This window comes from Carya illinoinensis, chromosome 1, assembly GCF_018687715.1.
Source record: "Carya illinoinensis cultivar Pawnee chromosome 1, C.illinoinensisPawnee_v1, whole genome shotgun sequence".
Lineage (NCBI taxonomy): Eukaryota > Viridiplantae > Streptophyta > Magnoliopsida > Fagales > Juglandaceae > Carya > Carya illinoinensis.
This window is the reverse complement of record NC_056752.1, coordinates 1,251,694-1,321,964: the sequence shown is the minus strand read 5'-3', so window position 1 is coordinate 1,321,964 and position 70,271 is coordinate 1,251,694. Positions and strand designations below refer to the sequence as shown.

Below are 70,271 nucleotides of genomic sequence, written 5' to 3'. Positions count from 1 at the left end.
ACGCTTAGGGTGATCAAGCACTCATGCTGGTTTCCACGCGGCCGATACGTGGTTAATAAGCGATGGACGACTGCACCAACCTAAATTAGGTTAAAATGTTGCGACTTCAAGCATTTTGTAGTTGTCTTTTTTTAATTATTTGGGGCACCTATTTTCAAGATAATAATAGTATTCGGCCGCGGTATATGCATCTAAGTTTTGACATATTTGGGGTTGGACGCCAATTTCAAGACTGTTTTTTCCTTGTTAGTGTATATTTCCATAAATAAGGTTTAATTACTTTCTAAAAATAGTGATCGATCGATGTAATTTGTTGCTTTTCTTTTAGGCATGTTGATTAGATCGAATATCGATCTCCATCATGACTTCCATGTTAATTAATTATTAAATTAGGAATAATTGAAAGTTGGTATCAAGGTTATAAATTTTACTTTGAATTCTCAAATTACTACTATTCTTTTAGAATTATATTTCATAGTACGTTCTACCCCAATCCTAATTAATTTATATTATTATTATTCTGATTTTGTCATTTCTATCATTTTTTATTTATTATTATTATTATTTGATTAGTTATTAATCATTACATGTTTTTACTATTTTTATTGATTACATACTTTTAACCTTTTGAGTTTTTATAAGGTATTTTAGATAGTTCATTTGAAAAGCCTAGCTAGCTAGCTAGGATTCTGTCGTTAACGTCTATATATATATACAAGAAATGGAGGATCATGTTGCCATGTTTGGTGCAAATTGAGAGCTATAGTAGTTTGGTGATCAAGTATTCTAATTTTTAAAAAGGTTGATAATTAAATGCATGAGATTCTTCCTTTATATTAAGCGCCTGTGCTACATATATATTCTTACAAAAAATGGCGATGAAATGTCAAGACATCACGATACGTCTTCAATTACGTGCGTCCTTATTTTTTATTTTTATTAATTAGACCGGTACCTTAGGTTAAACATGTACTTTGAAAACTCCCAAAAGATTTGATCGATCTTCACATTCTAATTATTTTGATGCCTGGGTTTGAGTTTTATGATTATATCTTACTCCTAGGTCTATAGTTATAATTACGGTATTCTTCCATCATAAGTAAAGGTTATTAATAAAATTGAGATATCCGCGTCCTCTTCCTAAAAAAAAGAACAATGCTACATACAGTGATTATTTTTATATACTCTTTATGCATTCTACTAATATGATTGGTTGGATCAATTTTTTGTAATACACAATCAATCAGATTAGTAAAAATAAAAAAGAATATATAAAAGTGATTACACATAAATTTTTTTTTAAAAAAAAAATCAGATGAAACATGCGTGCATATATATGCATGCATCGAGTTAGTCAATGCATGCATAATTCAAAGCTGTACTGCTTCAATAACTTGACGCCAGAAAACTTCTAAAGTCACAAAATAGATCTTATATATGTAACTTAACGTTACAGTCAATCATGGAGTCCTCGGCCATGTTCCTATGGTGAGAACAAAAAGGGTTCAAAGTCAATTTTCTGGAAAATTCAAACGGGCATAGTCAGTTTTGTGTTGTAGAATTTCAGGACAAGGGGCTAGCTAGCCAAATTGATGTTTGCTGGAATTTTTACAGAGCAGGGGAAACCTAACTTCTTGACAATTATTTCGATCTATTTAAATGGAGCTTCCGTAACTGCCTGGGAAACTACAAATTATATAGATTGCATGCTTCCGAAATGGGTCGCATTCATTTGTCAGAGACACTATTATTAGTTTTATATATGCTTGAGCACGGGTCTATGTATACAGGAGGTATTGCATTGCCTTAATTATTAGTTATTTACCATGGGTGCATGGTTGTTGGGCTGTCAACTTCCATAAATTTTGGGTTAAAAAAAATGAGTAATGATGATGCATAATCGATCCATTATGTGATCATATTATATATATAATTAATGAGAAATATTATATCCACAAAAAATTTAATTATAAACATAAATTTATAAACTAGTTTGATTTAATATAGTATATTAGATTGTAAAGTTACTTTTATCGTAAAACAACGCGTATCATAAAAAATGATGTTAATTTATAAATTTATTTTTATAAAACCTTTTGTGATTATAGCGCATCGCATAATTAATTTGATTATAAAAAACATATATACGAATTCTCTATTAGACAGCTGGGGTTTTAATAATATTTATATATAGCAAAGAAAAAAGGGGAAATCAATTCTCTATAGATGGTTGACATTTCTTGCACAATTTGATGTGTTAATTATTAATAAAAATGAGTACCTACATATGTAAATACTGTACAATCGGATAAGTGGCTTAATTAATTGGCTTCGAAAAACAGAAAACAAAAATAACAAAAATCAAAATTAAGGACATATATAATATACATATACATATATATATATATATAAACAAGATAATAATTAATTAATTATCTCAGTATACCATGTTGTAACTGTATTGGAAATCTACTCCTTTTTAATTTTCAGAGTAATGGTTAATTAGTTCCATTTTAGACAAATAAAATTGACAGTATATATTGTTCAAGATCGAGAGAATTAGACGTCCGTTGTAGATGGAGGATGTCCGGAATAACAAGGTAGAAAAACATTAATGGGAACTTATGTATATGTTGAATTATATCATTCGGATCTCGGCCGGCCCCTTTCATTTATTTTCTTTCTTTTTTTAATTAAATGGCTATTAGAATAATAGATCATCAGGAGCTAGAATATGTGGATAGATTTTGGAAAGGTCATCAGCTAATTAAAATAGTGAAAAATCATGATTTCTTATAAAGACTAAACTTTATAGGAGTGTCATGATGTGATTGCCCGCCCTGTTTGGATGACGTGAGCTGATGAATTGAAATGAGTTGAATTCTTTATGAATAATAGTGAGTTGAGATGATAGAATTTTGTGGTGTCCACCTAAGACGAGTTTAAATATTTTTATGAGAGTTGAAAATTAAAGGTTATAGGTCCCACATGTAAATAGATTTTGAATTTAGATGAGTTTAGTTATTTCAGAATTAGATGTTTAAATGTTAGAATCAACTTAAAATTAGACTAAATTTAGCTGATCTCATCTCAATCTAACTTCTATACAGGGCCTTAGACTAGCATTTCTGAAAACTCAAGATTTCTCAACATGAAGTCACAAGTAGTACTACAACTCTCCTAATTAATTACTAGCACGCAACTATGAACTTCCGACATATAATATATATAAATATATATATATATATATATATATATATATATATATATATATATATATATATATAATGTGTAGTCATATAATGTTTCGTAAAAAGAGAGAGGAGAATGTGACCTAGCTTGATGGAATTCGAAGAGATATTCCTTTGGTGGATAAGTTAGCACGTAATTCGAAAAAGAAGAATAATAGATGAGTACATTCTCTTAAAAGTTTGATTCTAGATATTTTAGAATAATGCTAGATACAGTTATAAATTGTGTAAATGATGTATATTTTTTTAAAAAAATAATAGAATCTAGTTACCATATATATATTAAAAATTAATTTTCTCATATGAGTTTTATATTTACTCATTTTTCTAAAAAAAAATATGCGGCATTTGCAAATTTTATGACTATAAATATTATTTTTATTTTATATAACGTGACTGTATATACTTGAGTAATTGGTTGTATATTTATTTTATATACAAAGAGTATATATCCTGAAATGCATGTATATATCCTACGCCACATATCGTCATACGATTAGAGGACTCAGGGACAGTAATAATCAACTACTTTGTTCAAGCCTTGCTTTTGAGAGTTTTCTTTCATTTTCAACAAGTTATTCTAAGTAAATGTCTAAACTCTTTTGCCTACTAAAACCAAATATCCCTTTCACTGGTTCCTTCCTTACGTGTACGTTTAACTACAATAAATATAGGTACGTAAAAGGCCAAGTATATTTTACAACTCTCTCTCTCTCTCTCTCTCTCTCTCTCGTCATTTTTTATGTACCAGCTGTTTAGTTTATAAGACAACATTAATAAGTTAGCTAATTGAAAATTGCTAATTATTCCCATTAACCGGCCTTGCAGTTGGAACAACTTTTGCATCATCGAGGAAGAAGTCACTGACCATATGATCGATCCCTTTACTGATCACCTGACTCCTTTTTATAAGACTAATTTCACCTTTCCAATTTTACTTTGAAAAAAAAAAAAACAGATCGATGGTTTTCATGACCTCTGATTAAAGCTGCATCAAGTATGAACTACCACACTTATAACCAGTTGTAGTAGTACTGGATGATCTCATCGGAACCCACGATCTCATCTGGTTCAATTCTTATAATATTTCAATATTGTACATGTCATGAATTAGTTGGCCGTTGTTTAGACCTAGTTATTATCTTCACTAGTTTAACCGCAAGAATTAAACTATTTTAATATCTCAACGTTTCCGAGTTCTATTATATATAATTATTTTTACGTATCCTTTTACGCACTTTACTGATATAATTAATTAAAATAATTATTTTATATTAAGAAAAAATGACACAACTAATCACATTAATAAAATACGTAAAAAATATATAAAAATAACTATACATTACAAATTTTGAAAGATATTGCAAGATTTCATTTCAACACTAATGAGAAACAGTACTGATTTACCCATTTTTATTTTCTTGAATATGTTGTAAAATCAGAATGATCAATGGCTAAAGTTCCTTGGGATACCTTTACCATACCAATTAATAAATAAAACGCCATGTACTATTAATTGTTAATTATCTTGCATAATATTTTTTTTAAATAATAAGTTTATCCTAATCATTCCCAAAAGATGGTGTGAAGAAAACAATGATAATGTAATGCAACTGTCATGACGCAAAAGTAATACAAAAGTTTACCTACCCTTCGGATATAAAAATGTTTGCACAAGCCTAGACATCGAGAACAAGTACAAAAAAAATATTCTAACTAAATCAACGTTTAACAATAAAGAAAATGCACATCAAAGTCACGTCCACGTGAATGCTGCACCCCAATATCTTTTTTAATCACATAGTTATCTTAATTGTATCCTTAATCATGATGATAGATAATAATTACATAACTATCAAAATTTAATAATTACTAATAAATAAATAAATTATTAAACTCACCTTTTGATCTTATTACTTTATCGTTTTTGGATCAATCGATAATTTAATATTCTAGATGTTAATGTGATAAAATTCTTATTAATAAAATCAAATAATGATATTTGAGATATTGGAAAGAAATTATCATTATAAAGGATTTATATTCTTTAAAATTTGAGTACTATTGCTTTAAAATATAAATGAGATAAACGCATGAAATGAGACGTTTAGATTCCATTCAAATGAATTTCTCGTGTATTTCTATGAAATGTTGATGTTAAATTCATCATTTCATATATTTGTTTTTTCATGTTCTAAATTTTAAAACTTTTAACGGTTTAAGTACGTAATAATCGATAATCACTACAACATAATTTATCACAAGGAAATCGTCAGACGTTAGTTTGTGTCCCAAAATTTGGTTATGGCTTGGTGGTATTATATATGGTCTCTCTCGATTGGCCGTCTTACATCCTCGTCTCCAAAACAGGCTGCTTAGCCGGCAGCTGTCGTGATCGAAGACCAACAAACTCTGCTGACCTGGCAAAGAGATCGGCCCCACATGTCGCGCTTGAAATAGACATCCTACGTGTCCTGGACCCCACTTGTCACCTTTTACAGGTACATTTTCTGAGAAAAAGATTTTTTTTTTTCCTATTGGCCCTGTCGGTTTGATCAGGTAAAGCTCATTGGCGTCCTTCCAAGATAGTATTGGTCCGGCCATAACCGTGGCTAACACTGTTATGTGGAAGATGGCGTGGCATGAGAGAGATACAAAATGTTTTTCTGAATTTCCATCTTATTATTTCACCTATAAAAAGCACCCCACGAGCTATGAATTAACCGCACTGCACCACTGCTCTCTCTCTCTCTCTCTCTCTCTCTCTCTCATATACTTAATTTAATTGCTTTTTAATTCCCTGAGCTCCTCTTCATCTAAAGCTTCGACAATGTCCATTGATTCACTGCTCTCGTCTCCGCTAGGCCCTCCGGCATGCGAGAAGGATGCGAAGGCTCTTCAGTTCATCGAGGATATGACAAAGAACGTAGACGAGGTCCAGAGGAGAGTTTTGGAGGAGATACTGAGTCAGAACGCCGACACCGAGTACCTCAGGAAGTTCCAGCTCAATGGGGCGACGGACCGCGACACTTTCAAGTCGAAAGTCCCTGTGGTTACGTACGAGGATCTTCACCCTGAGATCCAACGTATTGCTAATGGCGACCGCTCCCCAATCCTATCAGCTCACCCTATTTCTGAGTTCCTCACCAGGTGAGGATATTATCAAGACTAATCTCACTTTCATGATATCGATTTACGTTCGCTATATATTTTTTGTCATCTTCCTTAGTTTGCTAAAAGTAAAGTAACAATGAAGTAAGAAAATATGGGAGCAGAAGAGTACTTTAAAGATCAGAAATGTTTAGCAAGGGACAACAAAAAGAAAAGAGAAGTGCAGACACAAAAGACTACAAAAAGTAAAATTACAACTGACGTGATTCGTTCCATCCGTTAGGTCCACTTGATAAATCATAAAAGTAATTTTAACGTTATATATTTTGTAGGTTAAGTTTTATATAATCCATTTGTGATCAAAGTATTACACGTACAAAACCCAAAAACGTTACAATTTGATTGTATTCGGAGGAGTTGATAAGTATAGGAAGCTAGACAAATATGGCAATTCACAGAACCTTTTTTGCACCCAGTTCTCACAAATTAACACGCAGTGAATTATTGTTTTGGGTGAACCATGATGCTCTAGAGAATATTGCAATAACATTCTAGTGGTATTGTGCTGAGTTTTTACTATTTTTTTTTTTTTTTTTCCTTTTTGTGAAACTTGCAGCTCTGGAACTTCGGCTGGTGAGAGAAAATTAATGCCAACGATTCGTGAAGAGATGGACCGTCGCCAGAAATTGTACAGCCTTCTCATGCCGGTGATGAACCTGTAAGCATATTGATCTTAGACTTAAATTGCGTTTGGACAATAAGGTAATTTTAAATATTCTGTGTATAAAAGTAAAAAAATAATAATAAAATAATGATATAATAGTGAATAGTAATAAGAAATAGTAAAAAAATAAAAAAATAAAAAAATAATAAATAGTAATAGAATAAATGAGTCTTAGATTAAATTTTAATAATAAAATAATCTTAAATATTAAGTAAATAATAATAAAAAATAATAAAAAAATAACGATAAAATATTAAATAATAATAAAAGGTTATAAAAAAGATAAATAAAAATAATAATAAATAATAATAAAGTATTTAAAAAATAATAAAAAGTTATTTTTCACAAGGGCACGTGTCTAGCTTGTGTTGTACATCTTGATGAAATCAAGGTAAATATTATGCTTTGTTCTTTACAGATACGTCCCGGGTCTAGACAAAGGGAAGGGACTCTACTTTTTGTTCGTGAAGGCCGAGACCAAGACTCCAGGTGGCCTCGTGGCACGTCCTGTGCTCACCAGCTACTACAATAGTGAGCAGTTCAAGACCAGGCCATATGACCCTTACAATGTTTACACCAGCCCGAACGAGGCCATTCTCTGTGTCGACTCTTTTCAGAGCATGTACACCCAGATGCTCTGTGGCCTCCTCATGCGCGAAGAGGTCCTCCGAGTCGGTGCTGTGTTTGCCTCGGGCCTACTGAGAGCCATCCGCTTCCTACAACTTCACTGGAAACAACTGGCCGACGACATCTCAACTGGAACCTTAAACCCTAAAATCACAGATCCATCTCTCCGGGAATGCATCTCCAAAATTGTCGAACCCAACCCAGAACTCTCCGAGTTCATAACCGGAGAGTGTTCAGCAGAGAATTGGGAAGGTATAATCACAAGAATTTGGCCAAACACGAAATATCTAGAGGTGATTGTAACGGGTGCTATGGCTCAGTACATACCCACACTTGAGTATTACGGTGGAGGGCTGCCTCTTTCCTGCACCATGTACGCATCCTCCGAGTGCTACTTTGGGCTTAATCTAAAGCCAATGTCCAAGCCTTCCGAGGTCTCCTATACTTGCATGCCAAACATGTGTTACTATGAGTTCTTGCCACACGACCCGAACGCTCCAGCTCTATCTCGCGACTCACCTCCACGGCTTGTCGACCTTGCTGATGTAGAAGCCGGGAAACAATACGAGCTCATAATCACAACCTATGCCGGGCTCTGCCGCTACCGAGTGGGTGACATCCTCCAAGTCACCGGTTTCTACAATTCGACTCCACAATTTCGCTTCATAAGAAGAAAGAACGTGCTGTTGAGTATCGAATCCGACAAGACAGACGAGGCTGAGTTGCAGAAGGCTATCGAAAATGCATCAGCGCTCCTACGGGAATTCAACACAAGCGTGGTCGAGTACACGAGCTATGCTGACGCAAAATCGATCCCCGGACACTATGTTATTTACTGGGAGTTGCTAGTGAAGGATCAGGAGAATTCACCGAGTCATGAGGTACTGAACCAATGCTGCTTAGCCATGGAGGAATCTATGAACTCGGTGTACAGACAAAGCCGAGTTGCCGACAACTCAATCGGACCACTCGAGATCAGAGTGGTTAAGAACGGCACATTTGAGGAGCTCATGGATTATGCAATCTCTCGTGGTGCATCGATCAACCAGTACAAGGTACCAAGGTGCGTGAATTTCACCCCCATCATGGAACTCCTCGACTCCAGAGTGGTCTCGGTGCATTTTAGCCCAGCGGCACCGCACTGGAACCCTGAACAGCGTCGTTGTTGACCGCGGGGCGGCATGGGAATAAAAGAAAGATATAAAGATTCTGTTGGGCTACCAACCAAAAACGCCATGCCTTGTTGAATTTTTATCTAGCTTTTAAAAGTATCTTTTGTTTCAGTTTCCTTTTTGAAAGTTTACAGGGTGTGTGTCTGTGAATAAGTTCGAATAATCCTCTGTGCGCATGATGTAATTGTCACGGATGTGTTTGTTAGTGTCCAACGTATCGTATCCTTTTCCATCAGTTCAGCTTTCTCAAAGCTAATCAGGAAATGACGTTGAAAGTGTCGTAGGTCATGGAACATGAACAGCTTTTGTTTCATAGTGGATATCGCGGATGTAATAAGATGGCATATCCGTCAAATTATTTATGTATTCAATTTTTTGCTTTTTTTTTTTTCGGTTCCTCGGCGTGTTTTGAAGGTCGTAATAATATTGTGTGCTGTCTGTCTGTCTCTGTGTGTGGGCTCTATTTGCATGGAATTTAGCCCACATGCAAGATATTCCCCTGAAGGGTTTGATCGTGTGGAGGTCATCACGATCGGTGAGTTCCTTTCCCCGGTAAAAGAAAAGGAAAACTCTTTAAAGAATGATAGATACTAGTGATTAACTCGCGCGCGCGTTTTGTTTTCATCAGCATCTTTCAGATTGAAAGCATGTATCCTGAGGCTTTGAATCGATGGATGGATATCTGCCTACGTTTGGGTGGGTTGGATGTGGACCTCTGACATTATCTATGAACTGATCTGCTTTTATTTTTAACAACATACAATTACGTCATATACGTGATGAAGTGTCAATATTTAGCGATGCCCACATCAACTTATCATAGCTCATACATATATATATATATATATTATATATATGTATGTCAAACCAAATATATTGGATATATCTTTTAATATTGTACAACTTTTGCACATATCTCTCATTTTCTGTCTTTTGATTTTGATTTATAATATTAATCAAATTAACAACTAAAAATAGAAAATATTCAAATATATAGGACTATCTTTTCTTTGCCTAGAAGTCCCAAATATGCAAGGCATTAATAAATGGTAGTTCTTTATTAAACAGTAATTTACAAAGTAGGTATTTTTTGTGCTATGATTCCTAGCCAATTGCTGCGCTCTGTTTGGATGGGAGGAAACCATATATATTATGGGAGGGAAAGATTAATTATGAAGGATCGATGTAGATAATATGAACTTCCCCTTTTTTCCCGTCTCAATGAGCAGATCTTACGCGTCAACCTTACGCGCGGCAGTGGTATATAGAAGAAATGAGTTTGCCATCAAAGGCTCATCCGAAAAGAGCCAGAAGGCAAACAGATCATAATTAGGTAATCGATCGAGATAATATATATGTACAGAAAGTCAGAACCTTACCCTCTGCAGTCTGCATAGGTTTCAAAAGGTTACAACTGCATAAATAATTTCCCTTTAATTTCTGTTACAAATAAAAGATTGATGCAAGAAAAAGAAACTGAAATGAATAGAAAAACTCTTATTGAATTCGTGCCCTGCCTTTTACATGTATCTCTGTTTTTATACAAGTAAGTAACTAAGGGTATATTGGTAAGCTAACAACAATTACAGTGTAACAGAAATAACAGAATTACATCTAATTGAAAATTAACTATCTAATAGTCCCCCTCAAGATGATGTGTATATATTGTGCACATTCATCTTGGACAAAAGGGAGAAGAAAGAATTAGAACCCAATGGTTTAGTTAGCATGTCTGCAACTTGATGAGATGAAGAGATGTGCAAAGTTTTGATTATTCCAGCCTGCACTTTCTCTCTTACAAGATGACAATCCAACTCTATATGCTTGGTCCTTTCATGAAAGACTGGATTAGAAGCTATATGCAATGCAGCTTGATTATCACAAAATAATAATGATGTTTTGGAAAATGTTTGATGAAAATATGCAAGTAAAGAATGAATCCATGTAATTTCACAGACTGCACATGCCATAGACCGGTACTCAGCTTCAGCAGATGACCTTGAGATTGTCTTCTGTTTCTTTGATTTCCAAGATACAAGAGAATCTCCAATGAACACACAAAAACTAGAAACTGATCTTCTTGTGTCAGGGCAGCTAACCCAATCTGAATCAGCAAATGCTTTGATGTGTATGGAAGAGGATGCTGAGAAGAAAAGTCCTTGTCCTAGAGCCTTTTTGATATATCTTAATACCCTCAAAGCAGCTTGCATGTGTGGCATTCGTGGTTGATCTAGAAACTGACTTAGGTGATGAACAGAAAATGTGATATCTGGTCGTGTGTTTGTAAGATATATCAGTCTGCCAATAAGTCTTCTATAGGTTGTAGGATCTTCTAATAACTCTCCATCTTCCTTGCTGAGTTTAGAATGAGTATCCATAGGAAAGTTTACTGGTTTAGAACCAAGTAAGCCAGTGTCATCCAACAATTCTAAGGCATACTTTCTTTGACAGATTGAAATGCCTTGTTTTGTTCTAGCAACCTCCATCCCCAAAAAATATTTAACAGGTCCAAGATCCTTCAGTTTAAACTGATTATTGAGATCAGTTTTAATAGGTTCCATTGTCAACATATTATTGCTAGCTAAGAGTATATCATCAACATATACTAACAAGGCTACAAAAACATTTCCTTGTTTCCTTGTGAATAAGGAATAGTCTGACTTGGACTGCTGAAAACCAAGTTGAACTAAAGCTGTTGTAAATTTTGAATTCCACTGTCTAGATGCCTGTCTTAAGCCATAGAGTGATTTCTGCAATTTACACACTCTAGTGTCCCCCTTTCGAAGATAGCCAGGTGGTAACTTCATGTAAACCTCTTCATCTAACTCTCCATATAAAAATGCATTGTTGACATCAAGATGAATAAGATGCCAACCATGTATTGCAGCTAGGGATAAAATACATCTTACTGTTACCATCTTAGCAACAGGAGAAAAAGTTTCAAAAAAATCAAGACCCTCCTTTTGAGTATACCCTTTTGTTACTAATCTTGTCTTATATCTCTCAATGAAACCATCAGCATTATATTTGATTTTATAGATCCACTTGCAACCTATAGGAACTTTATTTGGTGGAAGGTCAGTGAGTTTCCAAGTATTGTTTGATTCTAGAGTAGCTAGTTCAAGAGACATAGCTTCTCTCCAATGGCTGTGATGTACAGCCTGATGATAGAATTCAGGCTCTACTTGAGATGAAATAGAAACACTAAATGCACGATGAGAGGTTGACAGTTTGGAATATGAAACAAAATTAGAAATGTTGTAAGGAGTTTTAGAATGCTTACAGGACATACCTTCAGAAGAGTTGTTAGAGGTAGAAGTTGCTATATTACAATAATAATTCTGCAAGTATCCAGGGGCTTTATGCTGTCTAGTAGATTTTTTCAAACAAGGGAATTGAATCTCATCTTGAATATCAAGTTGAGGGGAAGAAGTGTTTGGGGAATTGTTAGCTCAGATTGGGAAGGAATACTTGTTGAAGAATTATCTAAAAAATTATTAGAAGCAGCAATATTTTCAGATTGAGATGGATATGGAGGTTGAGTATTTGTAGTGGAAACTGTGTCATGAATGTATTGAGGTATGACAACTTGAGATGAGGTGGAACTGGATTAAAGGTTAGAATAGAAAGGAAATATGCCCTCTTGAAAAACAACATCTCTGGAAATGAAAAAAGATTTATTCTCAAGATCAAACAACTTGTATCCTTTTGTGCCAAAAGGATATCCAATGAATATACATTTTCTAGCTCTAGGTGCAAACTTAGACCTATTTTGAGTGAGAGTTGAAGCGTAACACAGGGAGCCAAAGACCTTTAAGGTTTTATATGATGGAGTGATTCCATGTAAAATTTCATGGGGAGACTTATTATTTAAAATAGGAGAAGGAATCCTATTGATTATATATGTAGCTGTAAGTATGCATTCACCCCAAAAATTTAAAGGTACATTTGATTGAAATCTTTGACTCACTCAAAAATGAGCAGCACTAAAACTATCCCAAGTGCAGGAGGATGTCGTGTAATAATTAGGAATAAATTCCTAGATCGTCTCCTCAGGGAAAGTTGCTTAAAAATCAAACTCGTTGAAAAAGGTAAAAAACTTCACAAAGAGAAAATAAAATGATGGTATGTGCAATCGATGGGAGAGGACACTAGTCTTGGACTAGATTCATATTTTTGGATTTTGAATATCGGATCGGAATGTAAAGGACTAATAGATTAAACTCAGAAATTGATAAAACTAAATTAAAAATTAAACTAAATTAGGAAGTAATTGACAAAATATGCACTGAAATTGAAAAGCCCCAAAATCAATGTTTAGGGTTCATCATTGTATTCAAATCACAAATTCTCAAATTAAACCACCGTAATTGTAATCACTATTAAAATGAAAGCTTAACGAAACGATAAAAAATAAATAACATGAATTAAATGAATAACAAATAAATTACTTAAACGTCTAAATCAAAATTCTCCAAAATAATTCAGAAACTCAAAACTGAAATAAAATAGCAAGTAGGGAATTGAAAAGATCAAGCCAATTGAATGGAGATGAAGATTCGAAGTGGTGGAGGAGGCTGAGCTGCAGTGGCAATTGGACCCCTCAAGGAGTTCTTCAATCTGCTGTAGTGTGAGTGAATGATCTAGTGGAAATTGTGTAGCTGCGTAAATGATTGATTGTATGAATGCTCCTCTCCGAATCTAAATGAAAATCAATGAAAAAAAATGAATTCTAAGTGTTTCTCTACTCAAAATTGAATTTTTCCAGCCAAGAGTCGGCCATAAGATGTAAAAAATCATTTATATACTTTGACGGTGGAATAAACTCTGATCTGTAAAATACGATATTCGCTCGAGCGGAGTGTTGAGCGAACATCGAGCGTTCGACTCTACCTAAGTTCGCTCGAGCGGACTGTCTAGCGAACATCGAGCGTTCGACTCTCCTTGAGTTCGCTCAAGCGGCCTGTCGAGCGAACATCGAGCGTTTGACTCTGCCTGAATTCGCTCAAGGAGCCAAATGCCTCCACTCGAGCGATCTCTTTTCCCGCAACTCGCTCGAGCCCACTGTCGAGTAGAAGTCGAGCGTTTGAATCTGTCTGATTTCGCTCGAGCGGCCACAAGCCGCCGCTCGAGCGATATGTACCATAAACCATATTAATTAACAGTTGATAAAATTAGAGCAGAAATGCATGCTTTTAATCAATTAAAATCACAACTTTGATTTATTCATTTTTCCATATAAAACCAATGATAAAGTAATGAAAGAATTAATATATATTGATTCCAAAAGCATTAAAAATGCAATAATTCAGCTCAATCACACCCCCAACTAGCATTTTGCTAATCCTTGATCAAGATAGTGAAAATTAATTGAGATGAATATTGCATAAAGATCGAAATTCAAACAAAAACAATCAAACACAATTCTGAATTCTCACAAAAGTGATACGTTACTACTCAACCCCCAAGGGTTATACCCACCAAGACTATCTCAACAATCTTTCACATAGAATTAAGGCAAATGTCTCAAAACTCAAATGTGTGTGAGGTGCTAGACCGGTTGTGTGTTCCTTATTACTAACCATGATTTGCCATAGGTTTTTTCAACCTTAAGATTAATCATTGCTGATTCTAACTACCTCAAAGTCCAAGAGACTAGCAGTTTTCATGCCAGCTCTGTTTTTAAAGGTTAGACACTCAACCTCCAAAGTCTTGGGTAACTGTTTCTAGCCCTTTTTATTTAGGAAAGTTCACTAAGTTGCCTTTATTCCTTTTCTCTCTTTTTTTTTCTTTTCTTTTTGTTTTTTTTTTCTTTTCTTCTTTTCTTTTCATTCTAATCTTTTCAAATCCTTTTCCCTTTTTTTTTTTGGCATGACTCGGTAGTCCTGCAGTTTACTTCTCCAGTATTAGATCAATGAATGGTAAATAAGGAACACTACAAGCCTAAGTATGTGCAAAATGTCCTTCAAAATTTGCATTTCATTCTACAAAAATTTTATCAAGTTTCATCTTAATAAGCATAACATCCCGGTGTTTCAAGCCACATATCAACAAAATATGATGCATCAAAAATCATGCTCTATATTTAAGTTTGAAAATAAATCTTCACAAATGATCCCGCTCAACTATTCTGCCAAGATACTCAAATTTTACAAATCTTATTTATTTTTTTATTTTTTTATTTTTTTAAAACTGTGCACACATGCTACCCCCCAACTAGTGAGAAACATAGTCCTCAATGAGTCGAATGAAATAAAAGAAAGTGCACAGAAATAAGCAAGCAAAACAAACAATCAACATGAAATATAAAATCAAAACAAAAGAACAAATAAAAACAAAGCAAGTAAAGAAAATTGTAAAGAAGAAGAAGCAAATCAAAACACTTCCCTGGGGTCTTGCACAAGCAAGATCTCTTCATGTGGATCAAAGACCTTCAGAAATGACTTTAGACGTTGTCCGTTGACAGTGAACCTATTACCATTCTTCGGATTGACAATGTCTACCGCACCATGAGGATGAACGGTCTTTACAATGTACGGCCCACTCCATCGGGATTTCAACTTTTCAGGAAAAATGTGCAAGCGAGAGTTGTAAAGAAGAACTTCCTGGCCAAGTGTGAAATGTTTTGGATGAATTTTTTGATCATGCAGAATTTTCATGCGTTCCTTTGCAATCTAAGCGTTGTCATAAGCATTCCGACGAACTTCATCCAATTCATTGATCTGCAATTTTCTCAACCCTGAAGCTTCATCAAGTGACATGTTAACATGTTTTATGGCCCAAAGAGCTCGATGCTGAATATCAATAGGTAAATGACAAGTTTTACCATAAACTAATCGATAAGGAGACATCCCTAGATTTGTTTTAAAAGCTGTCCTATAAGCCCACAAAGCATCAAGAAGTTTAACCGACCAATCTTTCCTATTAGGCTTGATGGTTTTCTCTAAAATAATTTTTATCTCTCTGTTTGCCAATTCAGCTTGCCCATTTGTTTGATGATGATAAGGGGTAGAAACTCTGTGTGTGATGCCATATTTCTTCATAAGTGTAGAAAATGTTTTATTGCAAAAATGAGAACCCCCATCACTTATAATAACTTTTGGCATGCCAAAACGAGCAAATAAATATTGTAAAAATTTCAGGACAACATGATGGTCATTTGTTTTGCAAGTAATGGCCTCCACCCATTTTAAAACATAATCCACAGCCAATAGAATATATGTGTTTTCAAAAGAAACTGGGAAAGGTCCCATGAAGTCTATTCCCTAATAATCAAAAATTTCTAAAGTAAGAATAGGGGAAAGAGGCATCATGTCTCTTTTGCTAATGGATCCCAATTTTTGACAAGGCTCATAAGTCCTGCAAAAATTATAAGCATCTTTAAACATGGAAGGTCAGTAAAAAACGCTTTGCAAAATTTTTTAAACTGTTTTCTTTGCTGAAAAATGACCACCACATGCACCCATATGACAAAATCTCAAAACCGAAGAAAACTCATCATCAGGAATGCATCTTCGAATCAATTGGTCCGAACAATATTTAAAAAAATATGGATCATTAAAATAAAAGTGTCGTATCTCAGAGAGAAACCGACGCTTATCTTGAGTGGACCATTCAGAAGGCATTCGCTCAGTTACCAGATAATTTACTATGTCAGCATACCAGGGAGCTCTATCAACCACAAACAGCTGCTCATCCGGGAAACTATCATCAAGAGGAAGGCTGACATTTGAAGAAGGAGATGATGACAATCTAGAGAGGTGGTCAGCTACCACGTTCTCAACTCCTTTATTGTCCTTAATGTTGATGTTGAACTCTTGAAGTAATAGAATCCAGCTAATCAAGCGTGGTTTTGCATCTTTCTTAACCAACAAATACTTAAGAGCAGAGTGGTCAGTGAAAATAGTAACAGGAGAACCAAGAATATAAGTCTGAAATTTATCAAATGCAAAAACCACTGCAAGCAATTCTTTTTCAGTAGTGGTATAATTTTTTTGGGCATCATTCAAGGTTGTACTAGCATAATAAATCACAAATGACCTATTATCCACCCGCTGCCCCAAAACAGCTCCTAAGGCATAGTCACTAGCATCTGTCATAATCTCAAAGGGAATGTCCAACTGCGGAGGTTGTACAATAGGTGCAGTGATAAGCTATTTCTTAAGGGTATCAAAGATTTTTGGCACTCATCAATCCAAACAAATTCAATATCATTTTGTAAAAGAGTGCACAAAGGTTTTGTAATAGAATTAAACCCTTGAATAAACCGCCTATAAAAGCCAACATGACCAAGAAAAGAACGAATATCCCTAACTATCCTAGGAATAGAAAGTTTAAATATTAATTCAATTTTTGTCTTGTCAACCTTTATACCCTCAGAAGAAACAATATGCCCCCATACAATGCCCTGAGTGACCATAAATTGGCATTTCTCCCAATTAAGTAAAAGATTTTTTTCCCCACATCTCTGGAGAATACGTGCCAAATTATGCAAACAACTCTCAAAGGACTTTCCAAAAACAGAGAAATCATTCATGAATATTTCACAAATATCATCAATCATGTCAGAAAAAATACTCATCATGCATCTCTGAAAAGTAGCTGAAGCATTACACAAACCAAAAGGCATTCTAGTAAAAGCAAAAGTGCCAAAAGGACAGGTGAAAGTGGTTTTCTCCTGATCCTCAGGCGCTACAGCAATTTGATAATAACCAGAATAGCCATCCAAGAAACAATAATATGCATTACCAGCTACTCTTTCCAAAATTTGATCCAAAAATAGTAAAGGAAAATGATCATTCCTACTGGCTGAATTAAGTTTTCTATAGTCAATGCACATTTTCCAGCCAGTAACCATTCTAGTTGGAATCAACTCATTTTTATCATTTTTTATGACAGTCAAACCAGATTTTTTTAGTACCACTTGAGTTGGACTTACCCACTTACTGTCTGAGATAGGATAAATGATACCCACTGCGAGTAACTTAAGCACTTCCTCTTTCACAACTTCCTTCATGGTAGGATTGAGCCTACGTTGAGCATCACAAACCGGTCTAGCATCATCTTCAAGATGGATTCTGTGGGTACATATAGCGGCATCAATGCCTTTGATGTCGCCTATTGTCCAACCAATTGCGCCTCAATGCTTCCTCAATACTTCAATCAACTGGACTTCATCCCTCTGATTTAGCTTTGAAGAAATCACCACCGGAAAAGTGCCTTCTTCAGAACCAAGGAACACATACTTTAAATCTTGAGGAAGTGGTTTCAGTTCCAACTGGGGAACTTCTTCCTCTGAAGATTTAAGCATGTCTGGTGGTGGTAGAGCTTCAAACTGAGGTTTCCATCTTACTCCCGCAAATTGTACTTCAAGTGGTAACGAAGAATCTGCAAAACAATCAAAAAAATCAAAGTCATCTTCATTGATATGATCAATTTTCTCATCAAGTAAAAATTCAGGTATCTGAAAAATATAATCATCATCAGAGAAGGGAGAAGTTGAGCAAATAAAATCTATTAGTGTCAAACTCTCCACAGCATTCAAATCACTTGTGTCATCAAAATGTGCTGGCATCTTACAAGCGTTGAAAACGTTCAACTCAAGTGCAATGTTCCCAAAAGTAAGCTTCAAAATTTCACTTCTACAATTGATCAATGCATTTGATGTAGCTAGAAATGGTCTCCTAGGATGACAAGAGCTTGGTAAATAGTGGAGACCGACTACTGCATGTCAAGAACCACAAAATCCACTGGGTAGTAGAATTTGTCTACCTGGACCAACACGTCCTCTACAATACCTATCGGTACCTTAATTGATCTGTCAGCCAGCTGTAGCATGATGGAGGTCTTTTTCAGCTCATCCAATTCCAACTGCTCATATACTAAGAACGGTAGCAAGTTCACACTACTCCCCAAATCAAGTAAAGCTCTCCCAATGCGTGATTCACCAATCATAATAGAAATATTAGGAGAACCGGGATCTCCAAACTTCTGAGGAGTCTCACTTAATATCAATGCACTAACTTGATCCGTTAGGAAAGCTTTCTTCTTCACATTCAGCTTCCTCTTCACTGTGCATAAGTCCTTCAAAAATTTTGCATATGAAGACACTTGTTGTATGGCATCCAAGAGTGGAATATTGATCTTCACTTGCTTGAAAATCTCTTGAATCTCCGTGTGATACTTGTTCTTTTGGCTAGCTGCCAATTTCTGAGGATAGGGAACCACAGGTTGGTATCCCTTACTAGTCTCAACATCTACACTCACAGGCTTCTTCAGCTCTGGTCTCACTACCTCTGATTCTTTCTCAACTTCATCAGTCTCTGTTACATCTTCAAGTGTAGAACCAACTACCTGTGTGTCTATAGGCATCTCTGGTTGGGGAACTTCTTTCCCACTTCTCAAAGTAAAAATTGCCTTCGTTGTCTCAATAACATCCCCTGAGACATTATGCACTTGCTGTTGTTACTGCCTGTATACTTGAGGATTAGGCTGAGGATGTGCTGGAAATTTCCCTTTCTCTAGGGTGCTCAAGGTTGTGCTCATCTTATTAATAGTGCCTCGCAACTCATTTATGGCCTGAGTGTTCTGATTATTTGTGGTGGCCTGAATCTGCATGAATTGCTGAAATATATTGGCCATCTGAGTCATACTGTCATCTAGAGTCTTCTTTGCAGATGATGAAGGCTGAGAACTCTGTGCAGCTACATGAGGCTGAAATCCAGGAGGAGCTACATAAGGATAGCTCTGAGGATTCTGATATGGCAGATACTGATGCTGAAGAGCACCCTGATTAAATGACTGCTGCTGAGGTGGTGGGGACCGACCAAGCTGATCATTTCTCCATGAGAAATTTGGGTGATTCCTCCACCTAGGATTATATGTGTTGGAGAAAAGCTGATTTTGTGCTCTATTAACCCAGTTAGCTGATTGCATATGCTCAGACCCACCTTCTTGAAATACTGGCATAATCGGGTAGTCTTGGATCTTATGGTTTGAATTAGCACATATAGAACATGCCTCTACTACTTTCACAGCTTTCACTTTTTCTATTTCTATGACCTCTAGTCGTCTAGTCAATGCAGCTATTCGGACTTGAACATCAGTGTCTTCTTTAAGCTCATATCTACCCCCTCCAGAAATAGCCCTTAGTGGTTGTGCTGCTAATGGAACTCGATCAGTACGAGTGTTCCACTGTTGTGCGCTCTCAGCAAGGTAGTCAAAAAATGATAGTGCTTCATCAGGTTCCTTGCTGAAGAACTCCCCATTGCACATTGTCTGAACAAACTATTTGCATTCTAGAGTGAGACCAGTATAAAAATAGCTCACCAACCTCCAAGATTCAAAACTATGATGTGGACAAATGTTCATCAAATCCTTAAATTTTTTTCAACTGGCCTGAAAGGTCTCATCAGGTCTCTGATTGAACTGACTAATTTGCTCTTGCAAAAACTGAGTTCTCTGAAAAGGAAAAAATTTTTGTAAGAATTCACGCTGCATATCAGACCAACTAGAAATAGAATTAGGTCTCAAAGAATTAAACCAAATATTCGCTTTATCCTTTAAAGAGAAAGAAAATAAACGAAGTCTAATGAATTCATCAGTAACAGCCCTAGTGATAAAAGTAGTGCAAGCCAACTCAAAATCTGTCAAGTGTTGGTAAGGACTCTCAGAATCCATCCCATGGAACTAAGGTATCACTGATATCATGCCATGCTTAATAGAGAAATTAGATGCATTTTCAGGTAAAACAATGCATGAAGGTGTAGTGGTGCGAGTGAGTTGCAAATAATCCTTAAGAGTGCGTGGTGCATGTACAGCCATGTTTTCCGGTTCAATTTCAATTTCCTCACCTGACTCACTAATAGAAAAGACAGAAGAGCTATCTATCTCCAAACTGTGTATACTACTCTCAACACTCGATGTGACTCTAAGCAACCTATTTGAACTGTCTCTCACCCATGACATGAAACATCAGTTAAAGAGTATAATAAAAATAACGAGTTTAAATTTAAGCTAAAATACTTTCCCCGGAAACGGTGCCAAAAACTTGACTCACTCAAAAATGAGTAGCACTAAAGCTATCCCAAGTGCAGGAGGATGTCGTGTAATAATTAGAAATAAATTCCTAAATCGTCTCCTCAGATAAAGTTGCTTAAAAATCAAACTCGTTGAAAAATGTGAAAAACTTCACAAAGAGAAAATAAAATGATGGTATGTGCAATGGATGGGAGAGGACACTAGTTTTGGACTAAATTCATATTTTTGGATTTTGATTGTCGGATCGGAATGTAGAGGACTAATAGATTAAACTCAGAAATTGATAAAACTAAATTAAAAATTAAACTAAATTAGGAAGTAATTGACAAAACATGCACTGAAATTGAAAAGCCCCAAAATCAATGTTCTAGGGTTCATCATTGTATTCAAATAACAAATTTTCAAATTAAACCACCGTAATTGTAATCACTATTAAAATGAAAACTTAACGAAACGATAAAAAATAAATAACATGAATTAAATGAATAACAAATAAATTACTCAAACGTCTAAATCAAAATTCTCCAAAATAATTCAGAAACTCAAAACTGAAATGAAATAGCAAGTAGGGAATTGAAAAGATCAAGCCAATTGAATGTAGATGAAGATTCGAAACGGTGGAGGAGACTGAGCTGCAGTGGCAATTGGACCCCTCAAGGAGTTCTTCAATCTGCTGCAGTGTGAGTGAATAATCCAGTGGAAATTGTGTAGCTGCGTGAATGATTGATTGTATGAATCCTCCTCTCCAAATCTGAATGAAAATCAATGAAAAAAAATGAATTCTAAGTGTTTCTCTACTCAAAACCGAGTTTTTCCAGCCAAGAGTCGGCCATAAGACGTAAAAAATCATTTATATACTCTGACGGCGGAATAAACCCTGATCTGTAAAATACGATATTCGCTCGAGCGGAGTGTCGAGCGAACATCGAGCATTCGACTCTGCCTAAGTTCGCTTGAGCGGACTGTCAAGCGAACATCGAGCGTTCGACTCTGCCTGAGTTCGCTCAAGCGGCCTGTCGAGCGAACATCGAGCATTCGACTCTGCCTGAATTCGCTCGAGCGGCCAAATGTGTGACGCCCCCAAATTCCGTTTGGGATCGGACGGACATTTGAAGCGTCGAGACATGCAACACAAGGTTACGTGCCCCCGTTCATAACATATAAGATGCAATGTTCCTAACATGCATCTAACATTATACAATATTCGCAGCGGATAATTTTTTTCTTTAGCAATACTATGCACCAAATTGAAAATATCCCAAATGCTTAAAACATACTTCATATATAAAGACCCATTGAATAGATCACAACACTAGTCCAAAATGGTTATGATCCAAAAAGTACTAAAGATGCAACTCCATTGTACAAGTAGTAATTTACGTTAACTACTATATTAACATTGACGTCGCACCGTCGCTTAGTCAACTGTGTCTAGTTGATCAGCTCTTGATTCTCCTTCAGGTCCTGTAACAAGATCTACCATTTGGGGGGGATGGTAGTTGGGACTACTAAAATGAGATTTGATTACAAATCTCAGTAAGTTAACAAAAAACTTCCACACAAGCTAATGATGCATGGATGACAGTAAAAGCATAAATGCATAATCAAATTCATAAGTAATTAAAGCATAACTTGGCGTACAACATAGCATAATTGACATAACTTAAATTGAAACATGAACTGAACTTGACTTGACATGAACTTGATCTGAAACTTGACTTAACATGAAAAAGACATACTCCACAGTTGTTGTGGCTCCATGTATTCTACGTGTAAATACATATTCCACAGTTGTTGTGGCCCCATGTATTCTACACAAACTTGACTTAACATGAAAAATACATACTCCACAGTTGTTGTGGCCCTATGTATTATACGTGTAAATACATACTCCACAGTTGTTGTGACCCCATGTATTCTACGGAAACTTATTCTTTAACTGCTTAAATACATACTCCACAGTTGTTGTGGCCCCATGTATTCTACGTGTCACAATTGTTGTGTCTCACGTAGTGTATGCGTCACAATTGCTGTGATCCCATACATAAGTAATCAAGATGAAACGTGACTGGAATACGAAATGACTGAAGCCCTGACATAACATAACGTGACTTGAATATAACTTGAAATACATGACCAACTTGAGATAGAAATATTTCGTAACATTGCATAACATATAATAGACAACATATTTAACATGACATACTTGCAACAGTGAATATTACATGACTTGACATACATGTAATAGATGACATACTTAGCATGACGTACTTGTAAGGTACAGTAATACATGACAGAATATATTATGTAACAGATAAAAATTGACGACAGAATAAATTCTGTATAATACACAATTACGTGATAACTTGGCATGGCATGACATATATGATAACACACATACATACACTGTAGTTCCTTTACTTAGCACACATACACAGTAGACTGCTAGTAAGTTAAAAACTAACTTACCTCGATCTCCGCGTTTCTTATAAAACTTCAAGTGCGACCACGAAGAACTGTAATTAGTGATTCTAAAAGTTAGAACTAAATCACTAATAATTTGAAATATGGAAAATGCTAACTTAAAGAGTAAAATTTTCATTTTACTCTCTACATGTGGGAAAATGACCGTTTTACCCATAACTTAAGGATTTTGCATACTAACTCCAAAAGTTTCCAAAATTTACATTCCTAATGTAAATTTTGTCCTAAACTTAAATATCAACTCAGAAAAATTTAAAATAAAACACAACTATGAAGAACACACTATGGCCGAAACATCCATAAGCCATTTCCCTTGATTTTTGTTGCAATTCCTTCCAACTTCAAAACTCATGCTTAAACCAAAATTTTGTAACAAACATCTTCCAATCCTAAGTTCAAAACTATACTTAAAACATCCATTTAGAAAAAGTTAATAATTAACACCAAACTTTTTTGTAAAAAGATCCAAGCACTTGAATCATAAGTTTTGACCTTAAATCAAAACATTTCCAAGAATTTCAAAAATCAAATCTTACTTCTAACATATTCATAATATCATCCTAACATTAACCATGCTTTAAATCATCAAACTAAAGTCACCGAAATCACAAAATAACATTTGGAGTTTTTGGTTTTACACTTAGTCCAAAAACAGAAACTTTTTCCTCAACTAGTTTTGATAAATCTCTTGATCTATGAATTATAAATATATGATCCTCAAACAAAACCATCACATGGTTTAAAGAGATGTCCTAAAACATATATAAGCTTCTAATTCAAGATCACATGGTTAGAAATTAACCAAAACATAAATTTAGCCAAGAATATCCACACTTTGGCTTATTTGAATATCTCTTTGCATAAAATTTCATATCTTTGAAACTAACATCAAATATCTTCAAAATAATAATATAACATGTATATAAGATACTTAAGATCCTCCAATAAAATTATTAAAGTTATTAGAATAGGTTTAGACCACCAAAGAGTTAAACTTTCTCAAAACAGAAACTGTTTTTCTTCTTCCAGTTTCTAAGTTTCTAAATCTAAGAAAATCTTTCATCAAAACCTTTAATCATGCAAAAATCCTCAACCAATAGTTACATATACATGTTAACAATACTCCATAAAAATTTCGGACCAATATCTATCCATTAGTTTGGTCAAAAACTCCAAACTATAACATATTCTCCAGTTTATCTCTCAGAATGAGCTTTCTCTAGTTTACACAATATTTTACTGACCAAATGATCTTAAAATGGGGCAAATAAGATATCCATGTAAACTAGACTCAAAAAGGAACAACTTATATGAAGGAGACTTTATGATAAAATACTTACAAAAGCTTCGAAATGGGTGTGCAAAAGACCTCCTAAAAACTGTTTGAGAGAGAGTGTTTGATATTCTTTCAATGGAAAGTGTAAATGAAGATAATTTCGTGGGGAGAGGTGGCTGGAGATACTTATGGATGAGATATGGAAGAGATGAGGCTGGAGTTGAGAGTTGAGTGTAGTTTTCTCCTACCCAAAATATCTATAAATGATTATCTTATAATATTCTATCCAATAATATCTAAAAAAAATCAACTTAAGATATTTTTATCTAATAATATCTATCAACTCAAAATATTTTTACCCAATAATATTCACGAAAATTACCTCAAAATATTTCTTTTTATCCAATAATATCTACAGTTTTGAACAGACGTTTTGTCCGAAAATATGAAAAAATATTATTGCGCCATAAGACTTTAAATAACCTTCCAAGTCTAATGGCACAAACTATAATACATTTTGACACTTCTAACTATCTCCAATAATCAAAAACACACTTCTGATACCATAGTAAATAATAACACTAACTATATAGTTAGACAAAAACATATACGATTAATGGATTCGTGAAAATTTATGAGGTTTTCACAAGGTTCCTAAAGTTAATAGAAATTTCACAATTGAATTTCTAGCGGGTTGTTACAAAATGCCTCCGCTCGAGCAATCTCTTTTCCCGCAATTCGCTCGAGCCCACTGTCGAGCGGAAGTCGAGCGTTTGAATCTGCCTGACTTCGCTCGAGCGGCCAGAAGCCGCCCTGGAGCGATATGTACCATAAACCATATTAATCAACAGTTGATAAAATTAGAACAGAAATTCATGCTTTTAATCAATTAAAATCACAACTTTGATTTATTCATTTTTCCATATAAAACCAATGATAAAGTAATGAAAGAATTAATATATATTGGTTCCAAAAGTATTAAAAATGCAATAATTCAGCTCAATCAACCTTAAAGCCCTAGCTACATTGAGAAGATGTTGGTGTTTGCGTTCAACTATTGAATTTTGTTGTGGTGTTTCTACACAAGATTTTTGGTGAACTATTCCTTTTAAAGAGAAAAACTCTATCATGTTAAATTCTGGACCATTATCAGTTCTTACAGTTTTAATTCTTGTTTTGAACTGTGTAAGAACTAGATTATAAAATGATATGAATATAGGTCTTACATCTGATTTAGATTTCATAAGATATACCTATGTTGATCGAGAATGATCATCAACTATTGTAAGGAAATATTAAAAATTATCATGAGTAGAAACTGAGAAGAGGCCCCATATATCACAATATAAGAGATGGAAAGGAAAAGTGTCAGTGTATTTATGATTGGGAAATAACAGCCTTTTTTGTTTTGCTATATGACATACAGAACAATGTTTCATTTGTACATCTTTATTTGAACAAACAACCTCTGGAATTGATTTAGAAAGTACTAGCAATCTAGATAGAGATGGATGGCCAAGTCTACAATGCCAAAGATGAAGTTTGGAGTCTATTACTGAATTAATATTTGGCAAATTAGAAAAGCTACAAACAACATTAGCCTGTGGTTGTTGCAGCAGATATAGACCAGCAATTCTTCTACCCTTCCCAATCATCCTCCATGGGGCAAGGCCCTGAATATAGCACTCATTAGTCATAGAAATAAAACAACATTTCTGATGATTTGTTAATTTGGTAACAGAAATCAGATTATAAGAAAAGGATGGTACACAAAGTACATCCTTTAGAATTAAGTTTTCAGATACTTGAACACTACCGATATGTGTAACTGGAGCACTATCACCATTTGGAAGTTTCACAGATGAATTGACTTTCTGAGTGATGTTTGTAAAGAAATCAACAGAATGTATGATGTGGTATGTGGCACCTGTATCTATGATCCAGGTGGTTTGATTGAATTTGTTTGGAATACTGAAAATTGATAGGCATGTATGTGATGGATTTATACCTGCTGAAGAAGATAGTAGATTTGGATTTGAAGAAACAATTGCTGCTTGATGATTGGATATTTGACTGTTGTGAATTAAAGCAAGTAGTTGCTGACATTCTTCTTGAGAGAAAGACAGTGAATTTGTTGAATCAATGGGAGTACTCTCAGGTTGAATCATGACATGATTTACTGTAGAAAACTTTCCTCTCTGTTGCTTATAATTTGGAGGATAGCCATGGATCTTGTGGCATTTGTCTACTGTGTGATTGGTCATTCCACAGTGAGTGCATAACAATTTCTCTTTTCTACCTTGTTGCCTCACGAAATTCTGTCTTGGATTCTCTGGTTTCTTGCTCAAGAAAGCTGCTGTTTGCATGTTAGTGAGCCTTAAAGATCCAAGTTCTTACTGTTTTTCTTCTTGAATGATTAAAGAAAAAACTTTTGTGATTGTTGGCATTGGATCAAGAATCAGAATCTGCCCTCTAATGTGTGAAAAATTGTCATTCAATCCCATAAGAAATTGAATAACATGCTGCCTATGTTGATATTCTATAAAGAATTTGACAGCTCCACAACTACAAGACTTCAAAGCCCCACATGTGCAATTTGAAATCTGATTATAGTTGAGAAGTTCATCCCATAGACATTTAAATTTTCTGTAGTAAACACTTACAGACATTTGATCTTGTGATAATAAAGCCAACTCTTTTTGTAATTGAAAAATCCGTGGACCATTTTCTTGAGAAAATTGATTCTTCAATTCTTCCCACATCTCTTTGGCAATAGTAGCATAGATGATTGTTCCAGCAATATCCTTCGATACAGCATTTAGTATCCAAGATATAATCATGTTGTTGCACCTCTCCCATGTCTCATGTAAAGAATAGTATCCAACAATATCTTTTTCTTGCATCAATCTTTTATTTGTAACATGGTATCAGTGAAGAAAATTTAGGGTTTCATTTCAATTCCATCTGTTACCGCTGCAATGGAAGATGAGGTGACAAACTTGAATTCTTTTCAAGTCTTCAGTTCTGATCAATCAGCGAATCCTTACCATCTGCAGAATGGTGATTCGACTGGATCTATTTTAGTTTCTCAAGTCCTCACAGGGGATAATTACAATACATGGAGTAGATCAATGTAAATTGCATTGAAAGCAAAGAATAAGATCGGCTTCATTACTGGAGCAATAAGTCAACCTGGCTCTGATACCATATTACAAATAAAAGATTGATGCAAGAAAAAGAAACTGAAATGAATAGAAAAACTCTTATTGAATTCGTGCCCTGCCTCTTACATGTATCTCTGTTTTTATACAAGTAAGTAACTAAGGGTATATTGGTAAGCTAACAACAATTACAATGTAACAGAAATAACAGAATTACATCTAATTGAAAATTAACTATCTAATAATTTCCTTTAATGACTATAAAGCATTACAGAATCGTTACGTGTATCTTCCTTGCACTGCAATAAAAGGTGTGAAATTATTGCGTACAATTTAATTTTTAATCCAGGGTTTGTACGTGATCAACTAGTCATGACTACGATCGACTAGTCGAACCGCAAAGAAGATATCGTCGGCGACATTAAAATGCATTAAAGTAGTCGTGAATCGTAGCTTATATCAAATTAAGTAAACCTTTGGATTATTGTCCGCTGACGTTGCCGCTCAAAGTACTCATGAAAGTGATCCAGTTCTCTGAAAAGCAAAATATTTCAATGCCTTCCTGCCTGGTAGAACCCTTAATTAATATAAGAAACTTGGTCGAAAAGAAACTCTCATGCTAGCTATTTCCTTCCAAGATTTGAACACACTGTAGCTTTCAATGATCCAAACCAATGTACTTTAGTGATCTATATGTATATTACAAGCAGAAATCCCCTTAAAACGCTTTATAAGTTAATTAATTATAATCAATTGTCTCATCAATTAGTACATCATGAAGCGGTTAAGCAACAATTAAAGATCAGCTTTGTCTGCATCGCCATAATGATTAATGTCATATCCGCTAGCTCCATCTTGGGCATTTCCTTACCACGCTGCTGCTATATTTCCTTACGTACCATGATCATTCATATATACCAAATGAGAAACGATACGCGTTAACCTAATCCGGTACTCGATCAATCTATCTGATAAATAATTTTATCTTATACATATACATATATATATAATATTTATTGAAACCTAGAGAACTTATAATTGTCATACTCGGAGAACCAATGTCTTGGCATGCACTAAGTGCCAAAGTTTGCTAGCTGCACGTACGTACGATGACAGATCGACATCTTAATTCCATTATTTAGCCAAGAACAAAAGCATCAGCTTAGCTTTGACCAAAAATCTACTTTAAAGAAACGGAAAGCAAAAAAGAGAAAACGAGACCAAAAGCAACAATGATCAGAGCGGGCCGTACAAAAGAATTCGGCGATGATGGCGGATCGCCTCCTCATGGGCAGTCAAAATACAGCTGGACTCAACTAGGGAGAGGCGAGACCGATATGGGTCGGGCTGGGCGTTCCAAAGCCCAGGTTCCTAATCCTTTCCGCATGCCTGACTGGGAGTAGATTAGTGATCACCACGTCCCACTTACTAGTACTATTGAAGCCCATGCAGATCATCTTCTTCAAATATACTCATGGGACTGGCCCACTAGGGAGGCACATACAAATCATAACGTGCAGGCGTTTTGTTAACTATTTAGATTCAGAAATTAGTTTGGAAACAGAAAAAAGATGGTTTTGGAAACAGAAAGAAGGTTAGATATGTACGTACGCAGAAGACCATGTGGGTGAAAAGTAGAATTTCGGGGTTGAAAACCTCGTCAACCGAATAGCTAGAAACTAATTAGTGCAAAGAATTATTCAATGTTTTTAAAATATTTTATATATGGTTTAATGTTTGTTTAGTTTTAAGTTTGGTGTTTATTGAAATATTGCTTAATTCTACATATAATCGTGAAGTGTGTAAACGTTATATAATTATTTTGAAAAAAAAATAAAGTCTATTATTAAAAAATTAATTTTTTTCATGTGAATTCTATATTTTATTTATTTTTTTAAAAAATGATTATACGACGATTGCACAATTCAAAATTGTAAATATCTTTCCTCGGCATAGTATCATCTTGACAATAAATAGCTTTACTTTTGGAGAATTTTACATAAAATTAGGCCCTTGAAAATCATGTCAAGTTCATATCATCGCATTGACCATATCTCATCACCCTTTGACCTTATCTGAATTCAGAATTTTGGGTAGGGCTCCATGCTTTGATCTAGAAAAGCTGACCAACCATTCAACATGGTATATATAAAGACGTTCCGATACCGTTACCCGCAATAAAGTTGCGAGAATGGTTGGTTGGTCCCAAAGGAAGACAGAAAAATAACAACTACCATTCTTCCCTCCTCGCGCCAGTTGGTGGTTAATTTGATCAACGTCCGGCCTCTCAGAACGATCCTAACATTCTCGCTGTTCTTCTTCCTTAATTTTATATAAATCCTAATAAATATGGTACTCGGACTTGTTAGGTTGCTACCAAATTTTCCAGATACATGCGGCTCTTATTTCGCACTTTTTTCCCTTTCTCCTCCCATTCATGCATTGTGCACTCATTCTCCTTACAATCTTTAAACATTGCGATTCTTCTTCCTTCCTGCATTTTCACATTAAGGCTCGAACAGTAAAGGTACAGCCATTGTTCAGGCGTTGTCATCTCCACTTGAAAAATGGGTGTTTTTTCCATGGATTCTCCAGGAACGTCAGAGCGGAACTTGAAAACTCCAAGATCTTTTTGAGGTAATGTATGAACCCTTTTCTCTCTGTTTTTTAAAAAGTTTAGGAGTTGTGGCAGAGGAAAGTGGACAAGAGAATGAACAGTAGATTGGATTTTTTATGTTGTCGATTTCTTGGGCTAGCCGGAGATCAGCAATATGAGACGCTTCTCCATGGTTCAGTTTGAATCTGCAACATTATCTCCTTAATGTTGGAAGAGCTAGCGCTAGAGATCGATACTAGTAGTTCACATTTATACCTTGGCACGTTTTGTTGGAATATACATGACCTTTGAGCAAATGTCGCACTATTTTGAATATTAACAATATTTTAGAATATTTATCTATAGTAATAAAATTATTTGTAAATTACAGTAAAATAGTTTAAAAATATTTAAAAACAATTATGTTTCCAAACAGATTCTAAATACAGAAAAAATTTAGTTATAAGCGATTTTACACACCAATATATACACTCATCCAATGTGATTGGTCAGAAAGTATAATTCATTGAAAATAGTGTCAGTTTGAATTTTGAATATGAATCCATAAATATAAATACGTAGATTGATACGTAAGCTCACTTGTATATAGCAAAACTCTCAAATACAATATTGTACCACTGATTATCAACTACTGTTTCAGTCTCATGTGCAGCAACCCCTTTTTTCCCTTTAATTTTTTCAGATTAATTTGAATTTGTAAGAAAAACAAGGCAGCCGGAGCAACGCAAAAGCATCATGTGTTCCACTATACGAGTGCTGAACAGAATAAATATCCACTTGGCAGCCGGCTCTCAATCCTATAATTTAACCAAGTCCAGCGAAGTATGACACTACAATTATCACTAGCTAGCCTCATGTTGGCTGTAGCTTTGACTGTTAGATAAAAATATTCCCAACATACCCAACTAACCGGATAATTTGAAGGTGACTGATTTTTTTTTTTTTCCTGCTAAATAATTGCAGGATGATTTTGCTGATTGGTGCGTTACGCTCTCTTTCGTGGCACGTCTTGTCGCCTATGTTGCAATTTTGGGTAAGTCATCCCTTATAATCGCATGGCATATGAAACTCATGTTAGGAAGATAAATATTTGAAATAGTTTTTGGGTTCATCAGGCCAACATTAGTATGTTAAATCGGGTCATTAAATCAGATTGTCACAAACACAACTAGACCCCACACATGATAGAAACCCAACATAGGTGACACAGTTACAATTACATGCACTGAACATAGATCTTTATCAATTGTCAAATTGAGTTTAATGGTTTAATTATAGAGAGATAAACACATCATTGTATCTCCTCATATAGAACTTTGAGACTCTGTGCTAACTTCACATGAGCATTTAATATTGTGTCTAGTTCTTTGTTCAATCCACGTATATATAAATGATGATGATGTTCGCTATGGTGCAGTGTTGCTGGTGGTGGTTATATTTATGCTAATGAAGTACTTTGAAGGGTTTGATGAGGAGAGAACCGGAGAGGAAGCAGAAGAAAGTACTGAAACAAATCCATTATGGGTAGGAAAGACAGTGCAATTCTCGTATGGAACTTGTGAAGAAGATTTGGAGTCAGGAATTTGTAAAGATAATGGTGTTAATGGATCATGTAGTCATAGTAGTTCCCAAGAAGAAGACTTGTATGACAAAAAAGTATGCGTAATTTGCTATGATGAACAACGTAATTGTTTCTTTGTTCCTTGTGGGCACTGTGCTACCTGTTATGTCTGTGCTCAAAGGTACGATATCCCAAGGCGTTCAACTTTTACACACAATATTACACTTACTCAATTATAATCTCTTTTATACCTAAAAACTTGTGTCTTTTTTGTTATTTTTTTGCAGGATTTTCAATGGAGAAAACAAGACGTGTCCTGTTTGTAGAAGATTCATTGGCAAAGTGAGAAAATTATTTGCTCCTTAGGGATTATTTATTTATTTTTTCTTATTTTCTGGGAGAGGATTTTGTCAGTAAACCCGTCTCTGAATTAATTGACAGAGATCAGGATATATAACAGACCTCTTGTTTTGTTTCTTGTTTTGTTTTGTTCGATGTAATTGCTAGTCAAGCAGAGAGAGATGGGTTTGGTTCAGAAATTGTGCCTTTTTTTTTTTTTTTTTTAAAGCTTATAAAAGTTGTAGGCCATGCCCTAGGCTCAAATCATGATTTTCAACTGTCAACTCACTCTCAGCCCCGCAAAATCATAAAGAGGCTGGCCTAGCTACTTGGAACCAGTGTACATATCTTTGCTTTCCTCATTCTTCGATTAGACGAACTAGATAAGTGGATGTCGTTTATTCAATTCCTTACCAGTTGAAAATTACAGTAAAAGTTTTGTTCAAAAAACATAATTTTTTTTTTTTAATAAATTGAAACATAAGTTAACAAAACGAAATTATAGCTGTGACATGATATATTATATAAATTAATTAATTTTTGTTGAAACTCCTACCATTAATCAAATTCTTTTGAGATTAATATGATATTAATTTTCATAAATTCTTAATAGATAATATTAAAAAGTCAAATTTTTTGTCAAAATAACAGATATAACTTTTATCCTCCTCTTTTTAGAGGAGGAGAGTGTTCTCCACCCGCATCCTCTACAGGAACAAAGGGTTTCCATCCCACACCTGCAAGAAGAGGGAAGTGTTTAGGTAGTTCAAAAAACATAATTGATCGACATAGGATAAACTAATTCGTGATTAACATTTAACACCAACGCACGTTAGTGTTTGTAATAATTAGACAAACCGAGAGTTTAGTGTCAAAAAAATCCCATAACGAAGTTTCCTAGCTTCAAAAGGAAGGACCACAGGGTGATCAGTATAGGGTAAGTTACACCATGGGCCAGCGCAATAGCACAATTCGTGCTCCATTCATTCTATCTTCTGTCTTATGCGGCAATCATTATTTATTTATTTATGAATGATATATAAGTTCTTAATATACAAATCTTACATAAAATATTTTATAAAAATATGGATAAAAATAAATAAATTTTTCATATTTTCTCATGGTGTGATTATTTTTTATTTTTATTTAAAAAAAAAACATGTGTAAGATGTTTACATTTAGAACTTGAATATATCATTTCTTTTATTTTTATAGATTAAAGTTGAGATTGAAGCAAATCAGGATAGAGTGTTTGGGGCAGTACTCCACAACCTTTCAGTCTATTTACGATTTTTGTTTTAATGCTGTAGTAATAAAGCAATTTAAAAAAATTAAATCCATAAATTATAATACATCATATTATAAAATTATTTTTATTATAAAATAAATATAACATAATACGTTAATTTATAAATTTATTTTATTCAAATTATTATAATTGTAACACTTTTTTTTATTTTTTCAAATATTGAAAGCATTGTAATGGAAGGTTTGAGGGCACCCCTGCCCTACAATACACGGTTGTACCTATGTTTTAACTTAATAAAAATTTATTTATACAACTTTATTTTAAAATCTCTGCACCACATATTTTATATATATATAAATTTCTCAAACAAGTGCGATTGCATGATAAGTTTATGAGCTTAGATGCGAGTTTGGGAATGTGACAAAGCATGAAGCACAGAAACTCATTTTGTCGTGATCCGATCTTTTTGAAAGCATTAAAAGTATAAAACCAATTTTTTTAAATAAAAGCAATATTCCAATATATTAAGTTATATATTTTTTATAAATTCAAATTTATCTCATAAAATATAATCTATTTCTTCTTTTATATATTCTTCTTTAAAAAACTCTATTAATTTATAAAATAAAATTTAATAAATAAAATCTTATTATTTAAATAATATACTCCCACAATCGACTTAATAATAGATTTGTTACATTCCTCGCATATAATAACTATGGGATTTTGAGTCGAAATGGACCACTGCACAGTCCGTACATTTTTTTTTTACAGACAGTGTGTCAGTAAAGGGTTAATGGGATATTATTAATTTTGTCGTCAAACCGTCAAAGGGGAAGGGTGGGGGCAAGAGGAAAGCGCGAGCGCGAGCACCCTCGAGCCTCCGGCCCTCCACGACAAAGACTCCTGCCTACTAATTGACCCCACGCACGCACGCACGCACGCACGCACGCACTTCGGCGGGACAAGGAGTCAGTGGATCCTTGTCCCACACATGGGGTCCATCAAACGGACTGGAAGACTTGGGAGCAGCCGGACATCATTGTAATGAGCAAGCTTACAAAACGGGGGCGTCTATGTTAACGTTGATAAGGAAAAATTCAAATGACAGTCACATATAGATACCGAAATTTCAAGCGATATATTGGGAATGAGTATTGGAAACTATGATCCATTTATTTTTGTAATTATTATTTTTAAAAAAGAAAATTAAAATGATTTCAAGAGAATATATCTTCTAAATCAAATTTCTTTTACTCATTAGTAAGCTTTTGATATTTATTCTAAAATAATAATATTTCTCAAAGGTCTTTAGTTTGGGATATCTTACTAACTTTTCAAAACTTTTTTCTCTTTGTATATGATATTTTATACTAAAAATAAGAATAAATAAATAAAAGAATAATAATATTATGACTATTAAATATATTCATCAAATATGTCTACCATTTTTTTTATTATTTCTTAATGATTAAGGAAGTCACTATTAGTAAATTTATATATTTTTTTAATTTTTTCTTTAATAATTAAGAATGTTTAAAAAATAATTAAAAAATAAAAATAAAAACTAATTTGTACTAATATGCACATTTAGTAGTCACCTAGTATTGTCCCAGACCTACTTAAAATTTTCTTTATATTTCTCGTTTATTTTTAGAGATGAGATGGGATGAGTTGATATTAAAGTTTAAAGTTAAATAAAATATTAGTAGAATATATTATTTTAATATTTTTTTGTATTAGAATTTAAAAAAATTGAATTATTTATTTTATTTTATATAAAAATTTAAAAAAATTATAATAATTAAGATGAAAAGAGATGAAATGAAAATTTTCTAAAAATGAGAAGCTATTTATGCCTTTTGATAATAAACATGGACATTATATACTGTTTGGCCATTGGAAATTTTCATCTCAAACATAAAATTTTCATTTTATCATTATAACTTTTCTAAATTTTTATACAAAATATAATAAACAATTTAACTTTTTCTTAATTTTTTCAAATCTCAAAATAATAATAATATTAAAATATAATATTTTAACATTTAATCTTAAAACTCAAAATTTTTATCTGAGAATTCTCAGTGATCAAATATAACCTAAAAAAGATAAGATTTATTGGCCTAAGAAAGTGAAAAGGGAATAAATAAGTGGATTGCTCATGAATATTGTTGACTCAGTGAAACTAAAAACTACACCATTCTTCTGTTACCATTTAATTCGGCTAATATGATAATATCTAATTATTCTTAAATTATTATATGGTTTAACAATGATTGGTATAAATATTATTAAATGTTTAACATTTTTATATTAAAGTATATTTCCACGTGCCGCGTTATCATTCGCTACTAATAGAGAAGCTGTAAATACTAAATTCCCTTGCCAGATATATCCAAAACAGAACCAAAAAGGAAAAAGTTGAAAGAAAAAGAGCTCGAGTAAGGGGTCACCAGGCAGTTTTCGGAGCTCTTTCTTTCGCTTTACGACAACGTTGTCCCTGCTGGACGATAAAATCAACACCGGGCGGCTGTAAATCAATCGCCGTACCACTCCCAAGTACCAAAGCCTTTGCTCTACGTAACCATAACTCAATTTCCCGGCAGTTTCAACAGTCCTCTTTCTCAGGCGGAAACCAATACCCGTGTGATGCTGCCCCAGGACCCCGAGCAACAGCGACCACTGTTGGTGGGCTCGGACCATGAGGAGCAACAAGAGACCGCCTACGACTCGGACGAGAAAGTCCTCATTGACAGAATTGATGAAGACGACGCTGAAAACTCCGGGTCCGGATCCGACCGCGTGCCGCCGTTCTCGTGGAAGAAGCTTTGGCTGTTCACGGGGCCTGGGTTCTTGATGAGCATAGCGTTCCTGGACCCTGGGAACTTGGGGGGGGATCTCCAGGCCGGCGCCATCGCCGGGTACTCGCTGCTGTGGCTGCTTATGTGGGCCACAGCCATGGGATTGTTGGTGCAGCTTCTGGCCGCTCGGCTCGGCGTTGCCACCGGGCGCCACTTGGCCGAGCTCTGCAGGGAAGAGTACCCCACATGGGCAAGGCTGGTGCTTTGGGTGATGGCCGAGTTGGCTCTCATTGGGGCTGATATTCAGGAGGTTATTGGCAGCGCAATTGCTATTAACATTTTGAGTAGTGGGTTTTTGCCTCTCTGGTCTGGGGTCATCATAACCGCTCTTGATTGGTAATCAATTACTTATGCCCATGATTTCTATTTTCTGAATTATGTTTCCGTTTGGTGGTATTATATTTCGGTTCTAATGAATTTGACGCCTTTTGGGTTTTGTCTTGCAAAACATTTGAATTTGACGTTGAGAACTTCTTCATTTCACACTTTTTTGTCGGTTTTTCCTCTGATTAGATCGTGTTTGACGCTCTTCTGAGTTTTAGAAGGGATGTTCACTTGGATATATTTTGGGTCTTTGAGGTAGTAGAAGGTTTTCCAAGTTTTTCGTTGGGAATAGCCTGATCTCAAAATAAACAAATAATGAATTATATAGGGTGGCTCACAAACGATATTTCTGGTTGATTTCCGGGAAAACTGAGTTTGGTTAATTCACCAAAGAAGATGGAAAAAATTAAGAAAATTCTCTTGTATCAAGCTGGATGGTTTAATCAGGTTCTGTTGAGTGTCGAAGTGAAAGAGATGTTGTTTTGTCATTAAGAAAACAAAATTGTTTACATACGAATTTTCTTTCTTTTAATTTTGTCAGCCACTGAATCGTGCATATTTATTTGTTGGCAAAATTATAGCTCTAACAAGAATGCTTGTTTTATTGCCTTTTTACAGTTTTATCTTCCTATTACTTGAGAACTACGGTGTAAGGAAATTGGAAGCCGTCTTTGCTGTTCTCATTGCGACAATGGCCGTCTCATTTGCTTGGATGTTTGGCGAAGCAAAGCCCAGTGGCATAGAACTTCTTCTTGGTAAGAATATGCTTTTAATTATTCAGAATCTTTTTCTTCCTAATTTGTTTTTATATTTATGCAAGTTTCAAACTATTATATATGCTGCCTTGCACTAACCCACGGTCAAATGTATACGTCTTCATAGGTATTTTAATTCCAAAACTGAGCTCCAAAACAATACAGCAGGCTGTTGGAGTTGTGGGTTGCATTATTATGCCTCACAATATTTTCTTGCACTCGGCTCTCGTGCAATCAAGGGAGATTGACCATAGCAAGAAAGGCCGAATCCAAGAAGCTCTTAATTACTATTCTATTGAGTCAAGTGTTGCCCTTTTTGTGTCATTCATTATCAATCTCTTTGTTACGACTGTGTTTGCCCAAGGGTTTTATGGTACAGAAATAGCCAATAGCATTGGCCTTATAAACGCAGGGCAGTACCTTCAAGAAAAATACGGGGGTGGATTTTTTCCGATTTTATATATCTGGGGTATTGGATTATTAGCAGCTGGCCAAAGCAGCACTATTACTGGTACTTACGCAGGGCAGTTTATAATGGGAGGTTTCCTAAACTTGAGGCTGAAAAAATGGGTTAGGGCATTGATCACTCGAAGCTTCGCAATCGTCCCTACGATGGTAGTTGCTCTTGTCTTTGACACTTCTGAGGGTACATTAGATAATTTAAATGAATGGCTTAATGTGCTTCAGTCAGTCCAGATTCCCTTTGCACTTATCCCCCTGCTTTGTTTGGTATCAAAGGAGCAGATCATGGGCACTTTTACAATCGGTCCTATACTCAAGGTATGTTAATCCTTTTATTGTTTGTCCGAACCGTAAAACCCAACCATTTTCAGTTTTTAACATTTTACAGAAATCCTTAGTTAGCCACTAATTTCAGGGGATCTTGTAGAACACTCACAGTCTCTATATCTTTCCTCTGCTTTCAGTATGGATAGTTATCCAGTACAAATTTTCAGTCTTTAAATGGCTTCATTCTTTAGATAGTTATCTAATACAATCTGTCAACTGCTGTCTTCATGTTATTTTATATGTTGAGAAGTTGTCTGGGTTTGATTAAAAGGGAATAGTGTTTCTTTACCACTAAGTAAAACATACCCAGTCAGATTAAGTCTTCATTGGACATTTAATTATCTCCCTAGTCTGTGCCAATGTTCCTATGAACATAACTTGCACGATTGGTGATCAGTTTATCCTCTTGCTTACTTCCTGTTAATGTTACCAACTGACTTGATGCATCATACATGCATATAAACATACAGAGGCAGTGTCTCATGTTTATTTTGAAAGGAAAAGATGTGTATACCTTTTTCCTGTTGTTTTCTGAAATTGTGTGCCATCAATTTCTTATAAAGATCATTTTGTCTTATTGAAAATAAAAGAGTAACTTACAAACACCTCCTCCCCCCACAAACTTACCATGGTCATGGACCACTAATTTCTTCTTTTATTTTTAAGTATTTTGAGTAGAGTGTAACTGTATCTTTTTTTATAAATGAGGGATGCTTCCATTATCTCCCACATTTGACGCACTAATCTGATTCTGGTGGTAACTCATAAAAAAGGGTTCGATTTGGATTCAGTTGTTAATGAGATGTCTGTGGAGACTGATTTGGTAATTTACCTTGCAAGTTTATACGCTAAGAATACTTTCCCCTCCTTATTTTTCATTACTTGCTAGTCATGCTGCTTAAGACTTGCTTTTTCTTGTACAGTGATCAGAATTAAGTTAGTAATGGTCCAAGGACTCGCCTGCTCTTAACTCTATCTTTTACTTACAGATGGCTGCATGGCTCGTGGCAGCACTGGTGATAGTGATTAATGGGTATCTTTTGGTGGACTTCTTCTCCTCTGAAGTGAACGGGGTGTTGTTTGGCTCTGTTTTGGGTGTGTTTATATCTGCATATGTTGCATTTATAATTTACCTTGTATCTCGGGGAGTCACCTTTTCAAGTTGGTGCCGCCAACCCAAGAGTGTTACTGAGGCAGAAAATTGAGTAACCAATCTCCATTGCCAGTTTCAATTGCAGGGTGTTTAAATATACAGTACTTTTAATAACTGCCAGATTGAGAAAATGCTGTCAGACTGCATTTGCACAGAAGACCTGTCTGATAAAGCTTGACCCTCAATCTTTAAACATGGATGAGTTGTTTACAAATGTGAAATCAGTGTCATAATATTACGTATGATAAAATTTGTTTATATATTGAAGAAATCAAGGCTGCAGGGGCCTGCTTTTGAGGCTATGTGGCATTTAGCTGTAGTGTTGCAACACCTGTATTTTACCTGGCAATATTCAGATTGGGTTTGGGAATTTCTTGTTAATTTGTTTCTTCAATCCACTGTCATATTGTAATCACATTTTCCTAAATTATTGGTATCTGAAATGCATGCTTGCCAATAACATTGGCAGCTCATTCTTGTTTGGAATAAAACCACCATCTTTGTACATGGATGCAATGCTCCTCAGACGGTGTAGAGGATAAATCTCTTTCAGGCAATCCAATAACACTGAAAATTTGATATCATACAGAAAAATGGTAATGTCATTCATGTGCATAAATCATAGTGCAAAAATAATGGGTTTGATCCTAAGAGCTCTTTGTACAGTGATCGTTGCGGTTTCTTATCCTTTTTTTTATTACATATCTGAAAGCCAGTATCCATCACTTCAACCGAAAGAGTAATATAGGAAAATTCAAATAATCCTTTGGATCTAACCATGTTTACAAATTCTTAGAATGACACAGATGAGGTGGGATTAGCAAAATAGTTGGGGAGGCAACCTTGACAGAATTTCGGTGTCTCCGACAATCATGTCGGTACACACCAAAATTTGAATAAATTCTTCGGTTATGAGCTCAAGGAATTAGGAAAATATTAGCGGATTTGTATATACTATACTATGTAACTATATAATGCCTACCTGATCCTGGTTGCATGTTACTTTGGTACACTCAAGTCCATTTGTGAGACTATGTGCCACGTATCATGGTTGAGTCGGAGGACTTCGGACTTCTTTAGTGGTAATGGTATATACTTTATTCTATAGTAGAATATTACTTCTCATGGGACCATTCCTTCCTTTCTTTCGCTGCGCATTAGACTTTTTTGTTACATGAGTAATACTGCGAATAACACCCTTATTCTATTTATAATTTACTGTGTAAAATGCGATATTTTCTATTATCTTTAAATCGTCATTTATATTTTTAAAATAAAGATTTATAGGTTGATAAATTGTGTCATCTCATTATAGTGGGATAAAAATAAGACGATTGCATTATTTATAAAATGATTCTTCGCATTATTATTGTGAATACACTCAATAAACATAATCCGTTTATCTTGTTGATTTAGCTGGTCTGGGTGGTAAAGTATTATGAGAATATTTTACTATTATTTATTATTTTATTATTATTTTTTACATATTTTTTACTATTTTGTATTATTATTTACTATTATTTAATATTTTATTACTACTTTTTCACTATTATTCATAAAATATCTGATATCACCTCACTATCCAAATGTAATATTAAGCAATGGGCTGTTGAAGTTGTAAAAAAGAATGAATATAATTATTTGGATTAATATAATTTATTTAATTTATAATTAATATAATGGAAATTAAGGTTCGTTTGTATGTTAAATTAAGTTAAGATAAGTTAAGTTTTTTATTAATAATAATGAATTAAGATGGTAGAATGAATTTTTTGAGGCTCACCTAATATAAGTTTAGATGTATTTATGAGAAGTTAAAAAATGTTATAAGTCCTATGTGTAAAGAAGTATTAAGTTGAAGAAAGATCGTGGGTTATATGTGTAAAGAAGTTTTGAGTTAAGATAAGTTTAATAATTTGAGAGCTAAATATTTGAATGTTAGACTTAATTTAAAATTAGACTGAACTAAATTAATCTTAATTAATATGGTCTCGTTTAATTACATAGTTCAGATGATATGAGATTAGATATTTTATTAAAAATTGAATAAAATATTATTATAATATAATTTTTTAATATTAATTTTATTTAAAAAATTAAATTATTTATTATATTCTATATAAAAATTTAAAAAAATTATAATAATTATATAAAAAGAAATAAAATAATTTAATTTTACTTAACCACCTCAGCCTTTAGTTACAAACGGGGCGTAAATTGAAAGTATAATGGACGCGAGAGATCTTACTGCTTAACCAGTTTTGGACGGTGGAAGTTGAGACGACGTACAACCGTTGAGACAATAAACCAAAAAAATAAAAAATAAAAGAAAAAAAAAAATGCCTACGGCTTTGATTATAGACCACAGTTGGTGTACAAAACGACATAGAATCGACCCTCGTCACTAGAACAGAGCGAGAGTTTTAGGGTTCATGCTGCTACAGCTAAACTCGACCTCGAAATTGCTTCTATTTCGTAACCTGTGGCTCACTGAGTGAGAGTTGAACTCGCTTCGACTTCGAGACATTCTCGCATTTGTGTTCTTTTTCTGGCCTCTGTACAGGTACGCTATTTCCCTACCTCTCCACCTTCTTTTATTGGATGCAATTTTTTTTTTCTATTTTAATTGTCTGACTTTACCCTATCTATATTCTGCGCAATTGGTTTAGGGATTTGAAAATTTCATTTCCTCAGTAATAGGTTCCTTCTGTATTTGCTATCTTTTTGGTGGTGAAGAATGGTGAACTTCCGAGGGGGAAATTCGAGATTTTGGGTTTTCTTTTGTGTACTTCTCTTTCGTCCTTTTATTCGTTACAAAAACTCACTTATCCAATAGAAATCAGAAACTCTGGTACGCAGCTGAAGTTTGTAGGAATTGAATTGAGCTACTAGGAAATGGAAATAAGCAATAATGGAGTTTTTTTTTTTTTTTTTTAATGGTACTAAAGGAAGAAGTCACTTCATTAAGTGACTAGTCCTTGAGGATACAGTAGCTTTTGAGATTTTCCTTTGTGTATTTGTTGGAAGGCACGAAGCCACTGGCAGACTGGTTTTGGAGATCTTCACTTATGCACAATGTATTCTTGTATTAATTTTAAGATTGAGGGAGATTTTGTTAATGACTTGGAACATCATTAAGGCATGGCCTTTTGGAACCACCTTGAGGAGTAAATCCTGGACACACGACCATACCCGCCAGAAATGTGTATTAGTTAATTCAGGCAAACCTAGAGTGTCTGAGTTTACAGCTTATCCCAAGTTTGTCTTTTGACCAATAGGCTGCACTTTAATGGGTAAGATTGAGAGATATTTTTATGGGGGTATATTCACAGGGGTATGAGGTGAGGTCGATAGCATTGCCTCCCCTAAACTTTGAATTTGAGCAATCGGCCACCAAAAAGAAAGAAAAGAAGAAAAAAAGAGTTTGTGACAATGTTGCCTTATCATTAAAGTTCTCCATTCGTTTGTTATAGTGATGGCTATATTTATATGCTTATGACGTCATGGCGTGCACAAATGCTTATTTTTATTTTATTTCTTCAGCAATCACATGGAAACTAAGGCTAAAGATGACTGCAATTGCAAATTAATACAGGGAGAGATTTGGTTTCTGAATATAAAGTTTAGGGGAGACATTGCAAAGGATGCTATTGTTTAGTGGGTGGGACCATGGAAATGTCCTAGAATTTAGGGTAAGATAGTTCAATTCACCCATCAGTTTGACATGCTTTCCCTTTCCTTGGAGATTTTGATACTAATCAAATAAAAAGGAAATGTGTGCGCATGTATGTATGTGTTTTCGTTTTTGGTTTTTTTCATGTAAAGCTATGGAATATGGAAGTTCATACAGTTTCCTGAAAGGTTTTTTTTTTTTTTTTTAAAGGAATAATAATCTTACCTCACTGCTTATGCACGAGGGTTGTAAATTTTCTATATGTGAACTAATATAGATACAGATATAGTAAGGGTTATCTGTCTGCTCATCAAGTTTTCTATACAGGTATACCCACAAGCTCATTAAATTGCGTTTTGTCTTGTGTTGCTAATCTTTCTGCCTTTTTTTTTTTTTTTTTTTTTTTTTTTTTTAAAAATTATTTTTGTAGCATTTTCTTGAAGCTTTGTTGAGCACTTTGCGTGGCCATGGCTGATATAGAGCAAGCTGGAGTAAATGATACAACATCCTCTCTGATAGAACAGCTTGGCTATGCATGTCTTGAACTTGAAGCTTACAAAGATGCTTCTAAGGATAAGGTTCGGTGGATGGAAGTTGAAGAACACTTCCGCAACCTTGAGACATTGTTGAAGAACAAATTTGAAGAGCTTGAAGCAAAGGAGAAGGAATTTGAGGAGAAAGAAGCTGAAACTCATTCGTTGATTGCAGAGAAAGTGGCTGCTGTCAATGCGAAAGAGCAAGCCCTTTTGGACCGTGTGCAGGAGCTAAAAGATGCCGCTGTTACTGCAATTGCGGAGGCACGAGCAAATCACCTGCCAACATCTGTGGAGCATGTTGATGATGGGGACAGCAAAGACAAGGTAAGCAGCTCTCAGGGTGATATGAATTCCCCTGAGGATGATTCTTCTCTTAAAACCGGTGAAAATGCTGAAGGCGTGGCTGTTGAGGTTAAGCCACGCCCAGAGCTGACACAATTTTGCCGGCAGATGGATGCAAAAGGGCTTCTGAATTATACTATGGAGAATAAAAAATATCTAAATGCCATCCGTGAGGAACTTTCTGTTGCACTTGAAAGTGCAACTGAACCAGCCCTTTTGGTGCTGGATTCACTGGAGGGGTTTTGCCCCCCCGATGAGACTACCCTACCAATGGATAAGAGGGATGCTGCCCTTCAGGGCATGCGCAAATCCTGTGTGATGTTTTTGGAAGCCATGACTGCCTTATTGGCAAGGGTTGACCCAGGGGGTGATCACCTTCTGAACCCCGAGTCCAAGCAGCAAGCCAAGGCAATTGCTGATGAGTGGAAGCCTAAGTTGGCTAATGCAGGCATAGATGCTGCCAATGGAAATTCATTGGAAGCAGAGGCATTCTTGCAGCTCCTCGCAACTTTTAGGATTGCTTCGGAGTTTGATGAAGAAGAACTCTGCAAGTTTGTTCTTGCAGTTGCTCACCGCAGGCAGGCACCTGAGCTCTGCCGCACTCTTGGGTTAACACATAAAATGCCAGGTTGGTGTTCTTTCAACTAACTGACCTGATGGGGTCTGGAGACTTCTGCCTTGTTTCGATGAGATGCCCCTTGCGCTTTGTTCCTTTAGGTCTCGGTAGCTTGTCAAACAATTTGAGAAGCATGTGCGACTTGGCCAGTGCCGCTTTGAGGATATATTTTTCCATTACTAAAAGAAGTTTTTTGTTATTGGATATTGACTGACCTGTACTTTGACTATTGGTGCAGATGTTATTGAGCTATTGATCAGCAGTGGGAAACAGGTTAATGCGGTACGGTTGATTCATGCCTTCGAGCTTACCAGAAGCTTTCCTCCTGTACCCCTCCTAAAGACATACTTGAAGGACTTGAGGAGAAACTCACAAGGAAAGGGTGCGAGTTCAGAAGGTGTTGCTGGTGTACAGGTGCTTTTCCGTTATTCAATAGAAACACCAAGTGATGGTTTGGGATTTATTTGTTTTTGGACTACTTAATGGCAAATTCTTGTTTACTAGCAGATTGACGTAAATGCACAAGAACTTGCAGCATTGAAAGCTGTAATCAAGTGTGTTGAAGAGTTCAAGCTTGAAGCAGACTACCCACTTGATCCGCTTCTGAAAAGGGTCGCTCAACTGGAGAAATCCAAGACGGATAAAAGGAAGGGTGGAGACTTTGGCAAACGTCAACAATCAAAGAAGCCAAGAGGGCATGGAGGATTCCGTGGATTCCGTGCACCTGGTGTTACCGTTGCTGGAGGTGCCACTGCTGGTAGGCAGGGTCCGCCTGCTTTTGTTGACAGGGCAGCCTATGCAGTAATTTCTGAGAGGTATCCTCATGCTGGTGTGGCAGCCTATGATTATCAAGCCCCTAGCCAGTCTACATATGCTCAGCAAGCTCATGATCAAAGACTATACTACTATCCCCAAGATGACAGATCTACTCCAACCTCGATTAATGCCGCTTCTACTAATTATGGCAGTTATATTGGTGGTGGATTGCAGTCTTCGCACCAGCCATATATGTGATTGACACATGCAGGTACCGTAGGAAAGCAAGTGTAGTAGAGATGCCGGAGCAAGACTAACTCATTTGATAATTTTTGTCCGATGCAAGCATGTTCCATTTTTCTTTTGCCATTAAGGTTCAAGGCTTCTCTTGTCAAATGCATTACAAACAAAATAGTACTCTGTGAGATAACCATGCAAGACGTGAGCACGTTGTTTTTGATAAAGTAGAGACTGGTTGCACTTTCTTTTCTTTTCATCTCTTCTCACCCCAATCCTCTCTCTCTCTCTAAACACTAGAGACTCAACTTATCCCATTTTTTTCCCCTGCGTTCGTATCTTCCAAGATGATGATTTCGGGATTTCAAACAAAGAGTAGTGGTATTTTTTCCACAAATTGAGGTGGTTTTTGATATAGTTCAATAGATCTACTTTTAATAACATAATTTTACAATTTGTCGAATCATATTATGTTACATCAATGAAATCATTTTTTTTAATCAACTATTAATAAGCATGTCATTGGCATTTTTCGTTATTTCTTTCTAGGCCAAAAGATATCGTTGACTTGTGTAAACTTCAAGATTTCATAGTCAGCAATTGAGGCCATCTCATCCTAATACCCACCTTTTTTTTAAAAAAAAATTTCAACCTGACAGGATACCTACTTTGATTGCGCATATGCACCATCATTCGTCATAGCTAACAAAATAATAATTAAAATGAAAAAGGAAAACCACCCCAAGATCTCACCTTTCTACAACGTAATGTTTAATAACTTGGAACAACAAATGAGAAATTACTACAAAAAGTTGATCTCATGTTTCTTGACATGAATTAAAGGTGTAATTACTCAAGTATTTTTTAATTATAAACATTTCTTCATTTTTGTTATGTCATTAAATAATAAAAATAACTTATTTAATATTTTTTAAATTATTTGATGTCACTTAAAGAAATAATAAATTATTAAAAAGAAAGTAAAATATATCAGGAAAAAAAAAAAGGACATATATTACGTAATTTTCGGTCGCGCGCTCTGACTTCCCTCCCCCCCGGCCTCATGCTCACACAAGGAGCGAACGTTTTGTTCACTAATCCCCCCTGGCATTTTCTTTGCTCTCTGGATCTCCATCATTATCGAAGGAATTGCCCGAGCCGGCGACCCGAATGGCGAGCGCATTCAGCTACCTCCTTATCACCTTCAGCTTCTTTACCGTAGTCTCTCTCGCCCAATCATCTCCCTCTGCGTCACTCTTTCTCCCCCCACCTCACGCTGGGTCCCTCCCCGCCATGCTCTTACCGCTCTTTCTTTCTCCTCCAAACGCTTCCAGAACCTCCCCCGATACCCGTCGCCTCCTCCAGCGATCCGATGCTCGGATGGGACTCTACGATGATCTCCTCCTACGCGGGTATTTTTCTCCTTCTCATTTTCTTCGTTCTCCGTCTTCTTTTCTTCGTTTTCCTTTTTTTTTTTTTCCCCAGTGATCCTTGTGTTCTGTGGTTTTGATTGGTTGGTTTGGACCGAGAATGCATTTGTAGGTACTACACGACACGGCTTTGGATCGGGACGCCACCTCAGAGATTTGCCCTTATCGTTGATACGGGGAGCACTGTCACCTATGTCCCCTGCTCTAGTTGCCAACAGTGTGGCACGCACCAGGTCTAATACTTCTCAATCGTGGTTTTATTCTCTTATTCTCCTTTTTTATTTGTTGGGTTAGACTTGTGGCTGTTTTGGAGCTGATGCAATTCAGATAATTTAGAAAAACAAATGCATTTGAAAACAGAACCAAAATACTAGGGTGCGGGCGTAGATTTGTGTTGAGCGAGACGGAGGATGTAATATGTTTAGTAAAGAATTTAATTTATATCCCACTTATTGGTGGAGAGATTTGATATAATATATCGGGACAAAAAGAAACTATTAGTTTGATCTGGCTATGTTATATCAATCACTCAAGTTTGTTTCTTGTTTATACTCTGGCATTTTCCATCACATTAACTCCAATCATTTGTTACTTTAAGCAATTTGGGTTACATTATCAACCGGAGAACTCACATGTGTACTGGTTTTGAGAGTAATATTTTGTCTCATCAGGATCCAAAGTTCCAGCCAGAATTGTCGAGCACCTACCAGCCTGTGAAATGCAATTTGGACTGCAACTGTGATGATAAGAAGGTGCAATGTGTGTATGAGAGACAATATGCTGAAATGAGTAGTAGCAGCGGTGTTCTTGGGGAGGATGTTGTATCCTTTGGCAGTTTAAGCAATCTTGAGCCGCAGCGTGCTGTTTTCGGCTGCGAGAATGAGGAAACTGGTGATCTTTTTAGTCAACGAGCTGATGGAATCATGGGCTTGGGCCGTGGTGATCTTAGTATAATGGACCAGCTTGTTGACAAGGGTGTGGTTAGTGATTCCTTCTCGTTATGCTATGGTGGAATGGATGTTGGTGGGGGTGCTATGGTTCTTGGTGGTATTTCTCCCCCAACAGACATGGTGTTTACCCACTCAGACCCTGTACGAAGGTGCTTTATGTGAATATTTTGTCTTATAAGACATACTGCATCGTTTTTTCCTAACAAATACATTTGATACATCTCATACATTTACTCTAGTTTCGGGATGGCAACAGTCCATACTACAATATTGATTTGAAGAACATACATGTTGCGGGGAAGCCATTGCTGCTCAATCCAAGGGTCTTTGATGGAAAACATGGAACCGTCTTGGATAGTGGTACAACATATGCCTACTTGCCTGAAGAAGCATTTTTAGCATTTAAGGATGCTGTAAGATCTTTGTCTTTAAGCCTCAATTATTCTTCTAGATGATCTCTTTTAAAGCACTTTTGCTTGGATTTTAAATACGACCTATTACATATTCTTGTTTGACACAGCGTGATGAATGGCACAGTGAAAGTAAAAGATTAAAATACCTTGCAGTTCAGTTCTTTCTGAATGAAATTCATAGAAGAACTACCTGTAATTATAAAAATAGATTAAAAAGTAAACAAAGCTGTTCATTTTAAGTACTTCCAATTTGGCAAAATTGTGGTTAATTCATTTAGACAAAGGGTACAAAGACTACTCCGTATCTGATTGCAACATACATCAATCATGAATTGGTTGGCTGAGCAGGCTTTTTTAAAGTTAGTTTTGCTTTTTTCCCCCTGTTAGTAGTTAGTTTGCTTAAGGTTGTGTTTGGCTACTTGAAATTTTCATCTCAAACTCAAAATTCTCATCTCATCATTACAACTTTCCCAAATCCCAATACAAAATATAATAAATAATTCAACTTTTTCTTAACTTTTTCAAATCCCAAAACAATAATAATATTAAAATATAATATTTTAATATTTTATCTTAAAACTCAAAATTTTCATCTGAAAATTCTTAGTGGCCAAGCAGAACCTAGTCATTCTACTTAATGAGAAAAGTATGTATTTATGTTCAAGATCAAGCCGTCTTGTGGCCTTCATCATTTATTTTACAAATTATTTTTTGTCTTTCTAAGACTGTTAAATGTTTCTGATCTTGTTTATATGTGCATGTAGATTATGAAGGAACTTCATTCCTTGCAGAAGATTCGTGGTCCTGATCCAAATTTTAATGATATATGCTTTTCTGGTGCTGGGAGGTATTGCCTTCAGCATAACTGAAGACTTTGATAATATAAATGAGTTACTTTCTGATGCCACTGACCTTATATATCATTTTGTCTTCAGTAATGTCTTGGAACTATCAAAAACCTTTCCAGCTGTTGACATGGTATTTAGCAACGAGCAAAAGCTGTCACTATCACCTGAAAATTACTTGTTTCGTGTAAGTAATGGACTTGTGTACGTCTTGTTGAAATCTTTTCTGACAGAATGAATGCTTTTTAGATCAAGTTTATTGTTCTTGCCATTGGTTATTTTTCTATATACTGATTATTCTTTTTCTGGTTTATGTGACATCAATTTTATGAAGCACTCAAAGGAACATGGTGCATATTGCCTGGGGGTTTTTCAGAATGGAAAGGATCCAACCACTCTTTTAGGAGGTATATTATGCTTTAGTAAGCATTTTTTTTTAAAAGCCTTGCTATGGGTTTTCTCCTCCATCCCGTATTGTCATTCATTTTATTATTCGTTATAATAGGTATTGCTGTCCGCAATACTCTTGTTACATATGATCGTGAACATTCAAAGATTGGTTTCTGGAAAACCAATTGTTCAGAGTTATGGGAACGACTTCAAATATCTGGTGCCCCTCCACCAATGCCTTCAGCTCCAAATGGAAAGAATTCAACGGTAGAAATCCCACCTACATTAGCTCCCACTGAAGCACCACATTATGTGCTTCCAGGTACATTAATCTGCAGGCCTTCAAGTATCTCTTAATGCTATACTATGCAATCACCTATGGTGGGGCTTGACTTATGTTTGTTTCCTGCTGATATGACATGGATTTCATGTTCAAACAACCACATTGAAGAAATCTTATGAGGAAACCATCTAAGATTAGCATTGCTGTACATAGCTTGATTGCTTTACAATCACATTCAGCATCGAGTGGCATAGCTTAACTGGTGCTTTCACTACGATCTGATAATTAAGTTGATGTTTAAGCTAGTAGAAAGTTCATAAAAGAGAGATTGATTGCAAGACTGGAATTTACCATCTGTGGCAGATGGGGCTTCTAAGACTAAGATTTCTTGAATTCCATGGTAGTTACTATGTTTGCTTTTTGCTACCTGTAATCTTATATCAAAATAATGTAACTGTTATATCCGAACCTAGGATCTATTTATGCAAGTCACTTTGCCTCCCTTTGACGTAAGTATTATTTTATTTTCATACTTATCAAATATATATTATATCTGAGCTTGCATTGAGACACTCATTAGATTCTTTTGTTTTCTTTGATGAGCAGGGGAACTCCAAATTGGAGAAATAACATTTGATATCATATTCAACGTCAGCTACTCAGATCTTGAGCATCATATTACAGAACTGGCCAAGCTCATAGCTGATGACTTGGAAGTTATTCCCTCTCAGGTTAGACAAATGCCACATTGGAATGCAGAAAAAAGTTTACTTCAATCTAGTTTTGTTATTAATAAATATTTCCGTTTATCGTTTGATCTTTCTAAGTGAAAGCTCATCTAGGGTGTTAATAATCTTGAATAAATGATGTCAGGTCCATTTATTGAATTTTACTCCCAATGGAAATGATTCCCTCATTAGATGGGCCATCTTTCCAGCAGGCTTCAGTAACTACATTTCTAATGCCACAGCTATGGTAAGCTAGCAAATATGAATTGCAACTACTCTCAGTGCAAAAGATTGTGATCATTTTAAAATATTGTGCTTGTCACAGAATATGATTGCCCGATTTGCTGAACATCGAGTGGAGCTTCCTGGGACCTTTGGAAGTTATAAGTTGGTTCGATGGAGCATTGAACCTCTGGCTAAACGGTATATATTATTCACTTATTGCTCAAGATAGCATTATGTTTTTACTTCTTGGGCTACTTGGCTCAGCATTTGGATGAAGCTTAATATATGAGTATCGGCAATCTGAGTTAGTCTCTTTAAATTGGTTTTACTTTAACATGGTCACTAAATTCTCAAATTTAACCACTTAAGAGTTCCTAAAATCTAAATATGGCCCTTTAAAGAAAAGCTAGATATTTAAAAAACAAGTTGTGAAGAAAAAGCCAAAGTGATTATTATGTTATTTGAGTCTTGGAGCATGTGAGCACTGCCCCTGTATGAGGAAAAGTAGGATGAGGTACCTGATTAAGAGGAAAGGCCTCCACTCTGTGTGGTCCAAGCATGGTGGAGTTGGGTTTATTTTTCAATTTCAAGGCATATCAACACAGATATTGAGTGCATCCATCTTGCAAACCTTTCTATTTGTTAATGACAGTTGGGTATCCTTCCCTGCATACCAAAAGCTTATCTGAGTTGGCATTATACTGTCTTTTTTATTAATTTTTAGTTTTTTTTACTGCAGGACATGGTGGCAGCAAAACTATCCGATTGTACTTGTAGCCGTTATTGGTACTTTACTGATCGGATTATCAGCTTCTGGAATGTGGTTTATTTATAGACACAGACAACAAAAGCTTAATGCGTACAAGCCTGTCAATGCAGCAGTTCCAGAGCAAGAACTCCAGCCGATATAAAGTATTAGGAGCTACATTTGGTGGTGATGTATGCCGAATTACATTGCTGACAGGATCTTTGACTCACACAATGACTGAATTCTGCTACCATGGCATCTGGCCTGACTGAGATTCTTGTTACCCTGAAAATTGTCATTCTTTTGTAATTCCTTGTTCACTAAATCTGGACAGGGAGGTATATGAACACAGGCTTTGGATATGCTTGTAAACGTTTTTAATTGTTGATGCAGAGTGCTGTAAAATTCGAGCGAAACAAAAGGTTGCTTAATAAAGCAAAATTCCATGTGCCTCTTTTATCATTTTAGTTTCGTGAATCATGATTGCGGTTTTCCTTTATGAATCAGATCATAGACTTTTTGGTAATTGTAAGCAGAGGATCAAAGTGAATGACACTCAGCCTCTGCTTTTTATGATTTTACAGAAAATCTAACTTAATCATAAAAAAATGAACGACCTAACAATTGGAGGATCAGTTCAGGACTTTCCAAACAGATTTGAGAAGGGGGGGAAAAAAGGAATAAAGGGTTTGGAATGGTGGCTCCTGGAGAGATTCTGAGAACTTACTAACTTTCCACGTTTTGTTAGCATTGGGAAAGAATCCTTCTGGTTTGGGTCAAAGTGCATTTTCAAACGCGTAAAGTCCGAAAGTGTTCGTTAGTGTATGAATTTTCCATTTTCAAATGTCTGGGAACCATTCAATATCAATAATAAAAAATTTAGTGGGTTGAGATTCTTGCTTACTAATAAAAAAAATAAAAAAATTATTTTTACATATATTGGTTAAGTATGTAAGTATTATATAATTATTTTAAAAAAGAGTGATATTTATTATTAAAAATTAATTTTATTTATATATAAATTTTGTATATATTTACTTTATTTTAAAATAATTTTAAAAATAATTATACGATAATTACGAACTCACCATAAGAAAGTAAAAAAATTAGTGGGTCGAGATTAATCTTAGATATTCATAAAGTACCATTAATGTGCGTTAGAAAGTGATGAAAAGAGCCTTAATCATATGAGACAAGACTAGGCTTTTACAATTATATATTTATTTAAAAAAATATATAAATAAATAGTATGTATGTATAGAAAAATAGGAAAAAAAAAAATGTATTTATCCAAGTCGTGGAAAACGTAACGCCCCCCCGTTCCATTCCCAACCAATAAAAGAAAAAGAAAAATTGGGTAAACGGCCTCTCTGGCGGCCACCTAATCAAAATAAAAATACCCGAAATACCCAGTCAAATGTCAATCCCCGAGCTTTATTTTTTATTAAATACGTAATGACGAGAATGCCCCACTGCACCCCTAAAATGATGAGATTTATCATCATCATCATTATTATTATTAGAGTATAAAATCAATTTTTTTTTCTGACAAAAAATAAAGTAAGAGTCAGAAAGAAAGAATAAAAAAACCGACTGAGAATTGGCGACATCTGTGCTTTCCAGAAGAAAGAGAGAGATAGAAAGAGAGAGAGAGGGATTGAACGAACGAACGAACGAACAAATACAGCTCTCCTCTTCGGTTCCTCACAGTTACCGCTATATTCGCCTTTTCCAGGTCAGCCATTTTTCTCTTTTCTACCTCCTCGGCCTGATCCGCCTAGGGTTTTGATTTTTCTCCTCGTTTAAATTTACCTACTTCTGAAACCCTTGGTACCCTGCATTTGGAGCTCCCAATTTTATCAAAACTCTTTTGTTTTCTGTTTGAAGCATGTTTCAAGTCTGCTTATGCAAAATTTGAATTTCTTGTGATGGATTACGAAGGTTCTTCTTGTTCTTTTCCATTTAATTGGCATATTATGTATGTTTGTGTGCATAACTCGATTTTGTCTTCTCAATTGCTGGGATTTATTTTCAATTTTCTGTTGTAGCTAATGCGATCTGTGTTGATATCTGTGCTTTTTAATATTGAGGATTATGTTAATTATCGGTTATACAGTGTAATTAGTTTGATTGGGTCTTCGTATTAGTGTTTGTATCTCCAAGCTTATACTAATTGAGAAGGAAGAGACTAGAGATTTGGTTTTGAAATTGGAACGTTAAGATGGGTATTCAAATAACTATCTTGGATATGGCTCTATGCCATGATCATTCTCATTTTTCAGTTGCATTTTTGCATTTGGTAGCATGCTTTGAGGAGACAGATTGTTGCAATTGGGGTTCAAAATGTCAGAAGTAAGCTCTGACCTTGTAGAATAGACCTTTTATTCTTGATAGCTTGGTTTGTGCTTGCTAGAAGCTTGTGGAATTTTACTTAATTTTTTTTTTTTTAAACTTACAAAGTTTTGAGAATTCAATTGGAGTGATGGCACTCTTGTGAGAAATGGGTTAAAACATGTTAGCCCTCTTATGATGATATCTTTTATCATACCAAGTTTTATAATTTATGAAATTTTTTTATAAGTATGTCAAACATTATATTCTGGCACTTAAGTTAGGTGAGAGGGCTTTATGTGAACACTTTAGGAATGTTTGATTATGGATTTAACAAAAATTTAGCAAGAACCGTCATGAATTTTATTTGTTTTTCAGTTCAAACTATTTAACACGAGTTGAAGTAAATTACTGAAGCATTACCGTTATGAGGTCTCTGCTTAGAGAAGAATATCTTATTGGTGACTAATTATGATAATGAAAATTCACACATCCTATTATAGGGTTCATTAAGTCTACAAACCATTTTTCTTTTGATAAGTTCAGTAGCTCTATAAGTTGTCTTGCTCTATGGTTCCTAATAAGAAGACACGCAGTACTTTCCCGCAAAAATGGGAGTAAGTATTTAGATGAATATTTACAATGGAAATATAGATGAATTACATGGAATTCGTACTTATTAAAATCAGATAATGATGGTGGACTTGAATTTTAAAATGTTAACATATAGGATACACCAACCAAAATTCATTTTAAATCCCTAGAATCCCTGGGCTTAAGTGCAGATCCAAGACTGCTGGAAGAAAATTCTTTAGGTATTGGGATGAGACAAGTACTTTGGAGAAGCAGCAGTATGATTAGGAACTTTTTGTATTGCGTCATTTTCCTCCACTCGCTTTTTCCTTTTTTGTGATAAGTAATAAGAATTTATCTAAAAAGCGCAAAAGGTGGAATCCAACTACACAGAATGTATGGGAGAGAGACACCTATCTAGAAAGAGAAAGGGGTACAAGAAAATAATGTAAACTGAGCCCATTAAAGTCTATAGAAGCTGTCCAAAGGAGGAGAGTATTGAGAAAGAAAGTCTTGAGCTCCTCCATTGTCCGCTCAAGGTTGTTAAAACTTCTATCATTCTCTTTCCTCCAAATACACCATATGAAGCAAGTAGGAACCATTTTCCACACTGTTGCTTTTATCCTAGCCAGATGCTCCCTTCTCTATTCCCTCATATGTAAATAATTCTTTGAGTGAGGGAGTGTGTAGTTTATGCATCATCAAATAGTTTCCTAGCTCTTGGATTGAGAAACTTTTGACTAAATACCCAAATCTAAAAGGAAGAATTTGCCACATTAGCTTTCTGCTAGCTCTTGGAGAAAATATAGCTGTTACCTTACCATGATAGGTCACTGGTTTTTTTTTTCATCCACTCCTGTGTTGTATTTTTAGAAGATACAATAGAAAATTGCATGCACAATATTTTATGAAACTGTTTATGTAGTCAGTTTTTTTATTGAGGTGGGTGGTTAATGTTTGCATGTATGTATGGATATTCAAAGTTGTAAGTTTAGCAATCAGTAAGTTATCTTCTGTTTTTCAGGTTCTAATACTGAGAATTTTTATTCAAAGTCTTGTTTCTGTACAGGGTTTGCTAGCTGAATAACCTTGCTTCCCAAGATTCTTTATATGGATTTGATCTCTCATTGGTGTGAATGCAATGGTTTCTGTCTACGGTGCTTGAAAGCATAATCTTCATTTTCATGGATTGATATGACTTCCTAAGGGTCAGTGGTGTGAGAAAGATTATTTTGGATTTGAAATTACTAGTTTGTGGTGAGAAAGGTAAATTCCTTCCCTTCTTTTTACTATTTGTGGCTATCATTAATTACTCAGATAGGTGGCTGGTAGATCAAGTTTTGTCTTTATGTCATGCCTTGTTCTAAAATAACTTTGATAGTGTGTCAGGTTTAAATGCCTGTTAAGTACTGGTAAAAAGGGCCCTGTTAAGTGTGTCATACTATATTTGTAAAGATTCAATTTGTTTTTTTTTTTTATAAGTAAGTTTTATTAGAAACGAATGTATAGGTGAAGCCCATGAACACAGGAAGTATACAAAAGAAAACACCTAAGTACATTCTAGTAAGCAGAAAGTGACATCAGAAATCTTGAACAGAAGATCCGTTAGTCACTAAAGCAGAAAACCAAAACAGCAAAGAGTGCATAAAGAAATTCCAAAGTTGCTCCAAAGTACACTCCTTGTTGTTAAAACACCGCTCATTCCTTTCCATCCAAATACACCGCATGAGACACAAAGGGACCATCTTCCAAGCCGCATCCACTTGAGTGCAACCATGAAGCCCTTTCCAGCATGCTAGAAGATCTACCACTCTCAAAGGTATCACCCAAGCCAAGCCGGTTCTTAAAAAAATGCCATCCCATAAAGCCCGTGCCACCTCACAATGCAAGAGTTGATGATCCACAGTTTCCCCATTCTTTTTACACATTTACCACCAATCCATAACAATAACACCCCGCTGCCTTAAATTATCCAATGTCAAGATTTTTCCAAGAGAGGCAGTCCAAGTGAAGAAAGCAGTTTTGGAAGGTGTGTAAGACCTCCAAATACACTTCCAAGGAAAAAGGAGGACTATTCTGAGAAGTCAACAGCTTATAGTATGAATGAACAGAGAACTTTTTACCCCCTTAGACTTCCACAACATCTTGTCCTCATCATTACCACCAAGCCTCAAAAAGTATAAAAAACTGTAAAAGGCTGAAACTTCGTCAATCTTCCAATCATGCACAGCTCTAGTTAAACAAATATTTCACTGGATTGAGCCATTAGAACAACAAAGCAAATCAGAAACTGCAGCATACCGATCAGATGCCAATCGAACGTAGCATGTCTCCGGAGGTTCACAGAGAAAGAGTATACAAAAGATTCAATTTTGTATCGAGGTTGAATTATCATATCTTACTCTAGTACTTATCATTGTTTCTTTAAATGAATCATCTTATACATAATTTTAAAATTAAGTTTTTTTGGGCGAATGGTAAAAAAACCTGAACCCCATGTATCCCTTGTGAATTGATTCACCGGGTGAGCAATCACTTAAAGTTCAAGGAGTGTTGATAGTTTTGATCTTTCACGAAATGCCAGAACATGTTTCACTTTTGGTGCACTTTTTCAATTTTTTTTTGGTCAAAACATGTGAAAGATTCAAAATTTCCCTGATATATGTCAAAACTGCCCATAGCCAGATTGTCATTAATCAAGATATGCTTTTCATCCAAGCTCATTTCAAGTGCTAAAAAGTAATCCTCTCATATCTTAACCTCAATAATGCATACACACAATGAGCTTTTAAATATTTACTCAAAAGTTTTTGTAAAATTACAGACAAAAAAATCTCCACATACAGCCATTGAACTTTTGCAATTATGGCCATCGTTGTCTATAATAGAGCAATAGAGAGTGCACTTGAATATTGGAATCCCCAAGAGCCTAAGAAAATTAGACAAACTTCTTTCCTAGCTTTCAAGATAGCAAGAAAATGGAATGGGACAGTGGTGGCAGCGGGGCAAGGCAGAGATTTTTTTTTTGGGGGGGGGGGGGAGAGAGAGAGAGAGACACTTAAATTTTTTTTCCTGCACTTGACATAGAGGAGATTGTTTGGGGCGTGATTCAGCGGATTTGAGTGTTTTAAAAATCTAATGAGATGCTGATCTGTCAGTTTCTTATTAGAGGGTGTAAAACAGTGGTTAATTCCCTGTCTGGATGGAATGCTCTCTGGTTTTTACCGTGGATGATATGAAATTTGAAAGTCTATCATTTGCTGTTCCTTTATACTTTTGCTCATAATTTATAGTCTGTGGTGTCTATTGTCCGAATAGAAGATGCTCATGATTTATGTACAAAGCAGTCGCTGAGTTATCAGCTTTGTTGGGCAGTATGTTGGAGGTAGGGCAGCCTGGTGGCATAGAGATCAGTCCTTTCATGTCTTATGTAGTGATTTGGTTGGAAAGAGAACGTGCGGGCCTTTGATGGTGTAAATAATCCATGGGGGAATATAAAGTGTGTTTTTTTTTTTTTTTTTTTGCTTTATCTGATGATCTTGGTCCACTTTTGTTTTGTCCCTTTGATGTCTTTCTTCTATTGTATAGATGTTCTTAACTTTAGATCTTTCACTTTTTTTTTTTTTTTTTTTTCCATTTGTTTACTTTCATTACAATTCGTTTATGACCCTTTTGACTTTTTATAGAAATCTTATGACCGATAAAAATAAATAAATAAATAAATAAATAAATAAAAATTAAAAAAAGAAAAGAAAAGAAAAGAAAAGGAAGTTCCAATCAAAATAGCCTATAAGATTTATTATTTTAGTGCTTTTGGGCTTTAGACCAAATGGCATCCTCTCCCCTCATAAACAAGGGGTGAATGGTTTTATTCCCATACAGGTGATGAGTTGGATATGCTAAAATTTTACAATATGTACCATTCATATTGTTGCCTGCCTGTTTGAGGGGATCCATTCACTTGTATTCAACAATTATTTGGTGTACTTAGACATAAACACATAGAAATGCGGACAACCATTGATAACTCTCTTTCTTCAATCAGATGCCTTAAAAGCTGGCATAAGGCTAGCATAATGACTTAGAAGAATTCATGCTCTAAATAAATGAATCAACTAGTGCTACCTTCTTCCCCGCCCACTGTCTTCCATTTCATTTTAGTGCATAACAATTACACTTGAATCTTGAGTTCTACCACACGCGTCAATATCAAAGGCAATAGAGCATGCCTCATATTGTCACTTTTTTCTTTTTTTTCATTTTTTGCTCTACACATTAACTAAACTAGGAGCTTTTATTACAAATTGAGCAGAACTATTCTCTCTTTTTTGGCATGTCATGCTGACAGGTGAAGGTGAAAACCTGAATTGTTGGTTGGATGAAATATATGTACTGTGTACCAGCAAATTTCTTTTATTTTCAATACCTTGAGAACTAGCTGTATATTTTTTGAATGGCGTTGTTGGGGTGTACAAATTTTACAAAAATTATGTGAAGCAACTGCTATTGTTTTGACCATTTCTGATTCTGTTATTGATGCAGGTGTGATGGAGATATCACTGTTAAAAGTCTTTCTTAATAACATCTCCTCATTTTTCCATTTATCATCTTGTGACAATTTAAACTCGGAGCCAGTTCTGAAGTATTACCAAAAGGCTGAAGAGATATTGAAGTTGTTGAAGCCGATACTTGATGTGATTGTTGATTCTGAAATAGCTTCTGATGAAAAGCTCATCAAGGCATTTGACGAACTAAGTCGATCTGTTGAAGAATCGAGAGAGCTCTTTGAGAACTGGCAACCATTATCAAGCAAAGTTTATTTTGTAAGTTATTTTCCACTTCTAATGAAATTTATTTTGTAGTTTGTAAATTAGATATCATAGTGTCTTAATCACTAATTCAAAATAAAACTAAACTGACCATTGTATGGCTTATCCTATTCATATGATTTTTAGGCAATATTCTGGTTATTTTACACTCATTAGTATTTAATAAAAGGGTAGATGGAAATTCTGGCCCGGAACCCATGAATTTTTGTCCTTTATTTAATCATTTTCACTCTCTCTCTCTCTCTCTCTCTCTCTCTCTCTCTCGGTCCTGTTTTGTATGTTCTATCAAAGCACTGGGTGTTGGGATTTGATGATCTTAGCAGAGGGTTTAGTAAATAAGTTGGATAAAGTGAACTGAGCACTCGGAAAAGTTTCAGAAGTTCATGGTAGTAATGGTGGTGAAGGTTGGCCATGGTGGTGGTATGGCATTAACAAATTGCTGGTGGTAGCTACTCTGGTGGAAGTAATGAGAGCAGCACTGCTATAGCCTATAGGCATTTTTGTTTGTGGTAATGATGCTGACGACAATAGTGATGGTGGTGAGAGTAGTGAAGTTGATTTGGCAGTGGTGGATGTTGTGTTGCTGCTAGTGTGCATATATGTGCAACAAAGAGAGGAAACAAGGAATGTAGCACGCATGCATGTATTGTTTTAGTTTATTTAACTTTGTCTATTAATTTTCCATTTCTTGAGGCCTCATTAGCCAGATCGTCTGATGCATCTTTCTTTTAAGAATGATTTTTGGGGATTGTATAGGAATTTTACTTAACTCACTTGTTGGAAAAAAAAAAGAAAAAAAAAAAGGACTTTTACTTTACTGGAAAGGATCTTTCGCAAAAGGGCAATAATTGAAATGGTGGGCATCTAGCTTCATAGTTAATTCCACAGTATGATTAAACATCAGAGAAATAAAAATAGAAGGATCCATAAAATATGCACTTATGATCTGTTTATGTTGGCATTGACTGCTTCACACTTAAAGTTATAGTATATAAGTTTTGGGTGCTTTGGGGAAACAAAGTTTCTAACCATCTTTTCCTTTGCATGATGTCTAGATTCTGCAAATTGAACCATTGATATCAAAGATTCGGACTTCTTGTCTTGACATTTTCCAGCTTCTGAAGGCTTCACTTGAACATCTCCCTGATGAATTGAGTTCAGCATCTCTTGAGGTAGCATATGAGGGGAAAAGAGACTTACATTTTACCTGCTCTTCATTCTGTTACAGATAGACCATATCCCACTCTGTCTGGGTGACCCACTAAGTTACATTTCTAGAATCAGGAAGATGCATGAATTCAATTCTTTTATGATGTCTAATACTCAATATGTTTAATTGCAGCACTGTATTCAGAAAATTAAGCACAAGGGATCTGAACAAACATCATCAGTCATTAAAGAAGCTATAAGAGATCAAGCGGAGGGTGTTGGACCTAGCTCAGAGATCCTGGTGAAAATTGCCGAGAGCCTGAGCTTGAGGTCAAACCAGGAGATTCTCATTGAGGCTGTAGCCCTTGAAAAATTGAAGGAAAATGCTGAACAAGCCGAAAAGACAGGGGAAGCTGAATATATCGATCAGATTATCAGTGTTGTTACTCGCATGCATGATCGCCTTATTATGATAAAGCAATCCCAGAGCTGTAGCCCGGTACAGATACCTGCCGATTTCTGCTGTCCTCTCTCCCTTGAGCTGATGACCGATCCTGTCATTGTGTCTTCAGGGCAAACCTATGAGCGGGCTTTCATAAAAAAATGGATTGATCTTGGTCTCACAGTCTGTCCTAAGACACGGCAGACTCTTGCTCACCCCAATCTAATACCTAATTACACTGTAAAGGCACTAATTGCAAACTGGTGCGAGTCAAACAATGTGAAGCTGCCTGATCCCCTGAAATCTTTGAGCTTAAATGAACCATTGTCCCTTAACACAGAGTCTGGTGCAACCAGGGAGTCACCCGTCTTTCCTCATTCCCGGGGCAACCAATCAATATCACTTGAGTCAAGTCCATCTATGGATTCTCCCAGTAAAAACTTGATCTCATCCAGTGGAGGCCATCGAGAGGGAACTTCTCCTTTGCATCCTCGATCTTCATCAGAGGGTTCCTTCACTGGTGTAGTCGGGAATGGGCAGGATATGGATATTGCAAGAATATCACGCACAAGTTCTGAAGACAGGTCTGCTAACTCAGATGAAAGGACTATGGATTCAGTTTGCCAACCCACTACTTCGATATCTGGAGAACAATTTTCTAATTCTATCGGGACTGAGCAGTCATCTCAGAGCCATAATAGAACTGCCTCTGCCTCCAGTGTGCTTTCTGGTGCAAATTTTTCTCAAAGAACATCAGGAGATGTGGATGAGGCTTCACATATATCTGCCAATCTCACAGGCTATGGCAGCGATGCATCAGGAGAGATGAAACCAGAGCCACAAGCTGCCACCTTGACCTTAACACATAGAGAACCTGAGTTCCCTTCTAGATCGGAGACCAGGTCTCGAAGCCAAACATTCTGGCGTCGACCATCAGATAGGTTTGGTCCAAGATTAGTATCCTCTCCTATTTCTGAAACAAGAGCTGATCTTTCTGGCATTGAAACCCAAGTGCGGAAGCTGGTTGATGACTTGAAGAGCACTTCGCTTGATACTCAAAGAGAGGCAACTGCTGAGCTGCGGTTACTTGCCAAGCACAACATGGATAATCGGATTGTAATTGCTAGCTGTGGGGCCATTAGTGTGTTGGTCGACTTGCTGTGCTCAACAGACACAAAGATTCAGGAAAATGCAGTTACAGCACTTCTTAACTTATCAATCAATGATAACAACAAAACTGCGATTGCTAATGCTAATGCAATTGAACCTCTAATTTATGTTCTTGAGAGAGGGAGTCCTGAGGCACGGGAGAACTCAGCTGCCACTCTCTTTAGCCTGTCGGTGATTGAGGATAACAAGGTCAGGATTGGACGGTCTGGCGCAATCGCTCCTCTGGTTGATTTATTAGGGAACGGAACTCCTAGAGGGAAGAAAGATGCAGCGACAGCTTTGTTTAATTTGTCAATATTTCATGAAAACAAGGCCCGAATTGTGCAAGCTGGTGCTGTAAAATACCTTGTGGAGTTGATGGATCCAGCTGCTGGAATGGTTGACAAGGCAGTAGCTGTTTTGGCAAATCTTGCTACAATTCCCGAGGGACGAACTGCGATTGGTCAGGAGGGCGGGATCCCTGTCCTGGTAGAGGTTGTTGAGTTGGGTTCTGCTAGAGGGAAGGAGAATGCAGCTGCTGCTCTTTTACATCTTTGTACAACTAGTAGTAGATTTCACAGTATGGTGCTCCAAGAAGGAGCTGTCCCGCCACTGGTGGCATTGTCACAGTCAGGCACCCCAAGGGCCAAAGAAAAGGTATACAGCTGCTGATGATGTTGCTATTTCTTCCTTGCATATATAGACTAATTTAACTGAGTGTTGGGTTACTTGCAGGCACAGGCGCTTCTTAGCCACTTTAGAAACCACAGACATGGTAATGCCGGGAGGGGCTGATTTTGGAAGCACAGCCTTTGGTTTCGTGCCAAGGTTTTAAGTCAAGTTGTAAGGATAGTGTGTAAATCTGACGGTGCAAATAATGCATATGAAGGTGGTGTTGCTTGGATTTTACTTGATTGTAGAGGAAAAGAAACCAAAAAAAAAAAATAGTAATTTATGAAGGATTTGATTGAGTTCTCTTGTGAAGTACATCAACTTGTGAATGTGGGAAGAAAACTTCGTACATGCGAGAGTCTATTTGCAGTGACGATTAATGGGCAATGACATACAACTTATCGGATTTATTTAATTATTATAGTGGCCTCATTTGCATTTTTGCATGTTTGTTAGCTTTCTTTAGTGTTTTCAAGAATTCCAAGCCCTTCCCAATGGCTGTAGTTGCTCTGCAGATAAATCACCTCTAATTCTGTAAAACGGTTGACCGTCAAACTGGTGCGGTGTGGGCTACCCAATATAGTCACTCTGAGTGCCGAAGTTATAATATCATGCGCGTGAGATCATATCGTGTTTTGCATCTTATCTTAGATCTCAGGAGGACATGGCCCATGGGTGCTAATTATATTTTATTCCTGCTCTTATTCTTGCTTGCAATACTCTTGTAGGTGGTTGACGCGAATGTGAATTACTCGGGAATCATATGGTTAGCGTTTTTTTTTTTTTTTTGGAAGTACAGCATCTAACTTTGGTAGTGCAGAATTCTCTCAGAGCAGGAAAAGTACTTACATGACGTCGATCAAAATTACCAGGTATTATATAAATGATGAAGCAACTGATTGGTAAATGTAACATATGATGACATCATCTTCATCAACATCATAAGAGACATTTATGGAGTTGTGTTTTCACTTTCAATTCATTTGATTATATTTGGTGGTTGTTGTTACCGTACGTTCCTAAAGGAACACAGCGGCACCTCAAGCAACGGTCTTCTTTCTTTCTTTTTTTAAAGAAAATTCAAGAATAATATGTACAAAAGGATAGAAAATGAGAGAATGAGGAAACTTCCCGTTGTTGCTAATACAATGTTTGAAAATAAAGTGTTAAACACCTGAAACCGACCATAACAAGTCGGAATGGGAAAAAGATTTATTCTGGGGCCGATTTAGGCCTTGATTGGTGTCGTGTGGAGCCACCGGTAGTGATCTAGTGTGGATATATGGTATCCTTGCATACATCCATGATCTTTTATCTCTCATAATCTTTTATCTTCATTATACAATGGAGATTAAAGCTTTATTTTCTAGTGGAGCACTCGTTGCTAAAGTCTATCTCGTCAAGTTGAAGGAACTGAAGAAGAAGTCGAAGTCCCCTTAATTTTCTGGCAAAAGCCTCATTTATCTTCTGCTTTCCCTTGCTTTATGTCACATCTTCCCTTCTTTATGTCTCCTCTCAACTTTTCCACCTGACACCTCATCCTTCCTCAGCCTTTGTCTCCTCCTCCTCTCTTTTTCTGTTATCTTATAATGTGGGCCGTTTGATGGACTAGGCTCTTTATCTCGACCTAGGATATTTTATCCCCTCCAGAAAGTATAAGATTACAATTTTGATTCAATAAAATGGCATCTACTCATCTCCATTGATCTTGTAATCAACGGTGGTCTTTTACAATCCACAAGTCTCTTTTCTTTTCTTTTCTTTTTTTCTTTTCTTTAGGGAAAAATTTGAGGGCAATTCACCCAACTTGAGGTTTTGTTAAGGTTACCATGTCAATGGGACGAAGAATGTAAATTGAAAGAAATTGATGATTTGTGATACCAAATATGATCTCATAACTATCAAAGGCATCGCTTAAACCCAATTGGAAACACCAGTTCTAATTTGTCCCCTCTCTACTAAAATCCAATCTTTTGCACCTATTTTCTTTTATCTTAACAATCATATATTGACGATGGTGTAAATTGCAACTTGTATCTTAATTTTCATTTTTTTAATACCTTGATTAATGTTGGTTTGTAGGCTTGTAGCATTTGACATTACCAGCTTCCTAGAAGTTTCAGGAAAGACAAGCTTGTACTCGGTTGCTTCTTACCCATATGCACTCAAGTATTTTTAACTCATCATTCCCTTTCCAGGTTGGCAAAAGATAAATACCAAGAAGATTCTTTTAAACAAGAAACAAAATATTCGAATATTTATTGAGGGACAGAGAATTCAGATGTCTGTGGAGTATACGGCTTATATAATATTGCCCACTTTTGCTTTTGTTTGTTCGTCCGCATGTGGTTACACGTGAGAGAGGGGGGACCCTTCACGCCCCTTGCATTTTGCATTCTCAGGAAAAATAAAGAAAAGAAGGAAAAACTCTATCTAGATCCCAAAGTAAAAAATATGGACTGATTTCTTTTCCAGTATGGTCTGCATAAAACTTGGAGAAAACCGTCAAACTGTGAGATTTTATTTTATTTTTTGATAAGAGTCAAACTGTGAGATTTATGACTGAAACAAGAGTTTAATGAGATTTACACTGAATTCAGCCACCAAGTATGCTGGCTAGAGTAACAAGAACATACGAAAGCTCACAAGGAAGGACGGCCACACCAACAATTTTAGAAAAGCCCAGACTTCTTTCAAAAGCATTAACCCAAAACTCCCAAGCATGTAGGCATATGCACCCGCATTATGTACAAATATCGTGTGAGAAAGGTTGATACATCATCCTCCAAAACCGTAGCAAGGACCACAACGTTGTTTGGAAGAAGATTCTTCAGCACAGTGACTGGAAGCAAGCAAGTTGACCTGCAAAAAATCTCACTGGTTTAGCCAATCCAATTGGACTTTGACAGCATTAACAACAGGAACATGGATTAACCTTTATGATCTCCCATTTTGAGCTTGTTCGCCTAGAGGCTGCTAAGACACTCATGTGAAATTCCTGTTTATGGGAACACAAGGAAAGGAAACATGTTACGGATTTATTCAAACTGTTTATTCAGATTAAAGATGTAAGTAAACTGAATGAAGCCAAACTGTTTTGATAATCTATTCTTATCTTCATTTTGTGGGAACCCGTAAGCCATATTAGTATGGAAATCAAGAAAAGGGGACAAGTCAAGATGATATCATGAAAATCAGATTAACAACTATAAAATACATTTGAGAACTAAATCTGGTACTGAGAATATGCTAATGAAAACAACTTTTCGTAGAACACATCAAGTAGAGAAGTTAATTTGTGTCATACTGGCAAAAGACTTACCCTAAACGGATCGCCCCTCAAGGACTGCACAAACATAGATTTTCCTGAGTCGTTATCCTGCAAAGGAAGAAGAAGCACCAGGTAGGTTCAACTCTTCAGTCACAAAAGAGAGTTATGAAGCAGTTGTGAAGATTAAAGTTCCCAATGTACCTCTAAATGGACATCCCTGAGTCGTCTTCCAGTTTGAGCACAGCATATGCGGACAACATGTTCATCACAACTCCCACTGATAACATAGTCCCGTCCATTTATGTAATAGGAACGAGTATAATTATGAGCACTTCCGCTTGAAGCAATCTCAAAATTTATGCATAGCCTCCCATCAGCTGCCAGAATTTGTTTAACCTGGCATCATTAAACAGTTTTTCATCATCGTCAACCCAAAAGAAACAACATAAATTGATATTGTGGAGGCAATTAGACGGCCTAAATGCCAAAATAGCAGACCTTAAAACTACAAGATGCTGCTAGGCAGAGGGTTGAGAACATCCTTACCCTCTAAGGTCTTTATTAGTGAAACTAAAGAAGTAAACTTACCCACTAAATTTCTTATACAATACCAGAATAAAGCATGTACCATCCAAGAAAGTGTACCTCATTGTCAACAGCCGAAACAAGCAAATAGAGGTCATCAGGAGAAAAGCAAAGCATCACATTTCCTCTAGAGCTTGAAGCTGTATAGCACGGCCGCACTGGGTTCTGTCTCAAATCCCACATCTTGACATCACGGTCAAATGATGAAGTAGCAAATAGAAAGGGGGAATGGTGTGCAAACTTAGCCACATTAATTGGTTCTCGATGCATGTCAGTGAACAATTGCAAACGTTTTCCACTGCAGATGTCATAAAGAGCAACATTTTTTGTGTATCCGCTGGCAAGAAACTGATCATCCGTTGAGTTGACATGAAGGGAAGTCAATTGCTCAAAATCATCAAAATTTACTGTAGCAGAACGGCAACAGGTATCCGTAACTTTTGGTGGCATATGATTGATGTCAAACAACCTCAAGGAACCATTGTCAGAACCGGCAACAAGCTGGTTGTTCATTCAAGTGAAAATGAAATCAGCAAAAAAAGACTTGTTTTAAGTGGCTGAAAAAAGCATCTGCAGCCCTTGTACTCAAGTGTTAGTTATACTTAATTATGCTTATATGAGCCAGACCAACCACGCACATTGGTAGGCCATGGATTAACATCTGATTAGTCACATTTCACAATATTCCAGGAGTGAGATACCATTTGCTATTTGGATGCATTGACCTAGTACATATGTAAAACTCTACCAAGGTTCCATTAACAATAAACCATAGACAGCACGGTGCTTTTTAATATCTCAGTATCTCGAGTTAGCTCATCAAGTTAGCTTATAAAACTATAAACATCTTTTTGGCACATTCTATGAAAATCTAGAGCACAATTACCATGCATTCTCACGCATTAATATCTAATATCTACAAGACATTGTAAATTCCATGAAAAATAAATTATATTCGACAAGCAAGATGCTGGGTCTATAATATCACTAGTTCATGGTATGATTGAGGGAATTTGTTGTTGTAATAAAATCACATACCTTGGATGGATGCTTCTTGAGCCAACACAACCCCAATACGCTGTTCATTGCTCCAGTGGATGGGATATAACTAACAAGTTTTCCACTTTCATGGTTGATAACAACCACTTCACCATCCAGAGTTCCAAAAGCCATAAGACTGGAGTTGGATGGATTATACTCAAACTGCCTTGGACGAAGCCTCTTGCTTTCTTCTTTAAGTATGTGGCTAAAGTTAGATACTGAATGTAACAGCGGCCAAGCAGAAGACCCAAGTTTGGCAGCACTAAGGGACCTCAAGAAAAAATGTTGACCATTTCTGTAAGGATATAGAAGTTTTGGCTTGAAAGGTTTTTGGAAGTAAATGCCACTCGTTCTCATTTCACGATTACCCAAAACATGAACAACACTTTCCTTGTGTCGCCGTCTATAAGGTAAGTGCTCATAGTATTTTGAAGAGACACTCTTAGCCAATTCCCTGTCCACCTGTCTGATAGGAACATTATCTAAAACTTCTAAACGAGGCAATGAAGAAATGATGTAGTCTCTATAATTTTTCTCAAAGCATATGGGTGACGGATGATAAGAATCATAGGTGGTTGTCATAGTGCCATTTGTCAGGTGCTGCTTTTGAAAACTCCTAGCAAACTCACCGTTGTCTTGAATCTACAATTTGCCAAAAGAAACCTGTTACATATGCTAATAAATTCATGAAGAATGAATATGTTTGTATACTTTTCCTTTCCTAATATTAATTATATCAATTAAAAACAATAGTCGGTTCTCACCTCACTCTCCACTTTGGCCTGTCCATTCAAATCAGGAAGGGTAGCAGATACTTCTAACAAACACATTTCTTTGAGGTAACTTGAAAGTTTTACTTCACTTTTCTCTGAGAAATTATTAGTCATGCTCTGGATCTCACAATTTATTTTTGAATCATCAAGACAGAGTAGGTTTCTGCCTGTTTCTTTTGTGCATAAAACATGACATGCGGCATCTCCAGTATCAGTAGACGGTACCTCACTGTAATGACCCATATTCAAGGGAGTTCTCTCAGGAATATGAATCCTAGCTTTATCACCAGACAATGCAGGACATGGTCCAGTGTCCTTGCAACATAAACAATTTTGAAACCGTAGTTCCACCAAAGAACGAAGTTTTGACAGGGCAGCAGCAGTTGTCCAGAGATTAGCAACTCTCGTTTCACACATTGAGAGGCGTATCAGATATGGCATGCAAGAAAAACAGTCCTTCTGTAAACCAGAGAGGGAAGTACAAAAATCCAGATTAAGGGTGTGTAACCGCATAAATACTCCAACCATGTCGAGTTTTTCGATATGGAGAGACCTCAAATTCAAAACTTCACAGGCCAAGCCATACTGGCAGATATCCCTGGAGAAGAGAGTAAATTGTTAAATAAGTTAAAAGACTTCACTTCAATATGTACAACCCCATCTATCTTTCAATGGATGGAGAGCTGCATTGCCATAACCATTAAGCTTTCAAAGAGGGATTGGGGGTTAAAATATGTACAAAATACGACTCAATTAATGGAATATTATTGAAACAGACCATAAAACGTCCTTCCCCAATGATATATCCAGGAAATCGACGATACGAAGCTTTTGATCAACCGCATTCATCAAAGTTGTAACGTTTTCTTTACTCAAGACACAATGTGATTCATGAAGTATGTCAACTGCATCAATCTCAGAGGAGTCGGTTGCCATAAATACATCAATCAGTGAGGATATATCAGCATCTTTTAGCTGATCTAATGAAATCACTATGCTACATTTTGCGTGGATGGAGTTTTGGATCTTGGCCTGAATGACAATTGAAAAAAAAAGGGTTATTGATATGGTGCACTGTGCTGCTGCAAGTTAAGAAAGGGTTGCGCGCGCGTTATGTACAAAAGCAGAAAATTAAGATAAGAAAACCATGAATATTTACATTATGGATGACAATTTAAAGTAGGGAGTTTTATTTGGAGAGGACCTTAGAAAACCAGGACAACACTGCAGAGTTGGGTGGCACCTCATGCTTCTTGCAAGAATCAAGATACCTAGCGCCAAAAAAGAGAAAAGGTAGTTAATAAAGCATTCAGATAATAAACAGCATCTGGGTGTAAAAAACTTATACGAACAGAATAGAGCATCTAGTCAACATTATATAGCCAATTCGGGTGAAAAGCTCTCATAGTATTTCATTGAATTTGCTCTCTGATATTTACTTCTCTGGAAAGTGGCCATGTATTCATTACTCGAACTTTTGGTAATCTTCAAATTCACGGGTGGCTGAGAATTCTAAAAGAAAATATGCTCTGCCGTTAATTCAGTACAATAAATTGCAACCATATATCTTTTCGAAATGAAATAAAATACATATACTTTTTCTCCATGTGAATTGATATCGGTACCTTTAGATCCTTATGCTAAGGCGGACATCAATTGACTTAATTAACAGAGCTAACGGAAAACAGAAGTTGTAAAATAGAACTAGACTGGGAAACAGAAAAAGGAATTCTCAGAGAGAGAGAGAGAGAGACCGAGCTTCGAAGCTGAAGATACTCATGGAAATGG

The 70,271-nt window shown here is 35.8% G+C and overlaps 7 protein-coding genes across 11 annotated transcripts in view; 6 read left to right on the top strand and 1 right to left on the bottom strand.

The window, feature by feature from the left end:
* Positions 1 to 5,801: 5,801 nt before the first annotated feature.
* LOC122304794 (probable indole-3-acetic acid-amido synthetase GH3.1) lies at positions 5,802 to 9,281 on the top strand. Its single transcript, XM_043117060.1, has 3 exons — positions 5,802 to 6,401; positions 6,979 to 7,080; positions 7,505 to 9,281. Exons 1-3 carry the CDS (start codon positions 6,082 to 6,084, stop codon positions 8,880 to 8,882), a joined length of 1,800 nt encoding a protein of 599 aa, XP_042972994.1. The 5' UTR covers positions 5,802 to 6,081; the 3' UTR covers positions 8,883 to 9,281.
* Positions 9,282 to 30,169: 20,888 nt separating this feature from the next.
* LOC122304787 (E3 ubiquitin-protein ligase APD2-like) lies at positions 30,170 to 32,505 on the top strand. The gene is made up of 5 exons (XM_043117054.1): positions 30,170 to 30,482; positions 31,145 to 31,284; positions 31,426 to 31,495; positions 31,880 to 32,204; positions 32,311 to 32,505. The coding sequence occupies exons 2-5, from the start codon at positions 31,198 to 31,200 to the stop codon at positions 32,387 to 32,389; spliced, it is 561 nt and encodes a 186-aa protein (XP_042972988.1). The 5' UTR covers positions 30,170 to 30,482; positions 31,145 to 31,197; the 3' UTR covers positions 32,390 to 32,505.
* Positions 32,506 to 36,027: 3,522 nt separating this feature from the next.
* Positions 36,028 to 40,003, top strand: LOC122304784 (metal transporter Nramp3-like). Its single transcript, XM_043117051.1, has 4 exons — positions 36,028 to 36,811; positions 37,418 to 37,554; positions 37,682 to 38,334; positions 39,333 to 40,003. Exons 1-4 carry the CDS (start codon positions 36,264 to 36,266, stop codon positions 39,546 to 39,548), a joined length of 1,554 nt encoding a protein of 517 aa, XP_042972985.1. The 5' UTR covers positions 36,028 to 36,263; the 3' UTR covers positions 39,549 to 40,003.
* Positions 40,004 to 41,864: 1,861 nt separating this feature from the next.
* Positions 41,865 to 45,909, top strand: LOC122304778 (FRIGIDA-like protein 3). Its single transcript, XM_043117045.1, has 4 exons — positions 41,865 to 42,059; positions 43,600 to 44,675; positions 44,902 to 45,077; positions 45,171 to 45,909. The coding sequence occupies exons 2-4, from the start codon at positions 43,637 to 43,639 to the stop codon at positions 45,675 to 45,677; spliced, it is 1,722 nt and encodes a 573-aa protein (XP_042972979.1). The 5' UTR covers positions 41,865 to 42,059; positions 43,600 to 43,636; the 3' UTR covers positions 45,678 to 45,909.
* An 801-nt stretch (positions 45,910 to 46,710) lies between these two features.
* On the top strand, positions 46,711 to 52,130 carry LOC122304768 (aspartic proteinase 36-like). 2 transcript variants are annotated; one of them, XM_043117034.1, is made up of 12 exons: positions 46,711 to 47,068; positions 47,199 to 47,319; positions 47,758 to 48,177; positions 48,276 to 48,449; positions 49,214 to 49,296; positions 49,385 to 49,481; positions 49,629 to 49,701; positions 49,800 to 50,006; positions 50,574 to 50,698; positions 50,841 to 50,942; positions 51,021 to 51,118; positions 51,660 to 52,130. In XM_043117034.1, exons 1-12 carry the CDS (start codon positions 46,827 to 46,829, stop codon positions 51,829 to 51,831), a joined length of 1,914 nt encoding a protein of 637 aa, XP_042972968.1. In that variant the 5' UTR covers positions 46,711 to 46,826; the 3' UTR covers positions 51,832 to 52,130. The 2 variants fall into 2 exon arrangements, with proteins under 2 accessions (XP_042972968.1, XP_042972973.1); XM_043117039.1 differs by having other exon boundaries at positions 47,758 to 48,185; positions 48,293 to 48,449.
* Positions 52,131 to 53,218: 1,088 nt separating this feature from the next.
* On the top strand, positions 53,219 to 63,231 carry LOC122304752 (U-box domain-containing protein 4). 3 transcript variants are annotated; one of them, XM_043117022.1, is made up of 7 exons: positions 53,219 to 53,403; positions 53,972 to 54,020; positions 55,642 to 55,838; positions 59,115 to 59,395; positions 60,457 to 60,573; positions 60,744 to 62,798; positions 62,877 to 63,231. In XM_043117022.1, the coding sequence occupies exons 4-7, from the start codon at positions 59,120 to 59,122 to the stop codon at positions 62,934 to 62,936; spliced, it is 2,508 nt and encodes an 835-aa protein (XP_042972956.1). In that variant the 5' UTR covers positions 53,219 to 53,403; positions 53,972 to 54,020; positions 55,642 to 55,838; positions 59,115 to 59,119; the 3' UTR covers positions 62,937 to 63,231. The 3 variants fall into 3 exon arrangements, with proteins under 3 accessions (XP_042972956.1, XP_042972949.1, XP_042972953.1); XM_043117015.1 differs by lacking the exon at positions 53,972 to 54,020; XM_043117019.1 differs by lacking the exon at positions 53,972 to 54,020 and having other exon boundaries at positions 55,626 to 55,838.
* Positions 63,232 to 65,312: 2,081 nt separating this feature from the next.
* The window catches only part of LOC122304760, a 5,333-nt gene continuing 374 nt past the window's right edge, over positions 65,313 to 70,271 (bottom strand). For both annotated transcript variants that reach the window (XM_043117026.1, XM_043117029.1), the window contains 10 exons: positions 70,238 to 70,271; positions 69,688 to 69,754; positions 69,262 to 69,515; positions 68,475 to 69,081; positions 67,708 to 68,352; positions 66,730 to 67,170; positions 66,286 to 66,480; positions 66,136 to 66,192; positions 65,749 to 65,811; positions 65,313 to 65,675 (listed from right to left, as the gene is read on the bottom strand). The exon at positions 70,238 to 70,271 is cut by the window's right edge. In XM_043117026.1, coding sequence (XP_042972960.1) covers positions 65,592 to 65,675; positions 65,749 to 65,811; positions 66,136 to 66,192; positions 66,286 to 66,480; positions 66,730 to 67,170; positions 67,708 to 68,352; positions 68,475 to 69,081; positions 69,262 to 69,515; positions 69,688 to 69,754; positions 70,238 to 70,263 — 2,439 coding nt within the window. In that variant the 5' untranslated portion in view covers positions 70,264 to 70,271 and the 3' untranslated portion in view covers positions 65,313 to 65,591. The remainder of the gene's footprint in view (positions 65,676 to 65,748; positions 65,812 to 66,135; positions 66,193 to 66,285; positions 66,481 to 66,729; positions 67,171 to 67,707; positions 68,353 to 68,474; positions 69,082 to 69,261; positions 69,516 to 69,687; positions 69,755 to 70,237) is intronic.

Bases quoted from the DNA above. Each gene is read 5' to 3' on its own strand.
- LOC122304787 (XM_043117054.1), top strand. From the start codon at position 31,198: ATGTGTTCCACTATACGAGTGCTGAACAGAATAAATATCCACTTGGCA. The intron at 31,285-31,425 runs GTATGACACTAC...AAATAATTGCAG, and splicing joins ATTTAACCAAGTCCAGCGAA to GATGATTTTGCTGATTGGTG. The intron at 32,205-32,310 runs GTACGATATCCC...ATTTTTTTGCAG, and splicing joins TGTTATGTCTGTGCTCAAAG to GATTTTCAATGGAGAAAACA.
- LOC122304768 (XM_043117034.1), top strand. From the start codon at position 46,827: ATGGCGAGCGCATTCAGCTACCTCCTTATCACCTTCAGCTTCTTTACC. The intron at 47,320-47,757 runs GTCTAATACTTC...TTGTCTCATCAG, and splicing joins AACAGTGTGGCACGCACCAG to GATCCAAAGTTCCAGCCAGA. The intron at 48,178-48,275 runs GTACGAAGGTGC...CATTTACTCTAG, and splicing joins TGTTTACCCACTCAGACCCT to TTTCGGGATGGCAACAGTCC.
- LOC122304752 (XM_043117015.1), top strand. From the start codon at position 59,120: ATGGAGATATCACTGTTAAAAGTCTTTCTTAATAACATCTCCTCATTT. The intron at 60,574-60,743 runs GTAGCATATGAG...GTTTAATTGCAG, and splicing joins TGAGTTCAGCATCTCTTGAG to CACTGTATTCAGAAAATTAA. The intron at 62,799-62,876 runs GTATACAGCTGC...GGTTACTTGCAG, and splicing joins CCCCAAGGGCCAAAGAAAAG to GCACAGGCGCTTCTTAGCCA.
- LOC122304794 (XM_043117060.1), top strand. From the start codon at position 6,082: ATGTCCATTGATTCACTGCTCTCGTCTCCGCTAGGCCCTCCGGCATGC. The intron at 6,402-6,978 runs GTGAGGATATTA...TGAAACTTGCAG, and splicing joins ATTTCTGAGTTCCTCACCAG to CTCTGGAACTTCGGCTGGTG. The intron at 7,081-7,504 runs GTAAGCATATTG...TGTTCTTTACAG, and splicing joins CTCATGCCGGTGATGAACCT to ATACGTCCCGGGTCTAGACA.
- LOC122304784 (XM_043117051.1), top strand. From the start codon at position 36,264: ATGCTGCCCCAGGACCCCGAGCAACAGCGACCACTGTTGGTGGGCTCG. The intron at 36,812-37,417 runs GTAATCAATTAC...GCCTTTTTACAG, and splicing joins ATCATAACCGCTCTTGATTG to TTTTATCTTCCTATTACTTG. The intron at 37,555-37,681 runs GTAAGAATATGC...ACGTCTTCATAG, and splicing joins TGGCATAGAACTTCTTCTTG to GTATTTTAATTCCAAAACTG.
- LOC122304778 (XM_043117045.1), top strand. From the start codon at position 43,637: ATGGCTGATATAGAGCAAGCTGGAGTAAATGATACAACATCCTCTCTG. The intron at 44,676-44,901 runs GTTGGTGTTCTT...CTATTGGTGCAG, and splicing joins GTTAACACATAAAATGCCAG to ATGTTATTGAGCTATTGATC. The intron at 45,078-45,170 runs GTGCTTTTCCGT...GTTTACTAGCAG, and splicing joins AAGGTGTTGCTGGTGTACAG to ATTGACGTAAATGCACAAGA.